Source organism: Platalea leucorodia (assembly GCF_965183815.1).
Source record: "Platalea leucorodia genome assembly, contig: HAP1_HAP1_SCAFFOLD_124, whole genome shotgun sequence".
Classification (NCBI taxonomy): domain Eukaryota; kingdom Metazoa; phylum Chordata; class Aves; order Pelecaniformes; family Threskiornithidae; genus Platalea; species Platalea leucorodia.
The window spans coordinates 84,926-145,873 of record NW_028121413.1 but is presented as its reverse complement, the minus strand read 5'-3'; the positions used below and the strand labels follow the sequence as shown (position 1 = coordinate 145,873).

At 49.2% G+C, this 60,948-nt stretch overlaps 2 protein-coding genes across 2 annotated transcripts; one reads left to right on the top strand and one right to left on the bottom strand.

Annotated features, from left to right (window-relative positions):
• Positions 1-2,912: 2,912 nt before the first annotated feature.
• LOC309603546 (E3 ubiquitin-protein ligase RBBP6-like) lies at positions 2,913-25,474 on the top strand (the record flags this gene model as incomplete). Its single annotated transcript, XM_082338366.1, has 18 exons — positions 2,913-3,078; positions 5,593-5,692; positions 7,376-7,414; positions 8,079-8,115; positions 9,565-9,609; positions 11,982-12,070; positions 12,189-12,285; positions 13,064-13,203; positions 14,117-14,289; positions 15,633-15,736; positions 16,185-16,450; positions 18,191-18,287; positions 18,368-18,446; positions 18,540-18,597; positions 19,702-20,067; positions 20,293-20,394; positions 21,093-22,823; positions 23,911-25,474. 18 exons carry the CDS (start codon positions 2,913-2,915, stop codon positions 25,472-25,474), a joined length of 5,253 nt encoding a protein of 1,750 aa, XP_082194492.1.
• A 32,296-nt stretch (positions 25,475-57,770) lies between these two features.
• Positions 57,771-58,526, bottom strand: LOC309603547 (olfactory receptor 14A16-like; the record flags this gene model as incomplete). Its single annotated transcript, XM_082338367.1, has 1 exon — positions 57,771-58,526. The coding sequence occupies one exon, from the start codon at positions 58,524-58,526 to the stop codon at positions 57,771-57,773; it is 756 nt and encodes a 251-aa protein (XP_082194493.1).
• Positions 58,527-60,948: the final 2,422 nt, after the last annotated feature.

Here is a 60,948-nt window from a genome sequence, read left to right as displayed (position 1 = left end):
AGGAGAGCTGTGAGGCTGGGAGGAAAGACTGTGGGTAGGAGGGAACGTGCTTAGTTCCATACCAAAGGAAGATAAAATAAATCTCTAAGTAAGGGTCAGTGTAAGTACTGAGAGTTTGGGCTGTTTAAATGTTGGCCTGAACTTTTACTGAAATGGATTTGCTTGCACTTCTCTTCTAGTTCTCGCGTGGGTACAGGAAAGAAGGCAGCAGAGGTGCACTCTAGCTGAAACCCCTTTTTATCGCCGGCCATAAAGGTGCCTCTTGGCTGGGGGCCTGAGAAGGACCCCGTGGTACAATTCTTGATTCCTTACAGGCAATCTTAAGGCTACTCACATGTGCTTTTTTACAGTCTAAAAAACCTGTTGGCTTTGGCCGTGAGATCGCCTGTTACCATTCACTTTTGAGGATTTGTACGCACAAACCCCGTGCAAGCTCGCTTAATGCACATTTATTAGCTGAGTTTGCACTATTTTGTTGCAACTTTGCTGCTTTCAGCTGGTTTCTGTCTGGTTTCTTCTAACAATAGACCCACTTGTATAGGCGAGGTCACTGCCAGTCAAGCTCTCTTGCGCATCCTTCGAAGCCATCTTTACATAGGAGCTTTTTCTTACGCACCCCAGTCTGCTGGTCAGCTTTTTCGCCAGGGCTAGTTCAAAGCCTGCGCAAGAGGATGCAGCTGCTGCCTGACAAGTGTTCTTGATATCCCCCAGGAGCTCGATGGTGATTGATTATCTTCAATCTGGTTATGGCTTCCTGCAGAATAGCGAGTTAATCCATCTGCGAATATCCACATTGTCTTGGAGTCTGCAGGGCCTGATAAGCTCCATGCAGGAAGAAATCTGCAGCGTGATGGCTTATTGCAATAGGTTTTATGTAAGGGCTTCTGGAGAATCTGCCTCCCATGCTCGGTGGATGTGGTATACAACAAGGTTTTGGAAGGATTTGTGGAGTGATACCAATTCCCTTTAGGCCTAGGAACAGATCTATGGAACATTCCAGGCATAAGCCTCCCCTTTTTGTCCGTATGGTCATAAGATCTGAATTGTCCATGTCCCTCCATTCTATGAATTTTACGGCTTATTGGCATTCCCAGTTCCCAGCCCCTACAGAGTGAGTAAGCTTGTCCATAGGTTTGCTCTCCAAGCATACCCAGGGGTCTCCTTTCAGACCGGTGACAAACCCTTCTTGGCGGAAGGGTGCTGTGCTTCCTTTCTTCAGTGAAAATTCGTAACGTAGAGGCCTGTCCTTGTACCACTGAGAATTCAATGGGACGGGTACCCAGGAGAGTAGATTTGTGGTAGAGGATAGGCTTTTAGTGCCTATCCAACAGTCGGGCTTATTTGCCTCTGCTGCTGTCGTTTGGAGTGTGGCGATGGCCCAATTATGGAATGAATGCGTATAATCCATATTCCACCCCAGGCTTATAAGCAAGGCTACCATATTAAAGCCTAGGCTTCCAAATCACTGGTGACAGGAAAAACAAAGAGACACAAGTAGCAAAACTAAGCATCCCTTGGCTATAGAGGACAGCACTGAAATCAAAAGGGTTTCCTGACTCCAGAAACCCAAAAGGCATTTAGAGATCTAAACCAAGCCGTCGTGGAAGCTCCCTCGTTAGCCCCGCCAGACTATAACAGGTCTTTTATATTATATTTACGTGAAGAGAAAGGAATAGCCAGTTGGGCCAGAACCGTCTGCAAGCTGTAGCATATTAGTCAGCAGAACGAGACCTGGTAAGGCAAGGCATGATGTCATGCGCTAGGGCTGTTGCAGCAGCAGCGGCGAGGACTGAGAAAGCAAGAAATATTGTCCTGGGGCAGCTCCTATCGCTCATGGTTCCTTCTTTGCTTTTTAGTCCTCCTCCCCAGAGTTCAGGCAACCGTGGACGTGCCACAGTGGGGAAGTACCTTGGTTGATGGCAAGAAATAGAAATGGTCGTGGGCTTCTTTGACTGAACTTCCCATAAATGCACCCAAATACCCTCCGACACCCTGAGATGTCCCCTCCCTTCGCTGGCCCTGCGGCGCGGGCAGCCGAGCGCCAGCCGGCAAAGGCCGCTGCATCTCCCCCCAGCTGTCTTGCCCTGGCTGGCTGCTGACAGGAGGGGACAGCGGGTGGTGACAGCCTGGGGGTGACAGGAGGGACACCGCAGGCCCAGGGGGCGACAGGACACCGCAGGCCCAGGGCTGTTGGGAGAGGCACCACAGGCCAGGGGCTGGCGGGAGGTGACGCTGGGTGGTGAAGGCCCAGGGGGTGACAGGGGGACACCGCAGGCCCAAAGCGGGGCAGGACAGCGGGCGGCGACAGGCCGGGGGGACAGCAGGGACACCAGCGGCCACGTGAGGCGCGGGGCGGTGGGTGCGGTGTGCCGTTGTGCGTGCGCCATTATGTGTGCGCGGTGACACGCTGACGGCAGCCCCTGCGGTTGTTGGCCGGGAAACCCCTCGGCGGAACGCTGGGGCAGGGGCACCCGAGTTGCCATAGTGAGCGGTTGGGCCGAGGTGCGCTGCGTGCAGAGAGGGAGCGGAGGCTGAGCCGGGGCCGTGGGGGCCTCTCCCCGTCGTCCACTCGCCCGCTTGGACTGCGAGGAGGAGCGGGCGGGAGCCGCCGCCGCAGCCCAGCTCCATCGCTGAGGGCTGTGGGCAGGGGCGTTGCAGGGGCGAGGGCCGGGGCCTTGCAGCACCGCCGGGATGGAGTCCACCACTCGGCCTCCATCAGCCGAGTCTGCCTGAGGCCAGGGGGCCTGGCCGTGGTGGAGCGCTGTGGCCTCTGAGCGGCCTTGAGCCCAGCCCGTGCTGCTTGCCTGGCCCCCTCCGTGGGCCCTTCCCCGAGCTGCCGCAGGCCCTGTCCTGGCGCGGAGGCTGCGACGCCGTCTGCTGCGGTAGACGTCGTCGCGGAGCAGGCACCGACCATGTCGTGCATCCACTATAAGTTCTTTTCCAAGCTGAACTACGATACAGTCACCTTCAATGGGCTCCACATCTCCCTGTGCGACCTGAAGCGCCAGATCATGGGCCGCGAGAAGCTGAAGGCGGCCAACTGTGACCTGCAGATCTCCAACGCCCAGACCCAAGAAGGTGGGTGGGGGTGGTGGGCACGGGGTGGGACGCGATAACGGGATTCGGCCACAGTCGGTAGCTGTGACTTGTGCTGGGGGCCCGACAGAGCTGTTGTTTTGTCGTCGCTGTCCTGACAGCTACCTTCAGGGCTGTGTTTTAGACACGTTTTTTAGCTTTAGTCCTTTCCGATTAAAAAAAAAAAAAAAAAATTAACTTTTTAGTCTACGTGGTTTGACTTCACGTGTAACAAAATTTCCTCACCAAAATGCATTTAATTAATTGAGGCAAAGGAAAAGTAAATGTATGAAAGCCAACTGGCCCCAGGTCCCTTCCCACAACGAGCTCAGCAATGTCCTCTGCTGTATGCAAACACTCTTCCACAAATTCTCTGACTGCTGGCTGAGCCAGTAGGATCCTTCAAGCACCAAATACCAATATGGGCCATGATAAGTGTCCTACACAAATAAAGCCTTTACTTCACCAAGCTATTGTCACTCCTCAGGTGATCCATTTAAATGTGGACTGATTGACTTGGAAGGTGAATTCATTTTTATAGCAGTCTGTCATTAGATGGCTGGAGCTCTCTTCAGTGTGCACTTCACAAGTGGATTGAAAACAAGCACGTACCTGTCTCTCTCCAGATACATGCACGGATAGTCGCTTCAGAAGGCAGATGTCAATGCTTCTCCTCTAACGGTCAATGAATTGTCACAAGATACTAAAAGAGGTCTTATTCCTCTTTCTGCGTCGTACACCCGTTGTGCGTGTTCAAATTGACCGCTGCAGGCTTGCATGATTTGTGAATCAAAGCATTGGTTGCTGTCCTCATATATACAGTCTCTTTCTAGGAGAGGTGCTGCCGCTTGCAATCTTCTGCAGAACCCCCGCAATCCTCAGTTGGGCACAGGCGTAGCAAACCCCTGCCTTTTTGTGGAGCCACTGTTGCTTATCACGTATCTCTGAAATCGAAATCCGGTGGTTTGTGATCTGGAGCAGGAAGAATATTCTGCACGGCTTCGTTCAGCAGCTCAAAACCTTGAAGCTTGGGGCTTCGAGAAGTGCAGCTGGCATGAGCTCCCCGTTCTTTGTCTGGGCCTCAGTACTGTCGGAGGTCCTGCTCCATCGAAACATCCCAGGGCAGGCCTTTCTTGACAGGGGGCTGCGCAATGGTTAGATTTTCCTTTTGCGAAGAGCTCTAGGGGTTGGTTTCAGGATATGGGCCTTCTGGAAAAGCTTCTGGTTTTGTCAATGGTAGTCCTTTCTAGGACTAAGACACTGAAAAATGGAGCGTAAATTGTGAAATATTCCTATTTTGTATGTGATCACTGAGCAAAACCACCCTGACAGAGCTTGGCTGGGTATGCAGCATCTTTGGGTTTCAGACCATCGTCCTGATTTAGTCTGTGAAGGTAAGGGCTTTTGATATTGAAAACTGTAGGCAGATTACAGGGAATGGCTGCTGAGAGTGCTTTAACATATTTAGTCATATCCAGCTTGTGGAAGTGCAATATCAAAACCATTCTCATGGAGAGATCTTTGCATTTTAAGCTGTCTCAGTCCAAGTGTCTCAGGCAGGTGGTTTTTTGTTGGGGCCTTGTGTAAAGGTCAGGCGGCTTTCCTCCTCTTCAGCAGACTGACATGGTGTGAGCCAAGGCAGAGCATGGGTAGCTTCAGGCACACGCTGTTTTCGAGAGGCTTTCCGAGGCTGCCTTCCTAAGGAATTTCCTTTGAGTCTCTCTGCTCTGCAAAAAGTGAATGGAAAGTATTCACATTCCTTTGGTTCATTCAAACGAGATGAGTAGCTGAAGAGGGGAGATACCGCGTTGGAGCCCATTCTGCCCTGCTTGTGAAAGCAAGCTCAAAACCCACCCAACATTTCTGTGATCCAGATTCTAGAACTGCCAGCCCCGTTTCCATTTCAGTGTAACGAGCAGCTGAGAAGTGTGGCTGTTGATGGATGAAGCTCCAAGAAACAGGCAGCGAGGGCAGGCTCTCTTCTGTGTTCTGTCCGTCCTGAGCACCAGCAGCGTAGCTGAAGCGTTTTTAGTGAACGGCTACTGAAGCAATGGCGCAGAGTTTCCAGGCTTTAGCGCAGTGCCTGTTTTGCTGCAGGGCAAGCTGGTCAGGCTTCAGAATCTGGTTTATGCAGGTGAGACTTTGCTGCTGTTTGTTTTTCTTCAAAGACCTCCTGGGTTTGGAGCCCAACAGCAGCAAAAGCCACTTCAGCTAGGTCAGGAAAGAACCTCATGCATTAGCAGAGCCTCCTTTAGTGACCCTTGGGACCATTTTGCTGTTGGCATTCCAACTATTTTAAAAAAATGAACAAGATGGTGCTGCTTGTGTTTGATTATCAGACCTGAAGATTTCTTGAACTGTACTGTTAGTGTGTTGAGATGATAAAAGCGCGATGTTACACATCAAATTTTGCTTTGACATCTGTGAGGGGGTTCTCTGAAGTGCTGTGTAATTAGCTATTAATACACATTCTTAGGAAGTGACTAATGTTTTTGTCTGTATTTATGTTGTTGGCAGAATACACCGATGATAACGCCCTCATTCCTAAGAACTCCTCGGTCATCGTTCGAAGAATCCCTGTTGCAGGAGTTAAAGCTGCCAGCAAACCATACGTGATGTAAGTATCCGTAAAGCATTGCATTCTTTGTTGGGGGTTTCAGTGTGTTAACTTTTTTATTGCTCGTAGTTTACAGAGGCATTCCGATTGGATCTTTCTTGTGAAAGCTGCTGTTAGTTTTTGTTGTAATGGGGTAAATTTTAATCTATCTGTCCCAAAGCAGACTTACCTTTTCAGACCTGCTGGGCCATGGGGTTTAACCTCCAACGGTGGTAACTTTTAAGATGGTTTCATTGGGTTTGTTCTTGGGGTTGATTCTTCTGAGAGCCAAGTTGTGGATCCTGTTTCCTCTACACGGAGAGATTCCTTATTCTATGTGTTTGCTTTGATGGCTTTTATAGTACAGACAGATAGGCATTGTAGTGTAAACTTGTAATTTGTTCCCATCTCCGAAGATTCTGCTTCTCAGGGTTTGACTCTTCCTTGCATTTGGGGGAGGGGGGGGGAGGGATATGGCAGCTCTTCTTACCCCCCAAATCTGGGGCTTTTGCACGCTAGCTCTAGAGGACAGACCAAGGGTTGCCAGCTGGCGAACCATGCAAACAAGAAGTTCCATTCAGAAGTGATTCTTAGTAGTTTCCTAAAGACAATGTCCGTTTCAGGCAAGAGAAAAACAACAATATCCTAAAGTATATTGCCTTTTGTGCGAGTACGATGAAGGAATGGATAATCCTTTCCAAACTTGAAACTCAGTAAGCCGTTTAGCACGGTACCAAATGTTACTAGTTATCCTTCTAAGTCTGTTTTTACCCTAAGGTGATACCGGTGCCCCAGGTTTTAGTTCTGTATTCCTAAGATTTACGGAGGACAGAGAACCGGGCATATTGATTAAAATGACAGCCCTTCGAATGCAATCCCGACTACAGGATTATTGCTGTCATTTATGTATTCATGCAGTCCAGTTCTATATTAGCTCCACTGGCATTGTTTGGAGGGTCCTCTTTGCCAGCCTACTTAAAGATACGCCTCTCCACCACAATTAGTTGCTATTATTAGCTTGGGGTTCTGCCACGTCTTTCTAATGTTGGTTCTCAGTAAATAAACTGATGAGTTACAGCGTGTCTTGAACCAACAGTACAGGAGCATCCTGGGACCCAGGAAGCCTTTGCAAGCAAAAACCCCTGAATTTATGTGGCTCTGCATGTAAACTTTGGGCGTATTACTGCCGTGGTTGTTACAGTGCTTTCAGGCGCTGCCTGGTAATTCTGGACGCCACAGCGTTGTGCTTATAAACAGGGCCTTGTGTTGGGGGTTAATTTCAACGCGTATGCTTAGCGCCGTCTTGTCAATGCATCCTCCGTTTCGGGTTGGATGGCACCCTCTCCTGGTATTGTAATGCTGCCCTGAAAGGAGAGGAGAGATGCTGCTAGCATCAAAGACCAAATAAATGCCTGCATGTGGGGATGAGGAAAGAATGGCCCTCTCTATTTGTACCTAAATTCCACTGCAGCCTTTGAATTGCCTCTGCTCATGGCACACTTTGGAGGACGTATGAATTGTTTGCTAACGCTATCAGCGGTTGCATGTCTGATCCATGATGAGTAGCATGCAGGGACAGATCAATGAGTGTGTGGAATCTCAGCGAGTGTTCAAATGTAATAAATATTTCCTAAACTATTGTAACATTTTCAAGATTATCTTAATGCAAATTCTGGCAATCAAGACCTTTTTCTTTTGTCGCAGGACTCCTAAGTCGCACAAAGCCCCAGGAACTGCTTTCAGGTGACCTTTCTATTACTATTTTGAGTCAATATAGCATACGTAACACATTTAATATTTTGGCACTTTCATAGCTAAATATGGCAGATACCTGAGCACAGGGCTTGGGCTTCCACAAAGAAACCCTGTTCTAAAGACTCTGCTGCTGACGGTTTTGGTATTTCTTTGTCCGACGGCTGATTTTTTTAACGTACGTGCACTTGCACTTCAAAGTGTCTAGACTGTCCCTGTTCTTTCTTAGAAACTGAAGTGCTGTATCTGGTGCCTATTTGTAACACTGGGGGCACCCAGATTGGCTAAAGTGACCTTCGTGTTTTGATGGCTGATTATGGAAGAACACAGACCTGTAGTACAGACTTTGTATTTTTGATACTTCCATAGCAGAGACAAAATACCTGAGGGCTTGCTCTTGCACTGCTGTGTTCTATAGCTGTAAGCCTTAGAGTAATTTGTGACAAAGTAGAAACGTGATTTGGGGATTTTTTTTTAGTTGCACTGCATGTACCAAGGGAGAACAGTTTGTGTATATGAATAAATTTCCACATGTACGAGACTATCAGGACATAATGTTTTGATATTCAGGTTTTATAACCGGTTTTCACTACTTTACGTTGGGTACAAGTGCTTTATTTGAAGTTCTGATCACCTTTATTTCTTCTTCTAGAAGAAGTCGAACTGAGCCAGCGAGTGGCACATCAAGAGCAGTATGTAAAACACAATCTCACGCTTTTTTCTACACACTGCCCTTAATTCTAAACAACGCAGTTTTGTAGTAGTTTTCCAAACATGAACTTAATATCTTTTCCAGTACAACATAGCATATGTTGTAAATACAATGTCTTTGATTGGGCATAGTAAAAACTGAGTAATGCCATTATTTGCACAGCTCTGATGTGAACGTTGGTATTTGTGCCCAGTAATGCGTTGTATTTCGTACTGAGTCTGCTAGAACATTTCCTGAATGACTTTGTGTTGTACAGAGGACGCGTGATCGGTTTTAGATCATGTAGGTTCAGGGTTTGCACAGCTGAACGTGGTGCCGTGTTCTCCATCTGGCTGCCTAGAGCTGGCAAGATGTATGTTTGTACAGCTTGTCGTGTGCTTTTTGTTTCTTTCGGGAATAAAGCACTGGAAAGCTTGCCAATTGTTGTTGAAGAGTAAAGCAGCAAAATTGAAATGAGTTAAGAGTTTTTTTAAAAAGCATGCACAAAAGCTTACACTTTGAATATTTCTTCATTGTCTTGTCTTATGTTAGCTATCATTCTCCACTTCCACATTGGCGCTCTTGCCCTAATGTTACTACGCCCAAAGCAGGAAAGTGGATCCTTTTTGACTTCGATTACTGTTTCAGTAACAGCAAGGATCTCTAGTTGGTGTTTGTCCTTCGAGGCTGCAGAAATGCAGAGAGTCATGGCCGTTGTTTTAGCACCGTCAGGCACAACTGTGATCCTTCCTGGCTGAATTTTTAGTTTGGCCAAGCTCTCGGTCACCTTTATTTCAATAATTTGAGCAGTTGATTTTTGTCTAGACAAAGTGGTGGTTACTTGTATGGCTGATGTTTTGGATTGGTGTTCTTATTTGGGTTTGGTGGGGGACGGTGAATATTCTTAAACTGGTGGACAGGAGGGGCAGAGTTCATGTTTCAGGGCATATACGCCCGTGCTTTATTTTGACGGGCAACTGTACTGTGTCCATAAACCCAAACCGTGTGCATTTCTAAACGACGAGACGTTAACTGCTTAATTTACAAACTACACTGAAAAGAAGTCTCCTGTCGTGATGCTTCCTTCTCAAACAAACTCAAGTATTTTTTTAAGTCCTTTTGAGCTGACAATTGACAGCTTCCTTACCCTTTCAGCTTTTAAGCAGTTGTGAACATTGGACAGGGGTCCTTCTCTGCGATATTCTGGAGCAGCGAGTTGATCGCAAGCGGGTTTGGTTCTTTTAGTTTCTTCTCATTAACCACATAGGCACTCTTAAGCTGTCATAGGCTTGGACTTTGTTTTGAGCAGATACAGATTGCACTAGGTTAGAAATGCCTCTTTGAGTGACACTCAGAGGACATAGCGCAGGCTCTCAGGCTACAGCAAAGGTTAACTATTGCTGTGTTTTGATTGTAGAACTTGAATCTGTGTTTCATTTTTTGTGAACAGATTGATGACTCTTCCGCATCTATTTCTCTGGGCCAGCTTGCTAAGGTATGTACATATTCTTGTCAAATACTTAAAAAAAAAAAAGTGTTAGCTTCATATTTTTCAGTCCTATACCGTGATCTGTAGCTGGATGACTGTTGTAATGTGAACACAACTTTAATTTAATTCTTAGCAATTTAAAGTTTTTATTTTAACTTTAAAACGTGTGTATATTTTGGTACTATCCTGTAAAGAGGAGCTGCCCGTTTGGGAAGATCGAAGGGGAGTACCTTCTCAGCCTCAACATAATGTTGCAGTATTACTCATCTGCAAGACACAAAGCAGCAGCACTTCGGAAGCCGTTTACCGTTTTTCCTATGTTTTGTTAATTTTGCGTTGGAAACTAACACACTTTTTACAGAAGAATTTAATTGGCTGTAAGTTATGGCCATTTCAAGGGGGTTTGCAACAGCCAAAATAGAAGCGCTTCTGGAACACGGACAATTGCATGGCTATTTTTGAATTTCTAGTCCTTATAGTTCTAGATGCATTCTGTGGATGCTGCACAATTTCATCAGTTGTAGCGTATCTACAGTGGACACCACGGTCTAATTTGTTTGAATGCAGACTGTGTAAATTGTGTCAGTGTACCTAACTGTCGAGAGGAACATGCCGATGCGCATGTGTGGCATATTAGCAGATGTGCCCTTCTGAAACGGTTGTAACGCCCTGTTTTGCTATGGAGCTGCTTGCTGGTTTTGCTCAGCCAGGTGTCACTTTGTCGGGGAAAGCACTAGTGATGGCCCTTTGTGACAGGCGTAGTGCTAGCCAATTGAATTCCTAGTCTGCAAAGTTACAAAGATTAGAGAAGGCAGGGCTTAATGCAGAGGAGCTGGTTCTTTCTTCTGAAAATAAAGGCTGGAGTTCATTGCCGAGAAAGAGAAATCTCTCCCCACGGGTAACTTCTTCCCTCTCTTCCTGCAGAAATTAAATTGTGTACACTGGGGGGAAGGAAACATAAATTTGTTTGGAAGGCAGCCACCAAAAGAAATTGGTCTCCATTGGTGCTGTCTCTGAACGTGTCCTTGGTTCTGTAAACTCCTGTGAAGTTTTACTCTGAAATGTGAAAACCTGTCCAAGTAGGGCACACATTGAAGCTTTTGAGAAAATTTAAGTATTTCAGAAAAATACAGGAACATAGCATAAAGCAGCTCAAAACTGTTACTTGCTCTGACCTCTTCAGTGCAGACTGGCTTAGCATGGAGGCAATGTGTTAGCAGGTTTCTGTTTTATTATTCCCATGTATGAAATGCTATGTTTGAATTTTGGTCTGTTCCTAGTAAGGTTTTGTGGGTTTTGGGTGTGTTTTGTGAACCGTTTGGGTTCAAACAAACGAGTCAAGTATCTGTAAAGTTTTCTATAAACATTAATGATTTCATAGATGTCGATCTGCATTATGTGACTGTGGAGAAAAAGCTGTGTATATGAAACAACCATTTAAGAGAATGTTGAACCTGGCTGGTTGCTTTTGGGAGTGAATGCATCTAAAAACAAAAGCAGGAGTGGTTGACCTGCATGATCAGTGCCTGAAGGTCCAGATCATTTACAGTCACTCCCTCAGGCCCTGCTTGTATCTGGGCTGGTGTGTAATAAAAACATTGGAACAAACACGACTTAAAAAAAAATCAGCTACCTTCAGTAATTCTGGATAAGGTTTCTATTACGATTTGTATGTTAAAAGGACACAGTCAACTGGAAAAACCGGCAGGTTTTGCTTGCTGCAGTTAAATTGCTGAATATGAAGAGGGTAGCGGGGGGGAACGTGCAGCTGGGACTGCCTACAGCACATCGTGGTCAAATTTCCACTGACAAGAATCTTTTGTCTTGCTGAGGGATTATCAAAAGCTTGATTCCTTTTAATGCTTCTGTGTCTGAAGCTGAATTTCAGCCAGCAAGACCCACTTCCCCGACTCTTGTGTGTCCTTTTACTGCTGCGAAATGTAAATAATGGTACTTGCCTGCATCTTTCTCAATTAAACGTCCAGTGGCTATCTTCTGCTTCAAATAGTCTGGGGCTTAAAAATCCGTTTAAAAGTGCTGGATAGTATGATTTTTCCTACACAGAGCTTCAGTCCACTTGGAAGCACATTGGATTGGTTACAGGAGTCTTTGTGTGAGGTACAAAGAGAGCCCAAGGTTTGGAGTGCCCAAGAAGGCTCTTTTCAAGTAGGTTCCCAGGCCCATAAACCCCCTGCCGTGGCCTAAGGACTCCCCAGAGCATCTTCAGCACGGCTCTGTTTTCTGTCAGCGGCTGTTTTCATGCAACCTCAGCCCGCGTTGTGCTGCTCTTTGCAGGATCGGGGGAGTGGTGGTGTCTTTGGCCGTGTGGGCTGAAATGTGTTTCTAATGTGTGTGTCAAATAATTGCCTGTTGAACAGACTGCCAATCTGGCTGAGGCCAATGCCTCTGAAGAAGATAAAATCAAGGCTATGATGACACAGTCCTGCCATGAGTATCATCCAATCAAGTAAGTGTTGATAACGTCCAATCTGTTCTTTGAAGATGATGGAAAAATCGTAGAGATGTTTGTTTTAACAAGAGAGACGCACGCATAGCTTTTTCTTTTTTTCCCCAAAACCTTTTAGTTACACGAAGAAACCCTTGGGTCTGCTTCCACCATCATATACCTGCTTCCGTTGCGGACAACCTGGCCACTATATAAAGAACTGCCCAACAAATGGGGTAAGGTTGAGGGGGACTTCTGGTGTTACTTGGGGGTTCATTTTATTACCTTGGCAGTTACCTAACAGCTACATGACTGCTCATCTTCGGAATTGTTTCTCTGGGGGTGAAGCCCTTCAAAATTCAAGGGAAAGCTGGAGTTGTAAATGTAAACTTTTATTTTTTCCAGGTCATAGACATTCAATATGTCCATAGATCGTTCTCTGTGAACTTTCATGCATATTTTTAGATATTCCAATATCATTGGAAATGTTTCTGGTTTTAACTCTTTTTAACAACAGTTCACAGTTTTTAGTATTTCATATAAACCTAAGCTCCTTTCTGTTGACCCCACCCGCTGAATATTTGCCTGTTTTAATGACACAAGCCTCTGGGTGAGTATGCATGCCATTTACCGTTGTACATGCGTGAGGTATGAACTGAACCTTCATATACAGTTCCTCAGTGCCTGGTTCAGAGCACTGAACTGAGCTCACCCTGGGAATTGCGCTTTGGAGGAGGAGCGGGTTGGTATCTCTTCTGAGCGGAGGGCAGGCTAAGGGATATTTCACCCTTAAGGAACCTGAAGTTAAGCCCAAGAGTGTCGACGGCGTTCAAAACACTGCTCAAGCCTTGGAACACCCTGGCTATATTAATTTAGGAAAATAAGTATTTTAGTCAAGCAACCCTTCTGTTAAGGAAAAGGAGAGGATTAAAGGCTTTTGCTGCTTAGAATAATCATGGACATGTCATTTTAAGTGTGGGTCTTAAGATGAGCTATGTTTGCCTTTCTTAACAGGGCAAAAATGTTGAGTCTGTTCCCAGAATTAAAAGGAGCACGGGAATTCCACGGAGTTTCCTGATAGAGGTGAAAGATCCCAATACAAAGGGTGCTATGCTAACCAACACTGGGAAGTATGCCATACCAGCTATTAATGCGTAAGTAGGGAATTCATTGGACCGACCCAAAAGCGAATGAGAGAAACTGTGCGTAAATGTCTGAGTGGCCAGGCGACCAAATCGGCCAGCCTCTGTAATTGCAGGGGAGGAAGCATTGTTGTTGTATCTGAACCTTAAAATCTGTGATACTTTCTAAGATTAAAATAGGGTGGCCCTACTGCTCATGGCCCTGGAAGCTGGTTAAACTAGTGCTGTGCTAAGAATCTGTATTTCTGCAAAATATTTCAGTAGTGTTGACAGTGGGAGTTGTTCTCTCTGAAAGCTCGTTTTGCTGCTGGTTTATGTTTCAAAGGCTTCTTGCAAAATGTAACCCATCGCCGTTGGACTGAGATTTCCTCCCCCTCTGACTTTTATCCAAGCTCACGTGTGAAACAGGCTGAAGTTTCCCTGTTGCTCTGAACTCAGAAAATCCAGCCGTGGGCTGACAAGAGGGGCTGTTACGAAATGCACTTGGTAGCACTTCTGCTTTTCTGTCGTGGATCTCCTTTTGTAGAAGCTGGAACATAGACTGCCCTTATTTATAAAATGGAATTACTCGGAGACTCACTTCATCCTGAGCCTGCAATTTACCTTTACCCCCTGGCAAAGGAGAGGTGGGATTCCTTGCACCCGATTTCTAGCTGTCAAAACATTATTGTTGTAGTCGGAGCCAATTTCTTAGTTGATCCAATGAATGGGAGAGTTCTGCAGAAGGAAAATTGTTCCCCCCTCCCTCTTCTGGTCTTGTGGCTATAGAAAAGCAGTTTAAACGAGATGCCTACGTCTTCAAAGGCTAGTGTGGAGCGAGGAGAATTCCATCTCTTGTCTTCCTTTGATAAAATCCTACGCTTGGAAAAGTTTTCCTTTCCTCGTCGTTCACTTTTTTCTTTTTCCTTCCCCCCCCCGCCTCCAGGGAAGCTTATGCCAGAGGCAAGAAGGAAAAGCCACCCTTTTTACCCGAGGAGCCGTCCTCCCCCTCCTCCTCCCATGATCCCGTTCCAGAGGAGCTGCTGTGTCTCCTTTGTAAAGATACAATGACTGATGCCGTGGTTATTCCCTGCTGTAGAAACAGTTACTGTGACGAATGTAAGTGTTACTCCCAGGTTTGTTAATCCCCAACATCAAACTGATCTTCTGAAAGCAGACATAGGAGATAACGGCATTACTTTGTCACCAGTTCGATGTAAGACTGAAGTATGGCCTGACTAGGAAAGGACTCTCCTTGTAGAAAGGAAAAAAAAAGGCAGAAAGCTTTTTCCCCTTTTTATGTATCTCATTAAATCTCTTTACACGCGTGTCGTGGTTTAACTCCAGCCGGCAACTAAGCACCACCCAGCCGCTCGCTCGCTCCCCCGCAGTGGGATGGGGAGAGAATCGGAAGGGTAAAAGCGAGAAAGCTGGTGGGTTGAGATAAAGACAGTTTAACAGGTGAAGCAAAAGCCGCGCGCACAAGCAAAGCAACACAAGGAATTCATTCCCTCCTTCCCATGGGCAGGGAGGAGTTCAGCCATCCCCAGGACAGCAGGGCTCCATCACGCGTAACCGTTACCTGGGAAGACAAACGCCATCACTCCCAGCATCCCCCCCTTCCTTCTTCTTCCCCCAGCTCTATATGCTGCGCATGACGCCATACGGTGTGGGATAGCCCTTGGCTCAGCTGGGGTCAGCTGTCCCGGCTGTGTCTCCTTCACACTTCTTCTGCCCCCCCGGCCTCCTTGCTGGTGGGGCGGTGTGAGAAGCAGAAAAGGCCTTGACTCTGTGGAAGCACCGCTCAGCCCTAAGGAAACCATCCCCGTGTTACCAACCCTGTTTCCAGCACAAATCCAAACCATAGCCCCCCACTAGCTACTATGAAGAAAATTAACTCTGTCCCCGCCCAGACCAGCACAATACGGAAGGACGAGTATGAGAAGAGTGCGTAATTGTGCAGGAGATTCCAGAATTAGATAGTGACTGCATTTATTTGTCCACAGCCCTTTCTCTCATACAAAATTATATAGCCAGCTCTGGTGATTTGGTGTGGTCTGCAACAAACGGATAGTCAGGCATTTAATCCGCCGCCTTCTCCACCGGAGGGTTGGTTAAAACCTTCAGAACTCAAACCTCCTAATGTGTTGAAATGTGTTTTCTTCATTAACCTTGAGGTTAGTGACTTCTCACTGTACTAGCCAGCGGAAAGAAGATCAGTCGGAACATCAAGGCACAACCTCCTGTACATCTTCAGGTGTTGCATGAGTGCAGTATCAAACCGTATAGTTATTTGCTGCAGACTGGAAATTTTTTACACTGTTGAACATTGATCGCTCCGTGCTCTCAATTCAAGACCATATTCACCCATTAACCACACACTTGTGTTTAGAATTGATTAGAGCCCAAAAATACTCCTTAGTTTGGCTAAAAGCTGTTTTGATGATTCTGATGATTCACAGGTATTAGAACAGCGTTACTGGACTCTGAGGAACACAGATGCCCAACATGCCATCAAACAGACGTTTCTCCTGACGCTTTAGTCGCCAACAAGTCCCTACGCCAGGTAACACGATGACTTTCACGTAAACTGTTGGCAAGGAAAAGTCTATTTTCCAAAAGCTGAAAGGGAAGAAGATATTCATTTACCTCTCCTTAAGCAAGGCTAAATGGAGTAAGGCTCAATTTACTTTTCAAATACGTTATCTGTTGTTACAGAAGCTTACAACTCTTTAGAGACAATCTGGCAAATTCAGGTCACCCTTTTGTTTAACAGGCTTGTCTCACTTTCAAATTCAGTGCCAACGCTGGAGTACTTTAAATACGGCTGCTCTGAGTTGCAAGTCATGAATATCAGTGTTCAGTGTGATGTATCCATACATCTGTATGTTGATTCATTTTAGGACTGATAGCATTTACAGGAATACACAAGGAGTTTTACTCCGTGCAGGCTTTTCTTCGTCTGTCTGCTGAAGTTTCGTATTAACTTTTTGTAAATGCTTTCCTGCCTCTAGGCTGTGAACAACTTCAGAAATGGGACTGGCTACGCAAAAGGGCTCCATAAGCAGGTTCAGCAGCAACAGCAGCAGCAGCCGCCACCGCCACCGCCTCCACCACCACTCCTGAGGCAAACAACAGCCCGCAACCTGCAGCCTCTGCTCTGGCCAACAATTTCCAGCCAGCGGGATCCGCTCATGAGTCCACTGGCTTCTCTGGCTTCTCCTTCTGTTGCTGCTCTGTCATCGTTGGCCCCTGCTGAAAAGCCAGGTGGACCTTTTCGGTAAGGAAATCTGTAGATCAACACGAATATAAAAGGCACCAAGGTGCTGAAGTTAGATTGTTTCTCCTGAGCTTCTCAGCTAGCGATTTCTATAGCATTAGTGACAGTTCCAGAGAACTGTGGCCGTTCTGGGTTTGGGTTTTACTTTGAATGAGGACACTTGAATAATTTGGAAGCGTGCCTCATGCAAGAATTTTCTCCAAAGTATTTTGGTTTGCTTCTCTTACAAGTCATTCAGTACGCGTTGACCCTGAAAGAGGAACTTTTTTCCCCCAGGAGCCCTTTGAGTTTAAGCGGCTAGCAATTCCTAAAGTAAGCCTTTGGTTATGTCAGAGCTTCTGGAGTGCATTCATTTCTCTTTAGTACTGAGGAAATAATCGTTTCCTGAAAAGCAAAAAAGCCCAATGAGAGGTAAAACTGACCAGGTGTTTCACATCACTTTTTTCTACAGTATTTCTATCATCAGTATTATAAGTCAGAGTCATTCTCAGTAATGCCGTGTAGTCAGCACCGCACGCAGATTTGGATAATAAACATTGAAACACTGTAAATTTGAAGTCTTTACAAACATTTACCAACAAAGTCCTAGTAGGCAACCCAGTGAAGCGGTAGGAAAATACATGGAAAATCTGTACTGTTGTTGAGGGCTTCTGTCCTTTCACTTTTATGCCTGGAATGCAAAGAGCCACTCTGTCCAGAAGACTGTCAGGCGCAGCTGTACCGTTGACTACAAAGGTCACAAGTCAAAAGAACCTCTAAGGCAGCCACTGAGCCAGCACATAAACGTTTCCCAAGAGAATTTCAGTTCTTGCATCTTCCACAACTGAGAGTCAGTGTCTGGGCTATACGTACTCCAATCCTTTTATGTGCAGCCAGCTTACTAAAATATTTTTCCGGTGAGCCCTGGCAGCCAAGAGGGCAAACTGCATCCTGGGATGCATCAAAGGCAGGGGAAGCAGCCAGTGAAAAGAGGTCATTATCCTGCTGTATTCAGCGTTGCTGCGGCCTCCCCTTGAACACGGTGTGCAGTTCTGGGCCCCACAACTGAAGAAGGAGGTGAAGGTCCTTGAGTGCGTCGAGAGGAGGGCAACAGAGCTGGTGAAAGGGCTGGGAGGAATGTCCTCTGAGGAGCGGCTGAGGACTCTGCCTTTGTCCAGTTTGGAGAAGAGGAGGCGGAGGGGCCACCTCATTGCTCTCTGCAGCTTCCTGCGGAGGGGACGTGGAGAGGGAGGTGCTGATCTCTTCTCGGTGGGATGCAGTGATAGGACGTGTGGGAATGGTTCCAAGCTGCGCCAGGGGAGGCTTAGACTGGACATGAGGAAGCATTTCTTTACCGAGAGGTTGTTCAAACCCTGGAACGGGCTTCCTGGAGAGGTGGTCGATGCCCCAAGCCTGTCAGTGTTGGAGAGGGATTTGGACAATGCCCTTAATCCCATGCTTTAACTTGGTCAGCCCTGAATTGGTCAGGCGGTCAGAGCAGATGATCGTTGTGGGTCCCTTCCAACTGAAATAGTCTAGTCTATTCTGTTCTATTTCTCCTTAAATGCCACTAGTCCAAACAGACTTCTCGTCAGTGCTTCATTTGGAATCGGCCAACTTCCCATTTGTACATCTGGAGAAGATTATTTTTTCATTTTTTTCCCCATTTACTATAGTCAGCCTTTTCTCACTTGGGACTTTGTATTTCAAGTAGCACTTCAAAACACTGTTTGAATAATAAAAATTTGGGTTCTTTTGTAGTGATGCCGGTACTGTTCTACCTCCTGCTGCGCTGGTGAGTGCTGCTGGGCTTTCTAAATCTTCCTTTCAGTCAATCGGCAGTTTGGTGGAAGAGAAGGTAAATTTTATTTCAACATATGCAGTGCTGCTTGTATTTTAGCAGAGCTTCTTTTCCAACTGTTTGCGTTTATTCACAAGGGCTGTCGGGTTCCTGTAGTAAGACAACCAGCGTTACCAAGTCTTCTGGGCCCCCAAGGACACTCAATACACACAACTGGTAAGCAACTATAACTTGAGAAGTTCTTTTCAAAACTTATCTTCAGATCAACTGAATGGGATTTTTTTCTTTTTCCTCTCTCCACGCCAAAAGGTCATCCCAGGAGAGCCAGCGCAGTTCGCTCAGCAGCTGGCAGACCAGGCTGGGAGCTGTAAGTATGCTACAGAAATTCAATATATTCCTACTTGTAACCCGTTAAACGAGACCATAACACGTAGCTTATACAGCAAATAATAATTTAGTAGCTTAAAGCTGATTTAGAATGAAATAAGTGTGCACAGATAGTTGTGGAGAATACAAGTGGTAATTCGTTTTTAAATGGCTTCATTTGAATTGGCTGGAAACCATAATTACATATAAAATTGAAATATCATTAAAGGGTGAGGTGGAAAGCCACCCTTCTGATCACTGGCTGAATAGGGCTGGAGAAATTGATTTCCCCATAGAAATCAGCCTCCAACGTTCTTTTTTACCAACTTAGTTGATACTGAGTGAGCAAAGCATTGGATAGTCAACGCTGTGTTGTGTTATTTTATAAAAATTTTGAATGTCTTCAATTCAGTCCTCTCAAATAGCCAAGCTGCTTTCTCTCAGTTGGAGAGAGAGAGAGGAGTCTGTTTTCTCTATTATTGCAGTGTCAAGTTAGTCCTTCCTTTTGGTACATATTTGTTATAGATAGATTGTAAGGGGGCATTGTGTTCATACTATGCTAAAGATAAATAAAAACAAACCCCAGGATCCATCCCACAGATTGTCTAAAATCTCAAATTCAGTAAGCGAGAAAATAACAATTTGGGGACAAAAGCAGGCCAAACACATCCTCATGAGGCAACAACATAGGAGGCTTATGTGGAAGAAGTTAAAAGAAGTTTGAGAGAAGATGAGTTAATATTTGTGCAGTGCTTTGAAGATCAGAAGTGTGAAGTATTGACCATATCAAGGAGTGGCAGAGGAGCGGTGGGCACTTGGCCCAGGGGAGATGGGAGTCTCTTTTAAGCACGGGCAGCCTCCATCCACAGGCGCAAAGCTGAGTATAAGGAGAGAAGACTGAGGGAACCGCTGGGGCTGGGGATGTGGAAGGCGAGTCTGAGGATCAAGAAATGAGGGCAGTCTCAAATGAACAGACAGCAGGGAGAGAAATGCTTAAGTTGAGAACAAGAAGTGCTCGCCACCGTGCTCCCGCTTCCTTCGCCTTCCTCTTTAAAATGGGGGCAGAGTGTAACAAACAGTGACACATGTTTTTGGGTTTCTTTAGAAGTTCAAATCGAGGACGCCCGCCTAGTGAACGTACCCAAAGGACTCAGGCCCCAGCACTGCCACCATCAATCGCCATCTTTGTGCCTGTGCCTCCACCTCCCTTGCATCCTCCACCACCCCATGCCCTTCCTCTCCCACCGCGGGTACCACCGCCCCAGTTGCCTCCTCAGTTTCCCCCTGGTCAGCCTCCAGCTGCTGGGTGCACTGCCCCCCCTCCAGGATATCCCCCCGCTCCTGCCAACAGGTCGCCAGCTTGGGTACCAGCAGCAGGACCAACGGCTCCTTCAAATACCATCCCAACGACACAAGCACCTCCTTTACCTAGGGAGGAGTTTTACAGAGAACAACAGAGACCTAAAGAGGAGTAAGTATTTGGCTCCATGCAAAAGTAAACCCAGACAAATGTCATTCTAAAGCTTTCCCTGAAACTTCTAGGCATTCTAAACTGGCTTTGCTTAACTAGGATGTTCACCTTTTGCATTTGCATGCAGTAGACATTTTCTCCTATCAGCCAGGGTTTCTTTCTTGATGTCTTTTTGTAAGAAAGGTCAAACTATCCTTGTAAGAAAGGTCAAACTTCTTTTAACAGGGAGAAGAAAAAGTCCAAATGTGATGAGCTTACAAAGGATTTTGGTAAAGAACTGATGGAATATAAAAAGATTCAAAAGGAGCGTAGGCGTTTGTTTTCCAGGTAACTGCTTTACACGTCCGTAATGGAGAAGCGGGTTGTCTAGAAGAATCAGGAGGAGTTCGCCTCCACCTCTCCATCGTCAGATGGATTGGATGAGTCAAGGGATCAGCAGCGACAGGAGTAAATAGTCCTGGGTGTAAGATTGCAGTACAAGTCTTTTGCATCCTGTACAAATTGCCAAACCAGTAGTGAAGATGAAGAGACTAAGCTGGCATTTTAAAATGGAGCTTTGCCGTCTTCAGGCTAAATCGTGTTTTCTTGGTGTTTGATACTGCACTCTAGCCATTAAGACTTGCACTTTTTGCATCTTACTGCAACAAAAATGATTTGCACTGCAGGTAGTTGTTGAGTAGTGAAAAATGTGTGCGTTCATGTACCAGTAGAGGCCAGTATACCCCGCCTTAGATCAATCAATAGCTGTGGTAGTTAATGTCATAGAAGTGGGTGGAAATAGGCTTCCCCTTCCTGTATGTTGGTACACTAACAATGCAGCAGCTGTTCTGTCTCGTAAGCAGAAACTTTTACATACGATCAAGTTCTTCAGTTTGCAGTAGCAGTATGTCAGCAGCTGAAAGAAGCTTTGGCATTAGCCTGTGGAGAGGAAAAGAAACCCAAACCAAATTTGGGAGGAAAAAAACTGGGGAGAGCGACTGTTTTGAGTTAACTTCACTTTTTTTGTGTTTTGTGTTTTTTTTAAGGTCCAAGTCTCCCTATAGTGCTTCATCTTACTCGAGAAGTTCATACACCTACTCCAAGTCAAGATCAGGTTCTTCCCGCTCTCGCTCCTACTCTCGATCCTTTAGTCGTTCCCATTCTCGTTCCTGCTCACGATCCCCACGGTATTCAAGAAGAGGCAAAGGGAAGAGTCATAAATATCGTTCTAGGTCAAGGTCACGGGGTTATCACCATTCAAGGCTAAGAAGATACCGTTCACGATTAAGGTCTCCAGTGTTTAGAGGCCACTCTCCCACTACACGGACCGTACCTCGAGGGGAAGGAGGAAGGGAGTATTTTAACAGATACAGAGAAGTTCCTCCACATGATGTGAAAGCTTGCTATGGCAGATCTGTTGACTTGAGAGATCCATTTGAAAAGGAAAGATACAGAGAATGGGAAAGGAACTCTAGAGAATGGTATGAAAAGTTTCACAAGAGCTTTGCTGTTGGCCCTCAACCTCCACCTCCAGTAAACAGGGGCAACTTTTCTACAGATAGGTTTGGTCCGCCTGGGACCAGACGAGAGAATTTGCCACAGGCTTGGGGACGTAGGGAGGATTATCCTGGTGGGCAGAGCCACAGAGATCGTAATGCAGCTGGAAATTACCCTGAAAAACCTTCTGGAAGAGAGCGCCATGACATCCGAGATGCTACAAAATGCAAAGAGAAGGAGGGGGAACATCCACTGGGGGATGGCAAAGGAAATAAAGATAAAAACCCCCAGAAGAGAAGAAAAGGGGATGAGAATGAAGGCTTTCCCAAAGCTGAGTTGTTAGAAGGTGCGAGGAAAGCCAAAGAGCCAGTTCCAGCAGCAGATGTTAAAAAGGACTTTCTGTTCATGCTCCCAAGAAGAGACGATGCCACCCCTGTGAGAGATGAGCCTATGGAAGCAGATTCTCTTGCTTTCAAACCGGTATCTGCAAAGGCGAAAAAAGAGGAGAAGCCAAAAGCAAAAATTGACAAGACAAAGCGGAAAGCAGAAGCGGCTGTTCTGCCTAAGAACGACAGCATAATAAAACCAGCTAAAGCTTCCCAAGAGGAGGTGGACACCAATTGTGAAGAATCTCCTCGAATGGAACCTGCTGTGAAAAAAGTGAAGGAGGAGTTGCCAAAGACAGACAGTGTTAAAACCTCTTCCTCTCAAAAGGCTGAGAAGGCTCTTGGTTCCCCACGGAAAGCTCACCCCAAAGTTACAAAAGATCACCCAGAAACCAGAGCAGCCAACGAGGAAACGGCAAAGAAAGACCATCGAAAAGAAACCAAGTCGGAGAAGTCCTCCAACAAAGAGGGCAAGTCAAAAACACCTGCTGAAAAAAGCAACTCCTCTGATGTAAAACCTGAACAAAGAAAACGAAAAGTAGATGAAAAGGTTGCTGAAGAACATGAAGCGACTTCCCTAAAGGCCTCTAAACCAGAAGCTGCTGACTTGAAAAGACCACCAAAGGGGAAGACTGAGCCTGATGGTGAAAAAGGAGAGCAAACTCCAGAAGAGGATAAACCTGCTTTTCTTAACAACCCCGCCAAAAAGATTAAACTGAACCAAGAAACTGGCAAAAAGGTTGTGAGTGGAGAAAATGTGCTACCTGCAGAAGAACCTGGTGAGAAACCTGAGCCGAACAGCAGCAAAGTTAAGCAAGAAAAAGCAAAGGGAAAAGTAAGAAGCAAAGGAACGGCAGCTGATGGATCTAGTGCAACTCTGGTACATTGCACCAGGTACCTCATCTTTTCTTTTCCTATTCTTTCTTTCCTCCCTCCCCCCTGCAAACAAATGTAAAAGTCTTTATGGTGACTAATGAAAGGAACAGCTAAATCTGTGCTAAATGAGTGAATAATCTGTGATCTTTCCTGCTAAGCTGTACTTGGGTCAGAATCAAATTTTGTGAAAGAAAACAAGCAGTCTGTACTGCCCAGACAGCTCATAAGGTTAATTCATTGATGACGTCTTTCACCCTTACTTCTGGGACTTTTTTCCCCCCTTCTTATTCATTATATGTTGACTCTCTGAGGAGTCCCCTCGAGGTCTTCCTTCAGATCCAGCTTACTGCTAAAGGCAAGGATAACAGACATGTCTCTACCATGCAATATGTTGCCTTTGAAAAATTGCAAGGTGCTGTAATGATCTACTTTTGTCAGGGTGAGATGAAACGATACCTTGCAGAAATAGCAGCTTGGTTGCCAATATCTTGTACTGATTTGAGCTTTGAGCACAGTGCCGTGTTAACACAGCTACACTGCTTCCAGCTCAGTGCCAACTTCTTTGAAAGAGTGAATCTAGTGTGAAGCTGTTATTACGTACATTTCAGCATCTAAAGAAGCCGGACAGCGCAAACTCAAACCATTTAAGACGTCACTGGAGACTTAAGATAGTGTCTTGATATTCTAAACAGTTTTTAAAAGGTACATTTTTTCTGAAGAAGAACACTGGGACATGGGAATAAAACTGTGGTTGTGTATACCTCTCCCTCATTGCTTGCTTAGATGTCGAAACAAGAATGTATAGCTAATTTATCTACCATTGGTAGAAGCAGGACATGAAGGAATTACCAGGTCAGGCAGTCCCCAATCTGATAATCTCGTGTCTTTGTTAATTAAATGTAGAGTAGGAAGGTACTAAATTAATTGATTGCTCGTAGTCTTAGCTAGTGGACTCATCCTTTCTCTCGTCTGTTCCCTTAATTGAACATCTTTTGAAAAAATACGCAAGATTTAGAATGGAAACACAAGCCGTTTTCTAAACTGTTACAAAAGATGGCGGTGCGTATATCTCACCCACGATTAATGTCAGCTTTTTCCCTCTTAGCACTAGTTCTACTGGAGGAAGCCCCATTAGAAAGACTGAAGAAAAGCCAGACACAAAACAAACTGTCATTAAGACCATGGAGGAGTATAATAATGATATCACAGCCCCTGAGAAAGACATCCTTATTATGATCCAGGTCCCTCAGTCAAAGTGGGAGAAGGATGACTTTGAGTCTGAAGAGGAAGACATTCAATCTACCCAGGTGCCCGCAACCGTAGGAAAACCTGCTAATGTTATACAAAATGCGAGTGCTAAGCCACCAAACCCTGTAAAACAGAGTGAGAAAGAGACGGAGCCTTTGAAGGAAAGACAGAAAACTACAAAAGAGGTGAGTTATGAAAGCTCCCAGCATGACGCAAAAAGTTCAAAAAGTTCAATGTCAAATGAAAAAGGAAAAACCAAAGACCGGGATCATTCTTTGTCAGACAAAGACACCTCTGAGAAGAGAAAGAGCAGTGTTCAGCAAGAAGACGACCCCTCAGAACGTGCAACCGAGCAAGGAGATGGACAAAGTATTTCCCAATCTTCCAAAGACCGCAGATTTTCAGAGAAGCCTGATACTGGCCATGGATCCGCTGCTAAAGACTTTACTCCTAAGCAAGACAAAAATTCTGACCGTGATGGCAACAGAGATTATTCGAGTTCCAAGCGTAGAGATGAAAAGAGTGAATTAGCAAGGGGAAGAGAGTCCCCTTCTCAAAACAGAGAATCTACGTCAGTCCAGGAGAGTAAGCCGAGAGACGAACGAGCAGAGCTGTCCGAAAAGTGCACTGGAGACGCCAACAGGAGCAGCTGCAGCCCTCCGCCTGAGCAGCAGCAGTCTGATCACAAAGCTGCTCACGATTCCAAGCGCACATTGGAGGAACCCAAACCTCTAGATATAAACGCAGGAGAAGAGAAAGAGAAGCACGTACCAGAAGTAAAGAGCAATGAAGAGAAAGAGCCAGGTGGTAATAAGGCACCTTGGAGAGAGGAATCGCCAGATGTAAAACATGAGAAAGAGAACGTGACTGGACAAAACAATAAAAGTGTTGCCCAGCCTAAGCCTCAGGTAAGCAGCTCCTCGCCGCTCTCTTCTGATCGAACGCGAGACACTGATGAGGCTGCATTTGTACCAGACTGCAATGAAAGTGAGAGTAAGGTATCTGCAAAAGGTGAGGAAGCGGCAGGGAAAACTCATGACGACCCAAAGGAAAAGGCTGTTGATAAGGTGAAAGAGGATACAGCAGCACCTGCTGCAGGTGACCAGCCTGAAGCAAGGCGAAGTCAAAGGCAAAGCAGTCCCAGTGTTAGGCGCAGCCGTAGCCAAAGCCCTTCTGAGAGTCAGACTGGAGGCCACAGGAGCAGTGCCAGCTCAGGAGAGAGGCAAGACAGCAAGAAAAAGAACAAGAAAAAAAAGAAGAAGAAGGACAAGAAGCAGAAGAAACAGAAGAAGCAGAAGAAACACATTGGAAATGAAACGGAATTGGAAAAGAGCCACAAACACAAGCACAAGAAGAACAAATGGAAGAAGAGCAAAGACAAGGAGCAAGATGACCAAAAAGTGAAATCTGTCCCTACATAGAATGACAGATAATGAAAAAAGACTTAAATCCCAAGTCATCTGTATTAAACTTTGTTGAAATGTGAACGAGTTCAAGCATTGCAAATGATGACATGAAAGACCCTGCATTGCACTTAAAAAATTGCCGCTGGATTGTTTGATTTTTACATCGGAGCTTTAAAAAGCGAACATTTTGTACAGAATTGTGAGTTGTGACCACGCAACATGAAAGGCGTTGCTGGGGCCTCTTATTTTTAACCACCGTTAATTAGTCTGGCTGGAGTCTTCTGTCCTGAAAATTTTCACAGTTGAATTTTCTTTTAATTGCCTGGCAGAAGCAGCTGGTATCAGTTATAAAATAGCAGCAGAATGATTTGCAGAATACATTGCAGCCTTGTTATGTCACTTCTTGATTACAATAAAATGTTTTCAGTAAACTACCCGGTGTGATGAGCTTTTCAGTGATAGCTGAACATCAGCAGAGCAAAGCCTAGTGACAGAAAAAAGCCACCAGTAAAAGCTTGCTGGTAGCTGACATGTATGAAAAATAACGTCCACGGGTTTAATTTTGCAAAGAGCGGTAGGACTTTCAGTCTTCTGAACGGATGCCATGTGGGGAGGCGCTGCCGAGAGGTAAGCCAGCAAAGGGGAAAAGAATTGGAAGGTATTTACATATTTGTATGCAAAACACTTTCCTTCCAAGAGGAAAACCCCAGCCAAGTTTTCTGAAATGCAGCCAGAAACGGAGAGCTAAACCAGCCAAGACTGAATTAACCGAATGAACCACTCAAGGGTGCCTTCAAGTTAGGGGTCCAGCTTCGAGCTGGGTGTCCAGCTCCAACCCACCCCTGACCCCGAGGTGTCACCAAGAGTCTGCAGACCTCAAGGAGAGCAACGGGGCTGGACCAGGCTGTGAAGCCTGGGCTGCTCCGATCCTGGCAAGGGGATCGATGCGGCCTGCAGCCCAGGCAAATCCTGCCCGTCCGTGATGGGTGTGCTCAGCCCCTTGACCAGACTGCCCGTGGTTTGGGGCAGGCTCTGGAAGAGGGAAAGGCCTGAGCCATGGCCAGGCTGTGAACTCCTCTCGTTTCAATCTGATCATCGAGTCCAACCATTAACCTGTCACTGCCAAGTCCACCACTAAACCATGCCCTCGAGCACCACGTCTACCCGTCTTTTAAATACCTCCAGGGGTGGGGACTCAACCACTTTTACCAACGACAGATCTTTGGTAAGTGACTGATATCGTGCATAACCTTGTAGTACGGTAACTTTGATTTTGTCTTGGTAACTTTAATTGCAGGCTGAATTGATGCTAATCAAACATTACATAAACTTGGCATGTACAATCCTTTAGACACAAACTGTTGACCAAGTCTGAGACTAGGTTTGGACCCATCTGCACCTAGTCTCCTCTCTGAGGAAGGAGTTTAGAAAGCAAGGGGGTCCACTCTGAACCTCGTGACTCTACGGGAGGGTCCTCCTTACCCTTTTGTGTCCCCGGTCTCTCTGTGAATCAGTCTAACTCGAGTGTAACTCAGTTTTCCTTTGTAGGATTCTTCCATGCAGTAATTAATAGAGTGAACCTCGCCATCGAACTTTGTTAAGTCAAAGTTTTACAACATCATATGAAAACCACTTTTGCTATTACCTTTGATGCAGAAATGCAGGATGAGATGCCTCAGTTGACTCAGCTGAATCCCTTCCCTCAGCAGGGGTAAAGGAGATCCCTGCCTGTCCCTGCCTTGGTATCCTGTCTAATAATAACACCAAAAAAGTGACATTTAGATGTAACACTGACTCTGAGAGGAGAAATTACACTTCTGGAAAGAAGTGTTTCTCCCCAGCCGAGGGATGGAACATCAGTGGTTGCTTCAGCCTGTTTCACAGCCTGTTTCTGGAGGGAGCCCAGAGGGGCAGAGAAAGTGCTGCCTTGGGCTGGGCCTCTGCTGCTGAGCTGGGCCGGGCTCCTGGGATGGAGGGAGCTCCTGGCAAGTGGGCAGCACTGCAGAGAGACAGCTCTGCCCAGGAGCAGCTCCTCTGCAAAGCGCAGCAGGGCTGAGGGCACTGCCTGCAGGCACTGAGGACAGACAAGAGGAGTGAGAGAGGTTAAAGGCAGTCTGGGGTGAGAGGACAAGTGAGAGCTCGCTAAGGGAGAAATCTTCACAGCCCTTGACATGGTAAGTGTTAGGCTGCAGGGCAATGCAGATGAGTTCCTGGAAGTGTCTCCTAGATCTGGCACATGCCACAGCTGACAGGACCTGTCGGGGTGGCTCTCCTGGCTTTTCTGGTGTGGAGGAGGAGGACGTGCTCCAGAGCAGGGACTGCCTGCTGCACCATCAGAGGGACAGGGCATGATGGCTCCCTCCTCCCAGGGATGGCTGCAGGGGTGCCAAGCTGGGTGTGCATGCAGGGTTGTCCTGGGCTCCGAGCAGGGTCCCTGCACGCCAGGGGGTTGTGTGCCATGACAAGGACTCTGCTGCCTGCCAGGGTCAGCACTCAGCCTGCCTGGGGATCTCCCCATGGTGCTGTGGGGAGAAGCTGCGGGTGGAAGGAGTGACCCCTGGCAGGGCAGAGCAGGGTCCTTCTGCTCTCAAGAGGGTGCTGTGTGGCTCAGAGGCTCCTCACAGGTCCAGAACACCCCCAGGGCATTTCCAAGGGGATGTTTCAAGAGGAAGGTGCAGGCAGGGGCTACCTGGAAAGGAAGGTGCTTCCCTTAGTCTTCAATTTCATGCTGTGGGGGTGTACAGGGAAAAGGAGCTGCCACTTTTGAGAAGCAGCTGGGATTCTTGACCCGTTACATGGCACGATCAGAAGGTCTGCTAGGAACCTCATAAACTGCCTTCACCTACCCCTCAGCCTACAGGCAGCACCACCATCACCTTTGCTGGCAACATCACGGTTTGTCTGACCTGCTCTTTATCACCTGCAAGCAGGGAGATGTGCCTAGACAGTGCCCTCCCACGAGGAGTTTTGTGTGAGGCAGAACCAAGCACACGAATGGTGGGATGGGGTCTCTCAGAATTTGCTGTGAGGAAAACAATGTGGGGCAGGGAAGCAGGTGGAAAAGGTCCGGGAAGCAGAGGGGTGGGCAGGGGAGAAGAACAAACTAAAAATGGCAATTTCAGGGGAAGGAGAATTGGGAAAACTCCCTGTCACCCCTTCCAGCGCAGACACCTTCCTCTGAGCAAGCCCCCTTGCATCCTCTCTGACCCAGCAAAGTCTCTGCCCTCGTGGCTGTGGGGCACAAGGCATCGGCCACCCCCTCTGCAGCCAGAGCTCCAGCAGAGGAGAGGTGCCTCTCTCCAGCCACGCACCCATTTCCCTCTGCAGAGCACAGGGGCTGAGAGGTGCTAAGGCTATGGAAATGGTGTCGAGCAGCTCTATGTGGGCAGGTGAAAGATGCCCAGTGTGTCCTTGCCTAGAAGGGAAGTGTGGAGGCCACCCTCAGAAAAAGAGGGAGAAGTTTAGAAGTCTGAGCTTCTCAGATGCCTACCTCAGGGAAGTGGGGCCTCTTGTGTTTTGTGTCTGTTTTGCATTTGGGTGTTTTGTTTTCATTCTTTTCTCCTATGTGCAGATCTTCAGGGCTGTGCTAATGCTCCCCTCTGAGCAGGGATGCCACAAAGCCTTTTCCACGTGCCTCCCTGTTTATCATCACTGCCATGTTTGCCTACCTGAAGCCCCTCTCCATCTCCTCTCCATCCCTGAATCTAGTGGTGGCAGTCCTGTACTCTGTGGTGCCTCCAGCAGTGAACCCCCTCATCTACAGCCTGAGGAACCAGGAGCTCAAGGAGTCCGTTAGGAAAGTGATTTCATGGCTGTTTTTCAATAGCGAGAAACTTCCCAACACTCCCCACGCATGAATCCCAGGCTGTCTTGTTCCAGGCCTGTACTTTGTGTTGTTGTTTTTCTTTTAATTATCGTGAGCATGATTAGCATGATCTCGTCAGAGCTGACTCTCTCATATCATCTCTGTAATAAAATCCGATTTCTCTGGTCCACTGCCTGAAAGCTGGGCTCTTCTTCCAAAGCTGGCGAATGGTACATACCCAAGGCTGTCCTGCACGTGAACTGGTCGATGATGTCTTTACAGAGGGCAGTCTGGACCTGGACAGGTTTGGGCTCATATTTGAAATCCAACTACATGGGGGAACCACCAAGCCCTTCCCAGGCTCACACATGCCCAGGGCCTGGCAGACCCCAGAGCAGAGCTGTCTGTGAACCTCTGTGTGGGACACAGTCGAGCCTGGGTAGGGGCTGGGTGCTGGGGAGGGCTGCCAAAGCAGGAGGGGGGCAGGGAGATGGGGCATTGAGGTCTGTTGTGCAGACCACACCAGGGAAATGCTTCCCCACCCTGAATGCACCTTGCCCTGTGTGGTGCCTGCACAGTTGGGCTGTGCGGCTGCACGTGGGGCAGTGGGGCTGGTGCAAGGATGGGAATGCGAACAGGAGACATGATGCTCCCTGAAGCTCCTGCACTGCTAGGACATAAAAATGACTGCCAACCCACAGCCAGGCAGGGCTGTTGCCTCGGTCACTGCGATGACTCTGGGAACCCAGGAGACAACAAGGGTGGGAGGTCTGGGGTGGACACTTCCAGCGCCAGCTCTGCCAGCAGCCCCTCTGAAGACAGAGCAGCTCCCCACAGCCGCGACAGGACTCGCTGCTGCTCATGGGCTCAGGGGTGTCTTGGAGGCTGCAGCCACTGGCACCACCTGTCAGGAGCCCCAAGGCACACGGTGAGTGTTGGTTCCCTGCGCTGCAGCTCACGGTGCCTCCCCTCCTGTGCCACTGTCCTCTCTCAAGAGCACCACCAGCTGCATTACTGCCTGCCTGGGTGTGAAGGGGACCTGCTGGAGGTCTTCTCTGCTGACCCCCATGTCCCATGGCTCTGTCCCAGCAATAGCTCACAATCACGACCACGGTCCTTCTGCAGTTCCATCTCTCTGCTTGGAGCTGGACACCACAGCCTGCCTGCATGGTCCCAAAGGGTCCCAGTGAGGCTGAGCTTAGACAGGAGGTTGTGACTGTCCTTGGTCTGGGTAGTTGTGATGATCTGGGTGGGCACCATGAAGGGAAAGAAGGGACAAGGGACAACAAGGACAAGAAGCAGGAGGGGAAATTTCAGATTAAGACAAAGAAAGAAAAGAAGAAAAAAAAATCTATCTATCTCTCCACCTATGTATCAGTCTATCTCAGCCCAGGATACTGGTGGCCGCCTTTGCTGCAGGGGCACATGGAGGGCTCCTGTTCAGCTTGTTGTCCACCGGAAAACCAGGGTCCTTCTCTGAAAAGCTGATTTCTAGCCAGTTGGCCCTCAGCATGTCCTGGTGGACAGTGTTTTCCCTGCCTGGGCATTTCCCTTTGTTGAAGTTTCATGAGGTTCCTCTCTACCCATTCCTCCAGCCTGCTGATGTCCCTCAGAATGTGTCGCAAATGGATAACTTAGAACACATAAGGAATCACCATCCATGGTGTCAGCAAAAGTGGTTTTAATATGATGTTGTAAAAGTGCAACTTAAGAAAGTTTGATGGCAAGGTTCACTCTATAAATCACCGTGTGGAAGAATCATACAAAGGGATATTGAGTTTCCCTTTCATAAAAGTGAGTACAGGGGGTGAGCAATGACAGAAAAATCCAAGTACATGTTTCCTCCAGTATGCTAACGTACCCATAAGTTGTTGCAATTCTTTACTAGACTGGGGCATCTGCAATTTTTCTGCAATCCACCAAGTACCTAAAAATTTTACTTCTCTCCTTGGACCCTGACATTTTTCAAGGGGAATGTCAACTTCTGCTTTATCTAGTGCTTGCCACACTGCTGCTGCCACTTCCCCCACTTTTTCAGGGAAAGTTCCTTCAGTCAGAATATCATCTATATAGTGGTACAGTTTCACATCTTGAGGGAGTGAGACTGTTTGTAACAGTTCAGCAAGTGCAGCATGAGCAATTGTGGGTGAATGTCTATACCCCTGTGGGAGTCTGTTAAAGGTTTATTGCATACCTTCCCCAGTAAAAGCAAATTTTTCTTTATCTCCCTCCTGCAAGGGGACCATAAAGAACATATCTTTCACATCTAGCACTGCCATCCATGGGTGTGCAGCTGCTTGTAGCGTGGCTGTTAAAGTTGCAGTATTAGGTACTGCAGCCGTTAGCAGAGCTGTGTTAGCATTTAGGCACCGATAATCAATTGTCAGGCGCCATCTCCCATTCGGACTGGCCAGACTGGTGAATTGTATGGGTTCTGGAAATAATGTGCCATTTTTCTAAGTCTGCTATTACTTAAGAAATCCGGTTTTGTGCCACAGCAGCAATCGGGTGTAGCAGTACATTAGTAACCTACGAATCAGGGAGTGCAGGGGCAGCGTGGAGTACACACACTGTAGTCTCCCCATTTTTATCAGGGTTAGGGTTAATATTTGAACTGAAGGACCACACGCTGCCATCCTGCAGGCGCCAGGTTCGGCCATTCAAAACATCAAAACCCAAAATATTTTCATTGTGATCTTTGATTGCAAAGTGAGTAGGTAGCATGCGCTTCTCGCCTGGGAGCCTTAAATTCACTTTCACGGTTTGGCAAATAGGACTTGCTCCGTTACCTCCAGTAATTTTATCTCTTTGCCATCCAGGTTGTACACCCAGCATCTCGGCATCCGGTTGTGTTAACATTGAAATTTGTGCTCCTGTATCTATTAGAAATTTCACCAGTCGTCATCGAGGACCAACTGGAATCAAAATATATGGCCCATTATTATTATTTATCCATTGAAAGGATTCCACTTGGCAGACAGGAGGCCCAGTTGCTGTCCTGGCATTACCTGGTTTTTGACCTCATGTTTTGCAGTTCATCCCTAAGGGGGAGGAAAGGGTTATCGCTCTGTCTTGGAGCGTGCAATGGCGCCGGAGTACTCAGAGGACGCTCTTTCATTTCACCATCATCACATTTCTGAAATGCTTGAATTAGACTCAGGATAAAATATAGAAAAGTGCGACTTAAAAAAGTGTGATGGCAAGGTTCGCTCCATTAATTACTGCATGGAAGAACCATACAAAGGGAAATTGAGTTACACGCGAGTTAAACTGATTCACAGAGAGACCAGAGATGTAAAGAGTCAGGAAGACCCTCCCAATGAGTCACAAGGTTGAGAGTAGACCCCCTTCCTTTCTAAACTCCCGATGGAGCCCAGGTGCGGCTACGTGCAATCTTAGTCTCAGACTTGCACAATGGTTTACGTCTAAGGGAAACAAACCAGACCCTGCTCTGCTGGTCCTTCACGTCTCTCCCAGGAGGCCTGGCTGTGCGAGGAGACGTTCTTGGGTGCCAAGGACTGAATTCTCCCATGAGCGTCCATGACACTGCTGTGTGCCCCAGACCTGCACACTCACACACTTGAGCTGCTCACAAGGGTTTTCCTCTCCTGGGCATTTCTCTGGGCATGTTCTCTAGAGCCACTTTGAAAGAACACCTAAGCCTTCAGGCACTGCCCTGAGAAGATCCTTTCTCATAGAATCATAGAATCATAGAATCATAGAATCGTTAAGGTTGGAAAGGAACGCTGAGATCCTTGAGTCCAACCTCTTAACCTAACTGCCTGGTCCCCCTCTAAACCATGTCCCTAAGCACCATATCCATATCCACACATTTTCTGAATATTTCGAGGGATTGTGATTGTACCATTTCCCTGGGCAGTCTGTTCCAATGCCTAACCACTCTCTCCGTGAAGAAATTTTCCCTAATAGCTAATCTAAAATGCTATTATGGAGGCCAGCTCTGTCACAGAGGTGCCCATTGCCCGTCCCTGCCTGCGGGCACAGGACTGCCGCACCACAGGACTGTGACCAAGCTGCCAGAGCACTCCAACCGTGCACCAACACAAGGGCTAAGAAGGAGAAAGAGAAAGTGGAAGTGGAAAGAGAGCAGCTTGGGAAAGACCAAGAACTGGTGCTCCCTGGCAGTGCTGCTGTGCCAGGGCTGTTTTTCCTCTCCACCTCTGCACCAAGGTACTCCACCTGCAGCTTTACAAAGGTCTGAGGAGAAGGATCTTAGAAAACAAGTCGCTGCAGGGTCGTTTATTTTGTTTAAAGACACAGAGAGCATGGCTCCTCATGTACACAGTCCGTGGATCACAAAAAACAGGTGGATATTGAAACAGAAGCACGAGGAAGAAAGGCACTTTTTTGTGGACAGCATTATTACAACTAAGAAAAGCTAAAAACAAAGTACCAAAGAAAGTCTCAGCCTGTAAGGAGTTCCATTATGAGTGCAATGAGATTTGCAGAAGAAGATGGGCAGTTTCTTGCAGTTTAACAGCATCCCATCACAAGTTTCTTCACGGAACGCTTCAGCTCCCTGTTCCTCATGCTGTAGATGATGGGGTTCACTGCTGGAGGAAACACTGAGTACAGAAATGATACCACCAGATATAGAACTGGGGAGGAGATGGAGGGGGGCTTGAGGGAGGCAAACATACCAGTGCTGAGGAAAAGGGAGACCACGGCCAGGTGAGGGAGGCACGTGGAAAAGGCTTTGTGCCGTCCCTGCTCAGAGGGGATCCTCAGCACGGCCCTGAAGATCTGCACATAGGACACCACAAGGAAAACAAAACACCCAAAGGCTAAACAAGCAGTAAACACAAGGACCTCAATTTCCCTGAGGTAGGCATCTGAGCAGGAGAGCTTGAGGATCTGGGGGATTTCACAGAAGAACTGGTCCAGGACATTGCCTTGGCAGAGGGGTAGGGAAAATGTATTGGCAGTGTGCAGCACAGCATTGAGAAACCCACTGCCCGAGGCTGATGCTGCCATGTGGACACAAGCTCTGCTGCCCAGGAGGGTCCCGTAGTGCAGGGGTTTGCAGATGGCCACGTAGCGGTCGTAGGCCATCACAGTGAAAAGAAAATACTCCACTGTGATGAAGAAGAGAAAGAAAAAGAGCTGTGCAGCACATCCCAAGTAGGAGATGGTCCTGGTGTCCCACGGGACATTGGCCATGGCCTTGGGGAGAGTGGTGGAGATGGAGGCCAGGTCGAGGAGGGAGAGGTTGAGGAGGAAGAAGTACATGGGGGTGTGGAGGCGGTGGTCGCAGGCTACGGCAGTGATGATGAGGCCGTTGCCCAGGAGGGCAGCCAGGTAGATGGCCAGGAAGAGCCAGAAGTGCAAGAGCTGCAGCTCCCACGTGTCTGCGAATGCCAGGAGGAGGAACTCAGTCATGGAGCTGCCATTGGACATCTGCTGCTTCTGGGCATGGAAACTGCCAAAGGAGATAAAACAGAAACATTCAGAGAAGCTTCTCTTAGCCAAATTTGATTCATTCACTGTGAACTATCTAAAGGTCTTTCCCGGGGGACTGTTATGCAGCTCGGAGGCTTCAGCTCTGGTTTGTGCTGGCTGAGTGTGCTGTGCAGAGCTGTGCCCTCTCCCCAGGGGCTCCTGAAGGGTCAGCCCTGCTTTCCAGCAATGACCCATGGAGGCAGCAACAGCCCAGTGTGTTTGGAGGGAGGCTTCCTGGGGAGGAGTTCCCTGTGCTGCACTGGAGAGGAGGGCAAAAAGCCCAGAAGGACGCTTTCTTCCCCACAGGTTGCTCTGGAAAAGACACTGGACTGTCCTGGGAGCAGAGGGGTCCTGTTCCAGGTGCAGAGTTCAAAACACCTCTCCTTTCCAGCACAGCTCTGCAGAGTATGATGAAGGGGACAGGGCAAGGATGCTGATTGGCATGGGCAGATCGGGTGCTCTCAGACATCTCCAAGGTCCTACAGGAGAGCTGTGCCCTTCTGGAGGGAGGCTGACAGCCCCGCAGGACTCCGTGTCCAGCAGAATCTGGTGTCTTAAGGTGAGGTCTGCTAAGGGAAGCAGTGTCTCATTGCCCAAGCACTGAGTGCAGTGTCTCGAGCCTGGAAAATGAAGAGAGTCCTTGGACACTTTGGTCCCATGGAAACACCTCCAGGGCAACGCCCTCCAGGTCAGGGCCAGAGCAGGCACTCCACACTCTCACCCCTTGCCCCACACCACCACCGTTTCTGCCAGGGACCCCAGGAGCAGGAAGAAGAGCAGCACAAGCAGGTGGAGGAACAAAGCAGAACTCTGTGACTCTCCTCCTAAGGGAAACAAGGAGAGGAGAGGCAGCCGGGCACCCAGGAAAGCCTTCTCCTTACCCAGCAGAGCACAGCACCTCCCAGTCAGCAAAAGCCCAGGGCAGTCGCTCTCAGCCCCTTTGCCCTGCAGAGGGAAGCGGCCACGTGTCAGGAGAGATGCCCCTCTGCTGTGCCAGAGCTCTGGCTGCAGAGGAGGCAATTCCTGCCCTGGACCACACAGCCTTGGGGGCAGAGGCTGTGCTGGGTGGGAGACGAGAGCAGGGGTCTTGCGCAGAGGCAGGTGTCTGCATTGGAGGGGATGACAGGGAGCTTCCCAACTTCTCCTTCCCATGCCATTTGGGGTTGGAGGTTCCTAGAGCTCTCGGCCCATGTCTCTGCTGCCGGGAGCTGTTTCTCTGCCCTCCAGTTTTTCCCTGTCAGGGATCACAGACCCCATCACCCACTCCTGTCTGCTCAGCTCTGACCTGAAGAAACCTCCCCGTTCCAGGCACTCTCTAGAGGTACTCCCCGTTTGCAGGCAGTAAGGAGCAGGTCAGACAAACCCTGCTGAGGCCAGCAAAGGAGATGCTGGTGCTCTCTGGAGGTAGAGGAGTGGATGCAAGCAGTTGCCTTGGCTCCTACCAAACCTCCTGATCTCTCAGGGTGGCAGCTCAGGACTCTCAGGCTCCCTCGCCAAAGGCAGCAGCGCCTTTTCCCCTTTTCCTGAAACAGCAGGAAACTGAAAGCACAGCCTCAGGAAAGCTCTTTAGCTTTAAGGGATTCCCTGCCTTGCTCTTCCTCTGCAAAAGTCCCCTCTGAAATGCCCTGGGCAGCTCTGGCTGCACAGCCTGCCTTCACCCCTTTCCCCTGGTCTAACATGAGCCCCTGGGCTGGGAGGCCTCCTGACAGACCCTGCAGGCTGGAGCCTATGAACGCTTTCGGAGACCCTTCCCGCAATGGCAGCTGCATTGCCCTGCACCAAGAGACTTACCGTGTCAAGGGCTGCAAAGGTTTCTTCCCTTGCAGCTCTCCTCTCTCCTCCCACTCCAGGCTGCCTTTAATCCCGCTCTGCCCTACTCCTTTGCCCAGAGCCCTGCCGCGCTTGGCAGAGGAGTTGCTCCTTGGCAGAGCTGTCTCTCTGCCCTGCTGCCTGCTTACCAGGAGCTCCCTCCATCCCAGGAGCCTGTCTCAGCCCCGGAGGAGGGGACCTGCCCAAGACGTCACTTTCTCTGCCCCCCGCCCCACTCGGCGCTCCCTCCAGGTGTCCCTGGGGCTCTCCAGGAACCTGCTTGGGAAGAGACTGAAGGAATCACCGATGTTGCCTGTCTCACCTCTGCAGAGATGTTTCTTTGCAGCAGTCCCTTTCTCCTCTCAGAGACACAGTCACCCTTCCTTGGCCCATCATGAGACATGCCTCACCTCTGTTTCCTCATGCCCTTGGGGCCAGCACCAGCCATGGCGCTGATGCACAGCCTGAACCCCCTCTCTGCCCTCCAGGAGCTGCTGTGCTCTTCAGAGGGGCTGGGGCTGTGGGGTGAGTGCCCAGAGCTCTGCAGCACCCTGTGGTGGGCACTGCCATGGGGCCAGCCCAAACTGGGCTGATCTGCTGGGATTGGGAGAGGGCAGGGGAGGTGGGGAGAGATGGGGAGGGGCTGGGCTGGGAAGTGCCTGGGAGAGGAAAGCACCAGTGTAGAGCTAAGCTGTGTGAGTGCGCAGGGCGGGGGCACCCATCAGGGTGCTCACAGTGCAGAGTCAGGTGTCATGGTGAAGGAAGCAAGGCACCAAAGGTACAGAAGAGAGTGGTCAGTCTGTGCCATGTTCCGTGGACATCCTGAGGAAGCTTTCCTGGGAAAACTGTCCCAGATCAGTCCCGCATGGTGGTCATTTCCATCTCTGTTTGTATATCCCAGCTCTGAGAAGGGACCTTTGCTGCATGGTAAACTCTGTCCTCCTCCAGGGCACGGTGATACCCAACTCCACTGCCATTATTAACAGAAAGGGAATCAGTTTCCTACTGACATTTACTGCACACAAGCCCCATAGCTCTTGTCACAGCTGGCCTCTCTCAGCCAAGCCTGTTCTCAGTCAGCTCCACCTTTAACAGGTGCTCGTGGCCTTGTCTCAACAAATACTGAATATCTCCATTGAGTGAGTTCCCATCAGGTGGCCTGGATTGTTGCTCCAGTGTTTCGCTCTGAATGATTTTTCAAGAATCCAGCTCTCTCAGCCTCTCCTTGTCCATAATGTGCTCCAGGTCCCAGCCACCCTTCTGGCCTCTGCAGGACTTGCTCCAGTCTGTCAAAGTCTTTCTTGTACTAGGAAGCTGCATACTGGACACAGCAGTCCTGATGTGGTGGTCCTGTAGTGGGTTAGCCTTGGCCAGCAGCCAGACACCCACCCAGCTGCTCACTCACTCCCCTGCCTCAACAGGACAAGGGGAGAAAATAAGATGGAATAACTCATGGGTCAAGATAAAGTAAAGGAGATCAGTTACCAAATACCATCATGGGTAAAGACCCGTTGACTTGGTGTCCTGGTTTCAGCTGGGATAGAGTTAATTTTCATCTTGGTAGCCGGTATGGGGCTGTGTTTTGGGTTTAGGATGAGAACAATGTCGAGGATACACTGACGTTTTGTTCTTGCTAAGCAGTTGCTAAGTGGCGCTCACCGTGGTAAAGGCCTTTTCAACTGCCCATGCTCTGCCCGGTGCACAAGAAGCTGGGAGGGGGCACAGCCAGGACAGCTGACCCAGACTGGCCAAGGGGCTATTCCATACCATATGACGTCATGCTCAGTATATATATAAGCTGGGGGAAGAAGAAGGAAGGAGGGGGACATTGGGCATGATGGCGTTTGTCTTCCCAAGTAACCATTACGCGTGATGGAGCGCTGCTTTCCTGGGGATGGCTGAACACCTGCCTGCTGATGGGAAGTAGTGAATGAATTCCTTGTTCTGTTTTGTTTGCGTGCACGGTTTTTTTGCTTTGCCTATTTAACTGTTCTAATTTATTTTACTTCAATTATTAAACTGTTCTTATCTCAACCCACGAGTGTTCTCCCTTTTACCCTTCTGATTCTCTCCCCCATCCCACTGGTGGGGAGTGAGCGAGCGGCTGCGTGGTGCTTAGTTGCTGGCTGGGGTTAAACCATGACACTTGGGGAAGATCAAATTCATTTGTTGCCAATTATAAAAAGATTCAGACTGTGAGAAGCAATGACAGAAATATTAAAGATCATTCCCCTCACACTTTCTCCCAGGCTCAAATTACTCCATTGTTCCCAGTTCTTCTACCTACCTCAACACCACCAGGAGCAGGGGGGATGGTGAAGAGGGGGTTAACAGTCACTACAGAACATCTCTGCTGCTCCTTCCTCCTCACACTTCTCCCATGCTCCAGCTTGGGTCCTCTCCATGGGATCCCACTGTTTTTGTTGTCGAGGCTAGGTGTTGTTCCTTTCTCTCTCTCTTACTTTTCTCCTTCATACTCACAGAATCATGAAAAATGATGAGATTGGAAGGGACCTCTGGAAATCATCTGGTCAACCCCCTCAGCTGAGGCAGGTTCAGCTAGAGCAGGTTGCTGAGCACCTTGTCTGGCTGCGTTTGGAATATCTCCATGGATGGAGACTCCACAACCTCTCTGGGAAACCTATTACAGTGTTTGACCACCCTCACAGTCAAAAAGTGCTTTCTTGGGTTCAGATGGCATTTCATGTGTTTTTAGCTGTGTCCATTGCCCCTTGTCTTGTCACTGGGAACTACTGAGAAGAGCTTGGCTCCCTGGTCTTCATGCCCTCCCATCAGGTGTTTATACACATTAACAAGATCCCTCCAAGCCTTTTCTTCTCCAGAATGAACAGTTGCACATCTCTCAGAATTTCCTCCTATGAAAGATGCTGCAGTCCCTTAAAACAGCTTTATGGCCTTTGCTGGACTTGCTTTCGTAGGTCAACAACTTTATTGTAGTGAGGAGCCCAGCACTGGACACAGCAGTCCAGATGGGGCCTCACCAATACTGAGTGGAGGGGAAGGGTCACCTCCCTCCATCTGCCAGCAATGCTTTTCCTAATGCAGCCCAGGAAGCTGGTGGCCTTTACTGCAAGGGTGCATTGCTGGCTCATCCTCTGGGATGCCAAGATCCTTCTCTGCAGAGCTGCTTTCTGTCCAGTCGGCCCTCAGCATGATGTCCACAGTGTGGTTTGATCACAGGCTGCCCTCCCGCAGCGACTTTCTCAGCAGCACCTTGTCCTTCTTGCAGATCAGCTCCATCTCTGGCACAGGCCCCACGGTGCTGCAGAGTCACCTGGGACAGCAAAGCCCTCTCCTGCCAGGCCTGCACAGCCCAGGCCTCTTTCTCTCTGCCCTTGGGGACTGCAGCTTTTGCTCTCCGTGGGGGAACCTCATCCATCATTATGGCACCACCTGCCACCCACTCCAGCATGCCTCTGCTGGGAAGCAAAGCCTTGCCACACACGGGGTCCCATCTCTGGGGACCAGGTTTCCATGTGACAAGTCTGCCCTGGGCCCTGGTGCCACATCTGAGGTGCTGCAGCCCAAATGGGCACCAAAGCCCACAGCCTGGGGCACAGAGAACAGGAGCCCCGTGTGCCATCACAGAGCTGTGACATCAGTGGAATAAGAGCTGAGGTGGGGAAGGACAACTCCCATGGCTTTTGTAGTGGATGGAGATACAGCATCTTCAGGAGAGACCTACAGGGATGATAAGAAGTGGAAGATGCCCTGTGTGATTTCAAGGTAGCTAAGATAAATGGAGGTTCTCTATGGGACAGGCAACAGGTTAGACGGCAGCTTGTGTGTGGGTCAGCTTCTAACTGAGCCACCTAGTCTTCTGCTAACCTGGACCTGATACTCCCAAAAGAGGAAGGGCTTATCAGGAATGTGAAGAGCAGTGCCAGCCTTGGCTGTAGTGATGAAGAAAAGGTTGTCTCCCACATCCCCAGGGACATGGGGAAGGAGAGGAGCAGAGAGCAGACCTTGCATATCAGAGAGTGAGAAGTTGCTCTGTTGAGGGCACTGGCAGGTGGGATCCCATGGGATCCCATGTCAGGGCCCTGAGAGCATCCATAGGCCTTCATGGCCATGACCAGCCTCACCTGGGGCCACCACCTGCATCTCTGTCCATGGGCCCAGGAGACCATTGAACCCAGGCCTGAGTTTCAGCCCCAGCTGGATCTATGCTGGAGGTGTACGGGTCTCCAGCTACAGCCATAGACACAGCCTTGCCTGTCCATGGACCTTACTGATACAGAATTGCAGAATGACTTCCCAGTTTGATTCTTTATGGGGTGTGCAATGGAATGACACCATGGCCCTCCAAGTGCCAGACGCCAGCTGATTCACAGAGGCCTAAGGGCCTTTCTGCTGCCTTTCCTCCTGTCGTTTGGTCAGGTTTTGGGAGGAGAGAAAGGCAAAGCAGGTGAGATTTCTGGGTGCCAATGATTCAACAGAGCCTGCACAAGTTAGATGATCTAATGGCTATGCTAGTTCAAAACTGTTGTCTTCACCTCCTTTCTCAGAGGCCTTAAATCTTCAGCAGGAATTTGGAAGCTCTGAGATCCCTCCATCTCCCTCTCCTTTAGCAACATAGTTGATAGTACCCATGTCAGAGGCTTTCAATTCTGTTTCCAGCCTAAAGCACCCCAAGGTCTGGAGATATGCCAGGACACTTGCCTAAGGAACCCTCTCCTCTGGACAAGAAGGTGGATGTTCCCAGGAATCTCAGGAGGCATGGCATACCCATAGCTGTGTTCAGGGAGCTGGTCAAACACATCGTCTCCATTTCTGTAATGGTGGCCTAGATGCCTGCTTTATGTCTAAACTCTCTGGATGCTGACATTTACTGAGGAACTTGGTCTGACCTCAGAGCTGGCCCTGCTTGGAGCTGGGCATTGGACTACAGATCACCTGAGCGCCCTTCCACCCTGAATTGTCCTGTGAGCATATGATATAGAGACCCTCACCTCCACCTTAAGCTTTTCTCCTGGGGCACATGGTCAAGGCCCAGGCTCCTGGAAGAGTTGGTGGGAAAGAGACTGCAGGGCAACTCTAGTCCAGCCTCCAGGCTGGCTATGACTTTGTGGAGCAAAGGAGAGTTCCAAAGGTGGAGATCACAGAAACGCTCATCCTAGTCCATTTTATTTTTTCTATTTTCCTGCCAAGAGGCAGTTTGTGGCCGTTGCCTCTTTCACTGGCCACTGCAAAAAGAGAGCTTGGATCTATCACCTCTCCAGGTAGGTTTAGCCTCTTACTAGGTTGCCCCATGCCTCCACTTCAGCAGGCTAGAGAGGCCCAGCTCCCTCAGACTCTCCTCACACCTCCTGCTTTAGGCTCCTCACTCCATCTTGGCAGACCTCCTCTGGACCCCCTCCAGTCTCTCCACTTTCCTTTTGAAATATAAAGCCCATGGGCTCCTATGGCAGCCATGATGACTCGCAGGGCCTTCTCCTCAGGGCACTCCTTAGCTGGTATGGTCACTGCCCATGCTGCTGCATGGAGTTATTCTCCAGCTTTTCCTTCCAAACCTTCAGGTTTCTGTCGGCCAGATCCCCAGATGTGTTGAGATCCCTCTGGACTGAACCTCCAGTAGTCAAGCACTGAAAGTACATGTGCTGATGTCCATCCTGAGTCATGGTGCCTTTAACAAGACCATAACTTAAGCAGCTGCAGGACACTACTGATAAGAAAAGAGTACTAGTGTAATGGAGTTGCTAATCAAGGTAGAAAGCATTGTGATAACCATCTCAGAAACAGCAAAGGTGGGTACAAAGTGAGGAAAGGCAGCGCCAGTGGGGAAATGGTGAAAAGGGGTTGACTTTTTGCAGGGGAGGGGCTAAGGCTGGTTCAAGAGTAGCACTTGAGAGGTGGGAAATTAATGAAAAGGAAATGAATGGTGAAGCAAAGGAACTGACCAGGGCTGTTTGGGGATACCTGTCAAGTAGCCCTGCATCTGAGCCACACAGCCTGGAGCAGGACAAGAAAGCTACAGCTGCTCTGACTGTACTGACATGTGACTTTCTTCCATGGTCACAGGAAACCTGAGAGCTTTCCTTACCGTCACCACTGCCTTACTGAAGTAGGATTTACCGTTGGTAAGTCCATGCTGACTGCTTTTGGGCACCCTCATCTCTTTTAGGTGCCCAGAGAAGTCACCCAAGAGGACTCTAATTGATGGCAGACTCCTCACCACAGTGAGCTCGTACAGTCTGGGGTTCCTAGGGTCGCACCTTGGGCCCCTTTCAAAGATGGGTGCAACATTGCCTTGTCCTCACTCACAAGAGACCTCTGCCCATCCCAAGTCAAAAGGGAGATTCAAAAGGAATATCGCTCTTCCCCTGTAACTTCATTACCACCATTTTGCCTGTTACACACTCTGTTCAGTGTCTCTAATCTTTCATATATTTGCACCTGTCCTGATACAATGGCCATTTCTGAAGTCACCTTTGCAGATGCAGACTGCCTAGGCATAGGCCCTTGCCATTTTTCTCCAGTTTTCTCCTCCCCTTGTTCTTTATTCATTCAGATACCTCTCACCTATGCAGCTGCTTTGAGCTTCAGGGAGTAAAAGCTTACTTCTCTTTCAACAGTCTAATTGTCTCCTTAGCCAGCTCTTTAATTGTGTTTATGTCTATCTTTTTGTATCTACCTACATACCTTATGCTGCTGCTTTGAGCTTCAGGGAGTAAATTTGGCCTGTCTTTCAGTAGTCTAATTGTCTCTTTAGCCAACTTTTTAGTTATATCTCTTTTTGTATCTACCTATCTAAAACATTTCTCATAAGATTATCCCTGGTAGAAAGGCAACCGCATTAGAGGTAACTTGAACTGAGCATATGGTTGCAGAGTGTGTTTTATTGTTTATGAAACCTAATCGTGCTTTTCTTTTCTTTGCTTGCAAATAGGAAAAATTCTTCTGTGCCTGTGTGCAGCCAGTTCTCTAAGGAGAGCAGGTGGGAGATGGTGCAAAGGACCTGCAGCATCCAGCTGCAGACTTCAGGGCAGAAGTCTGATGTAAGGAACAGTGATGCAAGTCCCAGGTGGCCAATGTCAGAAATGGTGAGGTTTGGGAGGGAAGGAGCAAGGCTGTCCATACAGTGTCAGACCTCAAGGAACTGATTCTGCTACCTGTCCAAACCTCCTGAGGAGGCACTCAGGATCATTATCACCTGGAGAATGCTGCTATAACCTCTTCTCTAAACTAAAAGGTAATACAGTATTCCTTTTAAAAGAAAAAATAATTCTTATTAGGTGCACTTCGAAATCTTCCTCCTTAACTACACTATGAAACAGCTCCAATTAGCGATACAAGTCTTGAAGACTTGAAGAAAAATATAGAAAGATAAATAGCTCGTTAGAGCATTTGGGGCTCATTCCATGAACCTCAGATACTGAGAGAAGACTGAACAAACTGCTCAAGAAGTCAAAGTCAGAAACTAAACCCAAAGTACCTTGAAGTATTAATGGGCCCCACTGAGGACCATTACTGACAAAGCCTTCCCACGGACTTGTTAGAGCAGATAATTGGAGGCCATGATTGCGGGTAGGCAAAGGCACTGTGCAGGTGCCTGTAACGCTGAGCAAACCCTTTGGTTTGTTTTATGAAGCAGAAAGGCCAAACCCTGACCCCCAGGCCCTGGGAAGGCAGATCCCAAGACCCTCAAGTTAAAGTTCCATCTCACCAGCCTTCATGGCAGAGGCAACTGCTATAGGCAAGACGACAAAGACCGCAGTCCTGTTGGGCCTTTCAGCCTTGCTAGAGCCCTTGGCCATCTCTGCTGCAGGCTGTCCTACGCTGTCCCATGCCTGCAACTCTTTCCCTTCAGGCTGCTGACATCCATCTTGCTTTCCCACCTACCTCTCACCCTGATATTTCTATACCTTCACTGATGGCTCTTTCACAGGCCATTCCTTGAAACACAAAGCCATGGGCTGATCCAGACTCCCTCTAGGTATCCTCTTGTACCACAAGGTTATACTTTGAGTGAGATTTCTTTTCTCTCACATCCAGTCTGAACCTTCCAAGCTGCTCTTTGTGGAGGTTTCCTTCTCTTCCCACTACCAAGCAAAAGCCCCATCATCTCTGAAAACATCCTTCCAGCAGTTACAGGCTACTACTATAGTGCCCTGAGCCTCCAGTTCACCAGGCTAAAAAAGCCCAGGTCCCTCAGCCTCTCCACACAGGCCCCAAACCCCATCCTGTCAGATCTCCTCTAGAACCCCTCCAGTTCCTCCCCATTCCTCCAGACCGGGGAGCCCCACACCCAGACACACTAGTCCAGATGTGGCCACACCAGTGCTGAGACAAGGGGGATGATAACTCCCTTCTCTGGGTGCCCATGCTCCAACTAATGCAGCCCTCTATGCAGCTGGCTTTCTTCATGGTGAGCAGGTACCACTGCCTCCTATGGCATTCCTCTTAGTGCCCAGGCCCTTCTTCTCAGGGTCACTCCAGAGCTGTTCACGTCCCAGCCTGCCCTCATGTTTGGGCTTATTCTAACCCCCCAAAAAAAACACGCGCAACTTCTCCTTGTAAAACTTCCTGAGGTTTCTGTTGCCGTATCCCAGAGTTTCTCAAGGTGCCTCTGGAGTGAAGCTCTGTTGGCACAGCTGTTAATGTGTACGTACAGATGGCCCACCAGCTTAGTGGTGCCTCTGACAAGATAACAGCATGAGGAATTGCAGGACACTACAGCTAATAGAAGGAGGTACTGGTTTAATGGCATTGCTGACCAAGGCAGGAGTTCCCATGATGACAAGCTCAGAATCACCAAATGAGGGTACACAGGAAGCCAAAGTAGGGCCAGGGAGGAAAGGGTAAAGAGAGATGTGCTGCTTGCATGGGAGGGTACTGGGATAGTCAAGGGGAAGAAATTGTGAGTGGGAAAAGAGGGGGAAAGGAAAGAAAAGTTGAAGCACAGGAAATAATCAGGGTCTTTGAGGGGTACCTGCCAAGCAGCCCCGCATCTGGGCAATAGTGCCTGGAGTGGGACAAGAAAGCCACAGATCATCTGACCAAGCCTCTTTATTGCTGACTTCAATGGTCACTGGGAACCTGAGTGCTTTCCCTCCCATCATAAAGGAAAGACCTGTTGTGGATGGAAGCACAGAATCATTCCTGCTGGAAGGGACCTCAAGAGATCTCTAGGCCAACCTCCTGCTCTCAGCAGGGTCAGCGATGGGCTCAGAGCAGGTTGCTCAGGAGCTTATTCATTTGGGGCTTGAAAAGCTGCAAGGATGGAGATGACACAAGCTCTCTGGGAAATCTGCTTCAGTGCTTGAGTGTCTTGATGGGGAGAAGGATTTTCCTCCCTTGTTTCAGCTGATGCTCATTGGCCCTCATCCTCCCATCATGCACAACAGTGAAGAGCCTGGCTCCATTTTCTTGCTGGTACCCAAGAAGATGTAGGAAGGCTGTTATTAGGTCTCCCCAAAGCTTTCTCTTCTCTTCTCCTGGCTTTGCACCTTTGCAGCAAAGGCTGACAGTGGCATCCTGGGCTGCGTTGGGAAGAGCACTGCCAAAGGGTTGGTGGAGGTGATCCTTCCTCTCTACTCAGCACTGCTACAATTTGTCTTGCTGACTTCCCTCAGGGTTTTCTACCCTACCACCACACTCGCACTGCAGCCAAAGCTGCGCTCCACATCTTCCACCAGACCTGCCTCATCTTTTTGTGAAAAACAAGTCCAGGAGAGCATCCCCCCATGTTGGGTCAGGGATCACCTTCCCTCTAAGGAAGGCCTTCTAGCATAGGTCCATGGTCTTCAAAATCCCCAGTGGCTACCAGGGCCTAAAACTGCGTCCCTTCCCCCAGCTGCCTAGAGGACACCTCGTCCTCTTCCCAGCCTTCCTCAGGCAGTTCAGGGATCCTGACCACTGTACATCACGGAGTTGGTAATCCATGTAATGGTATGTAAAGGACCGATAGAAAAATGTGGTTTTGTCTCGACATTGCCACTGTAGCGCCATCCAGCGTCGCGCTTTGAGAAGACCATCTTCTCCCCAGTTTTGAGAAAAAACAACCTCGTGCGCCTGCGCAGGGACTAAAGGCGCGAAAAGAGCCGAGGCAGGGACAAAAGGCGTGAAAAGAGCAGAGGCGGGGGCAGCACGTCCGTGGCGAACTGCACGTACACATTTGTGATCTGCGCATGCGTGGAAGCCCCTATATAAGGAGCACACGTGCCCCTCGGCGGGGGCGGCGGCGGCGCGCACGAGACCACTCCTTCCGTTCCTGCACCCTCGAGGCTCCCCCCCCGCTTCGGTCCCCGACGAAGCCTGAGGCCACCGAACACCCTGCGGAAGATCCTTGGACTCGAAGTGGTGGTGGTAAACTCCTCCTTCTCCTTCTCTTTCTAACTCTCTCTCCCCTATTCTTTTCCTCTCCTCCCTTGCCCTCCCTCCTCCTTCTGTTCTCTTCTCCCCTCAAATAAAAGTGAAAGGTTGTACGACATCTGACCGATTCCAGCGTCTTAATCTCGTCCTTGGGATCGTATCAAAACCTCCCCCGACATTGGATCGGGACATTTAATTAGCGTCATGGACAGGATCCCTTGAGACGAGAGTGTCATACAACCTTACAGTGTGCTAAGCGAGTGTGTGTGAACGAGACGTACGAGCAAGTACGAAGCGAGTGCGGAGTTCCGATCCGCGGTTCTGCTCTCCTGCGAGGGAAGCAGCCGGAGACGAATGAAGCGCAAGGAAGGAGTGGGTGTTGAGAGCTTTGCACTGAAACACGTGTAGTAGTTTGTGATTTGAGCTCCTGAGGGCGTATAGGGGAGACTTGAATTTTATAGTGTGACCCCCTCAGGATGACATCCCCTTTGTAGGCTCTGCTCTGTCTCATACTAGTTTATGGTCTGGCCTCCTGGGGGAGTATAGGGGAAGTTTGGATTGTACGGTGTGACCCCCTCAGGACGATATCCCCTTTGTAGGCTCGTCTTTGTCTTGTAGTAGTGTGCGGATTGGCCTCCTGGGAGCGTACAGGGGAAACTTGTTTTTTCTAAGGTTTGACCCTCCCGGGACGAACTCCCCTTTGTAGGATATGGCCGCCCAAAAGGCATGCGATTTTTGTGAAGAGACAGAGAAATTATATGAGTTTTTAGAAACTTACCGCTCTCGCCCCTCACCCCCGGGACGAGATTGGGCACGGGACCACTGGTTCCAACTGCAAAGTGTTATGGACCAAATAGTGGTTTTGCATAAAGAAGCTAGAGCGAAGAAGGGAAAAGGGAAGGCTATTATTTGTGCTGTGTTAGGAGCATGTCTGGCAGCGGCGGTGGAGGACAAGAAACGAGCGCCCTGCCAATCGGAGGCTGTGGCCGCTTCGTTGCAAGCGGCGATAGCGCCGCTGCGAGAGCAACTATTAGAGACCAAACGGGCGCTAGAGGAGGAGAAGCGCCAAAATATGATTTTGAAGGAGGAGCTGAGGGTTCAGCTCCTGAGGGAGGCAGACACCCTCGCTGAGGCGGAGGTAATGCTGGAGGAGAAAGGGGTACGCCAAATCTACCCCCAGAAAGATTTAAAGCGATTAAGGAAGACTGTGGATAACCCCCCCCATATGTGCCCGCTGGTAAAGACGGAATACATATATGAGGACGATAGCGACAACCGTCCCCAAGTTGTAACCAAAGAAATCCCTTTTACCGCCACCGAACTGGCTAAACTCCGAAAGGATTTTGCTAGGACGGCGAGGGAGTCCGAAACCGAATATGTGTGGAGGATATCCCTGTCGCGGGGGGATGGGATCATGCTATCGGATAAAGAAGCAGAGGGGTATTGGGGCCCCGGCGTCTTCCTCACCACGGGCGATCGCCGGGCCCCATGGTCTCTGACCCAGAGGGCAGCATATTGGGCGGGGGGGCTGAACCCATTAGAAAGGGGGGATCCCCTGGCTATAACTGGTTCGGTTGAGCAACTACTAGAAAACGTACAAAAGGCAGCATGCCTGCAAATGATGTATGACCGGGAACTTAAACCAAATTTAAGCTCTCCGATGTTGCTACCGGTAGACCCCGAGCGGCTGACACCGCTAATAAGAGGACTCCCTGACTCGTTAAAACCTATCGGGATCCAATTACAGGGGAGAATCCAAAATGTGCCTCGCGAAGAGCGAATTGCAGCTGCCCTGGAGGGAACAGTAACCCCCGAACAGCGGCAGCGGGGGAGGAAGGTGTAGACCTGGGGGGAGATAGCTCTGGAATTAATAAACTACAGGAGGAAATATGGGCCAGTAGACAGGACTTACCAAAAGGTAGAAACTAGGGCCGTGCAGGCAGCGAGGCCAGCAAATAAATTGCTGGCTTTTTCGGGGGGAAGCCCCGACCTAACACAAAGGGAGAAACCCCCATTCCGACAAGGATTGTGGCAAATGGGACTGCAAAAGGGGGTGCCCCGAGACTTGATGGATGGGCTCCCCACCAAAAAGTTGAAGCTCTTGGCGCGGAGGTGGTCCGGGCAAGGACCCCCTCCCAAACCGAACCCACCTTCTGTGCCAGCATTGGACAGGGAGGAAGTGTTTAAGAAGGATGAAAAGAGTGGCGGGAAACTAAAACCTCTGCCCCCTCAGGGTGAGGGGGGAGGCAGGGGGTGGATGTTTATTAGACAACTCACCTGCAACAATAAAGGGGACCTCCTCATTACCGTCGCAGTAGGGCCGAGGAAGAGGCCCATGACCTTTTTAATTGATACGGGGGCCCAAATTACAGCAATAAAACAGAGTGAGGCAGAACGGTGCGGCATTTCAACTCCTTCTAAGCACCTGATAGTATTAAACGCCCTAGGGAAAACCCAATCTGTGCCCATGACCCCGGTAACCTTATGGCTACCAGGAGATGAGAGTCCGGTGAACACCATGGCGGCCGTAGGACCTTTTCAAATGAACCTCCTGGGGATAGATGTTTTAAAAGGGAAACAGTGGCGGGACACCCAGGGGAACTCGTGGTCCTTCGGTGTCCCCCAGGTCAGAAGATTAGCCAGGAGCCCTAGTGCAGAGGTGCGCCTGCTGCAAGCAGCGCCTCCCCTTCCTCCTTCCTGGTTGACGAATGTGAAACCCTACCCGCTACCCTTGGGAGCAAGGGAAGGCATCATCCCCATACTAGAGGACCTGAAACGGCAAGGAGTTGTAGTTCCCATACAATCCCCTTTTAACTCTCCTGTGTGGCCTGTTAGAAAACCCAATGGTAAATGGAGATTAACCGTAGATTACCGGCGCCTCAATAGCAATACCGGCCCTTTAACAGCTGCCGTGCCAAATATTGCCGAATTAATTGCAACCATTCAGGAGCAAGCCCATCCAGTGATGGCAACCATTGATGTAAAAGACATGTTTTTTATGGTCCCGCTGCAGCCTGGGGACCAGGAGCGCTTTGCCTTCACATGGGAGGGACAGCAATATACGTTCACTCGACTGCCCCAAGGATATAAACACTCCCCTACGTTGGCCCACCATGCACTGGCACAAGAACTTGAAACTATCCCCATACAAGCAGGAGTCAAAATTTATCAATATATAGATGATGTGCTCATAGGAGGGACGAAGGTAGAGGATGTTGAAAAAACGCAATGTGATATTGTCACCCACTTGGAATGGATTGGATTGACAATCCCACCCAAAAAGGTCCAAACCCCTTCCAGCGAGGTAAAATTTTTAGGAATCTGGTGGAGGGGGGGGATGGCCTGTATTCCCCCGGATACCCTATCCTCGTTAGACTCCCTCAAAATGCCCGAATCCAAAAAGGACTTGCAACACGCCCTAGGGCTGCTTGTATTTTGGAGAAAACATATCCCCGACTTTTCGATTATTGCTAGACCACTATATGGCCTACTAAGGAAAAAGGCTCAGTGGGAGTGGACCCGAATCCATGAGGAAGCCTTACAGCTATTAATTTTTGAGGCAAACGCCCATCAAGCCCTAGGGCCAATTCACCCCACCGATCCAGTTCAGATTGAATGGGGATTCACCCGTACCGGGCTCTCCATCCATCTGTGGCAAAAGGGACCCGAAGGGCCCACTCGGCCCATCGGATTCTACTCGCGCACCTTTAAGGATGCCGAAAAACGATACACCGCTTGGGAGAAGGGGTTGTTTGTAGTTAGCCTAGCTTTACGGGAGGCTGAGCGAACTATTCGGAAACAGCCGATAGTCCTTCGGGGCCCGTTTAAGGTGACTAAAGCAGTCTTGGCAGGGATCCCACCCCCCGACGGGGGGGCTCAGCGAGCATCCGTAAGGAAATAGTATGCTCAAATAGAACACTATTGTGAGGTCTTCTCCGTTACGGAAGGGGCCGCTAAAATGCTAACCATACAAGATGAGGCAGACCTAAATAGGGAAAACCCTCCACTTCCCCCCGTGGTCAAAGTAGCTCCCCCGTTTTCGGAGCAGGTCCCAAACGCATGGTTCACTGATGCTTCCTCGAAGCGGGAAGGGAAGGCTTGGAAATATCAGGCTGTGGCCCTTCAAGTAGCAACTAAGGAGAAAATAATTACAGAGGGAGAAGGCAGTGCACAGGTAGGGGAGCTGGTCGCAGTGTGGAGCGTTTTTCAACGCGAAAGCCAGACCACCTCCCCCGTGCACATTTACACAGACTCCTATGCAGTATTCAAGGGCTGCACGGAGTGGCTCCCGTTTTGGGAGCAGAATGGTTGGGAAGTCAACAGACTACCAATCTGGCAGAAGGAGAAGTGGCAAGATATTCTCGAAATCGCAAAGCAGGGGACATTTGCGGTAGCGTGGGTAACTTCCCACCAACAAACCGATACCCCGGCGGGCCGGTGGAATGCAGAGGCAGACGAGTTGGCCCGACTCACCCCGTTACAGAGCACCCAAGTGCAGGAGAACTGGGAACACCTACTAGAGTGGCTACATGTAAAGCGGAGGCACTCAGGGATCAACGATTTGTACTGGGAGGCACAGGCGCAGGGATGGCCAGTCACCAGGGAGGAGTGCAAGACTTGCATATCCTCTTGTGAACAATGCCGTGTCCATTTGGACAGACACCCCCTGGAAAACGAGCCCCTGCACCTCAGGGAAGGGAAAGGTTTGTGGGAGGCTTGGCAGATCGACTATATCGGGCCCTTCCAAAAGTCCGCAGGGAAACGTTATGTATTGGTGGGGGTTGAGATAGTCTCCGGACTTGTACAAGCCCAGGCTTGTGCGAAAGCAACTGGGGAAAATACTGTAAGGGCCCTCAAAGAGTGGTTCGGGACCTTCCCCAAACCACAGACCATCCAGTCAGACAACGGCACGCACTTCACCGCCAAAACAGTTCAGGAATGGGCGGCTCGGGAAGGGATTTCGTGGGTGTTCCACACTCCGTATTACCCACAGGCAGATGGGATTGTGGAACGGACCAACGGGCTGCTTAAATGCTTTTTAAAACCCCACCAACCGGGATGGGCCGAACGGGTGGGGGAGGCGGTGACCAACGTCAATAATCGCTGGGGTACAAATGGCTGCCCGAAAATTGCAGCATTTTGTCTGCAAGCCCCAACCATGGTACCTGTCTCTCGAGACCCCAACTCCCCCAGGACACCATTTTACTCTCCTGGCCAGCCGGTTCTGGTTGAGCTTCCCACCGTGGGAGCTGTGCCTCTCATATTAGATACCCCCCTAAACAAACATACATGGAAAGCAAAAGATACCAGGGGGAGAACCCACAAAATCCACACCAAATGGATTATTCCCTCCTTCTAGCCCAAGGAGCGAGTTTTGTTCCTGTTTCTGTTTTTAAGGGCGGCGATATGACCACGACGCACCTGCTACTTTGGATCATTTTGACTCAGGGACATCTCTATGAAAGTGACGAGCGACCACTCCCTCTACCTTCCCCTCCTCCATATAATCCCTTCGAGGAAAACGAGTTCGTGTTATTAGCGAAAGCTGTGAGTCAAACTTTCAATCTGAGCCACTGTTGGGTGTGCGGCGGACCCCTAGGGCTATCAGGTTAGCCGTGGACATCCGCACCCGTCACCCCAGACCAAATCGTAAGCAAATATAGCGAAGCCGCAGACGATCCATGGGATGACAGTGGGACCTGGCCAATTCAGTTTCCAACTAAGGGGCAATATTGTTTGAATCGCACTCAGAAAGGAGGGGTCGAAGTGGGAGAAAGCAAATGTCAATGGACTCTCACACGTAAGCCCCTCGACAAGGAAAGGGACCTGTGGGTGTGGCTTAATGAAACGGGGCGTAACCAGGGGTTTAAGGGATATTGGTCAAGCAAAAACGAAACCTTGATTCTCCAGCATTACAAACAAACTTGTAAATGGAGGGGTACTTACGGGGCTTGGTATTGTACCGGCCGAATAAGGGATGGGGCAACCACCTTTTTCAGCCCTTTGGGTGACAAAGACACAACTTATTTTCAGTTTCCACCAGGGAAAGATGGGCCATTTGCTCAGGGAAATAAAGCCAAAAAAGGGCATTATTGGATTTGTGGAAACACGGCATACAAATTCTTACCTGCGGGGTGGTCGGGAGTTTGTTATATAGGGATCATAAGGCCCCTATTCTTCCTCCTGCCAGAAACTGGTGGACCCCAATTAGGCGTAAAGGTGTATGATAACCTCGGGGATAGAAGTATTGCCCGTAAGAGGCGATCTACCAAGGTAAATTTAGGTGGGACACAAAAATGGGGGAATGACAAATGGCCCCCTGAGCGAATAATTGAACATTATGGACCAGCAACCTGGAATCCGAACGAGCCCATTGCAGGGGCAAGAGAACCAATCTATAATCTAAACCGAATAATCAGACTACAAGCGGCCCTAGAAATTATCACCAACAAAACCGCTGATGCCATAGACCTATTAACTCGACAATCTCAACAAATGCGCACGGCAATCCTTCAACACCGCATGGTTTTAGATTATTTATTGGCTGAGGAGGGAGGAGTGTGTGGAAAATTAAATATCTGTAACTGCTGCCTAGAAATAGATGATGTGGGAGAAGTGGTTCTCCAACTGACCCAAGACATCAGGAAAATAGCCCATGTCCCTGTTCAAACCTGGAGTGGTTGGAACGGCAATTTGTGGTCCTGGTTACCTGGGGCACCGTGGGTCAAACAATTAATATTGTATTTGCTATGTGCAACTGCCACCTTACTGTTCCTACCCTGTATAATTCCATGTTTTATTCAATTAATTCGACACGTTGTGTCAAATATGCGATTTGTTCCTAACACCCCACCTGATGGTGTAACGAAAATCTATACCATCCATCAGCCACAACCAACCTCAGTACCCATCATTTAAACCCATCCCTAATTCCTTCTAAAGGAAGAAACTGCGTATTGCCAGTTACTGTTAACCCTATTTCTAATGTTTACTGTTGCCAGTTATTGTCAACCCTATTTCTAATGTTTACCCTTCAAAGTTGAAGAATTGTTAAAGTCGTTCAAGAATGAGCTTGCACTGAGCAATACCTCAGTTAATCTGTGTTAAGACATTCCTTCACCTGAAACAATGTTATTCCCTTTTCCCTTCCCACAACTTTCCTCCACCCTTATCCCCAACCCTTTCAACTCTGCGTTTTCTTTCTTTCTCCTTTGTTTTCTCTTTCTCTCTCTGTCTTATGCCACCAAGCTGCAATGTCGAGCCACGGGGTGGTGTAAAGGACCGATAGAAAAATGCGGTTTTGTCTCGACATTGCCGCTGTAGCGCCATCCAGCGTCGTGCTTCGAAAAGACCATCTTCTCCCCAGTTTTGAGAAAAAAAAACCTCGTGCGCCTGCGCAGGGACTAAGGGCGCGAAAAGAGCAGAGGCGGGGGCAGCACGTCCGTGGCGAACTGCACGTACACATTTGTGATCTGCGCATGCGTGGGAGCCCCTATATAAGGAGCACACCCCTATATAACGAGCCCCCCTCGGCGGGGGCGGCGGCATGCGCGAGACCACTCCTTCTGTTCCTGCACCCTCGAGGCTCCCCGCCCCGCTTTGGTCCCCAACAAAGCCTGAGGCCACCGAACACCCTGCGGAAGATCCTTGGACTCGAAGTGGTGGTGGTAAACTCCTCCTTCTCCTTCTCTTTCTAACTCTCTCTCCCCTATTCTTTTCCTCTCCTCCCTTGCCCTCCCTCCTCCCTCGCCCTCCCTCCTCTCTCCGTTCTCTTCTCCCCTCCAATAAAAGTGAAAGGTTGTACGACATCTGACCGATTCCAGCGTCTTAATCTCGTCCTTGGGATCGTATTGAAACCTCCCCCGACATTGGATCGGGACATGGTAAATCTGAGGAGACCCAGGCCTGTGCTGTGCTCCACGTACAGCTTGGTCTTCAGGCCGTGTTGTGCTGAGCATATTGCTGGGTTGCAGGATAAACTTGATTGTAATGAGAAGTCTGCAGGAAGCTCCTACCTGGTGCCGGTGATTAGGCCAGCTGCTTGTCCTTCCTTTTATCTAAAACTGCAACAACAAATTCACATGTGAACCCCCTCTTTTGGGGCTTTCTACTGAAATGATGACTCGTATTTTTTTCTTCTAAGAAAACACTGAAAGTGATCACAGAAGCAAAATGGCATAACCCCTTCTACAGACGGGATCTGTAAGACTTGCTGCACCAGCTGACTGGACAGAAGGAACCTCACCGGGATCTTCCAAGCCACGTGCCTGCTGCTGGCCTTTCAGCTTGTCTAGTAGGCCCAACCAAATCATGTGGGCACTGCTTTCCCATTGGGTGCTCAGGTAGAAAGGACATGACAACCCCTATCCAAGCCCTCTTCATGCATGGGCCTACCAGGTACTTAGGGATTCCCACAATCAACTTGCCAACCACATGCCTTCTGCTGGTCTGTCAGAGACACTGGCAGATGTGAGCCTAAAAGCACGTATCCCAGCCATGAGTCAAGGGCTGAGCTATCAGCTACTGCAGAAAGAAGTGACCTCACAGTCCCGTTCCCAGCCATGTTCCTGCTGCTGCCCTATCAACTCCAGAGACAGAAGTGACCTCACAGCCACCTTCAAGGCCTTGTGCCTTCTGCTGGCCCATGGGATCCTGAGGCACAGCTGACCTCACCATAGCATTCCCACCCATCTCTTCCTTGTGGCCTATGAGCTGATCAGATACAGGTCACCTGACATTCCTCTTCCAGTGCCATGCGACTGTTCTGGGACCTCACGATCCCCCTCCTGCCCCAAGGGGCCAAACAGCTTAAGTTAGGGTTAGGAAAGGGTTGAAGGTGAGGGGGTTAGAGCACGGGAAATAACGGCTTCAGGGGTTAAGTGTTCACGTTAGGGTTTAGGGACTACAGCTCACCTTTCATGGTTAGGGATTAGGTAAAGGTTTACAGGGTAGGTTTGGTGTTATGCTGAGGGTGTCTGGTTGGTGTTTAGGGTAGGGGCTACCTTTGTGGATGAGGGTTTTGTTTAGGCCTGGGGTGAGGGCTAGGGTTAAAGCGAACATTTTCCCTCTGACGGTGCTGCAGGGAAGCCCTTCTCTGGAGAATGTCCTTCTCTACAATAAAGAAACCCTGAGCGCCATCCTGCCAGATCCTAGCTGCAGCAGGATGTGCCAGCTCTAGAAGACCCCTCCAGGACACTTGTGTATCACTCTAAAACCAGAGACTTACTGTGTCAAGGACTCTGTAGATTTCTCCACCAGTGAACTCTCAGCACTCTCCCACTACACAGTGCCTGTAACATCTCTCGCACTTCTCTCTGCTCCCCTTGCACTTGCAGGCAGTGCCCCCAGAACTGCTGCGCTTTGCAGAGGAGCTGCTCCAGGGCAGAGCTGTCTCAGCTCCCATGCTAATTACTGGAGATGGAGACCAGGAGTGAGCTGTTCAGATACAAACACCTGGTGACATTTGAGGTTCAGGAGGTGGTCCAGGATATGTGCAGGTAACTGCAAGCTCTAATGGAGCAATGCAGAGAGACAGGGCAGCATCTGGGGGTATCACCTTGGAGGCTGGTGGGAAATTAAATATGTCAGGTAAATTGACAGCAGATGCCCACATGTAGGACACCTGAACCTGTAACTCTTCCTTATGTCCAGGGCAGCCTATAGAGGTCTTCAGCTGACCAGCTGCAGTCATGTGGCCCAAGGAGAGCTAAGTCTCTCTTTCTCTTCTCCACCAATTGTATTATGTACATCTCCTTTGGCAGCTGTCTCATGTGCATCCCTCCATTGTCTGACCTAATTGAGGGCAGCTGAATCTTAATTTAATAGCCAAATACAGGCCTGTAGTGCTATGTGAGATGCCAGGATGCTCCAGCCCAACTGCATGCAGCTGACATGGACAGCACAGGGCCTGTACAGGAACCCCCTCCCCATTCATACTCATTGTGTGACAGGCACCACCCAGGGCATCTCAGACAGATTCCGTGCCTTTGGGCCCATGACTGAATCCCACCACTGCACAGGTTTTCTTCTCCTGGGCACCTCTATGGGCATGTTCTCTAGAGCCACTTTGAAAGAACACCTAAGCCTTCAGGCACTGCCCTGAGAAGATCCTTTCTCATAGAATCATAGAATCATAGAATCGTTAAGGTTGGAAAGGAACGCTGAGATCCTTGAGTCCAACCTCTTAACCTAACTGCCTGGTCCCCCTCTAAACCATGTCCCTAAGCACCATATCCATATCCACACGTTTTTTGAATACTTCCAGGGACTGTGATTGTACCACTTCCCTGGGCAGTCTGTTCCAATGCCTAACCACTCTCTCCGTGAAGAAATTTTCCCTAATAGCTAATCTAAAATGCTATTATGGAGGCCAGCTCTGTCACAGAGGTGCCCATTGCCCGTCCCTGCCTGCGGGCACAGGACTGCCGCACCACAGGACTGTGACCAAGCTGCCAGAGCACTCCAACCGTGCACCAACACAAGGGCTAAGAAGGAGAGTGTGGAAGTGGAAAGAGAGCAGCTTGGGAAAGACCAAGAACTGGTGCTCCCTGGCAGTGCTGCTGTGCCAGGGCTGTTTTTCCTCTCCACCTCTGCACCAAGGTACTCCACCTGCAGCTTTACAAAGGTCTGAGGAGAAGGATCTTAGAAAACAAGTCGCTGCAGGGTCGTTTATTTTGTTTAAAGACACAGAGAGCATGGCTCCTCATGTACACAGTCCGTGGATCACAAAAAACAGGTGGATATTGAAACAGAAGCACGAGGAAGAAAGGCACTTTTTTGTGGACAGCATTATTACAACTAAGAAAAGCTAAAAACAAAGTACCAAAGAAAGTCTCAGCCTGTAAGGAGTTCCATTATGAGTGCAATGAGATTTGCAAAAGAAAATGGGCAGTTCATTGCTGCTTAAAACCATCCAGTCATAAGTTTCTTCAGGGAACCTTTGAGCTCCTGGTTCCTCATGCTGTAGATGATGGGGTTCACTGCTGGAGGCACCACCGAGTACAGCACTGCCACCACCAGATTTAGAATTGGGGAGGAGATGGAGGGGGGCTTGAGGGAGGCAAATATGCCAGTGCTGACATAAAGGGAGACCACAGCCAGGTGAGGGAGGCACGTGGAAAAGGCTTTGTGCCGTCCCTGCTCAGAGGGGATCCTCAGCACGGCCCTGAAGATCTGCACATAGGACACCACAAGGAAAACAAAACACCCAAATGCTAAACAGGCACTAACCACAAGAAGCCCCACTTCCCTGAGGTAGACATCTAAGCAGGAGAGCTTGAGGATCTGGGGGATTTCACAGAAGAACTGGTCCACAGCATTGCCTTGGCAGAGGGGTAGTGAAAATGTATTGGCAGTGTGCAGGACAGCATTGAGAAACCCAGTGCCCCAGGCAGCTGCTGCCATGTGGACACAAGCTCTGCTGCCCAGGAGGGTCCCATAGTGCAGAGGTTTGCAGACGGCAATGCAGCGGTCATAGGCCATCACAGTGAGAAGATACAATTCTGCTATGATAAAAAAGGTTAACAGAAAGAGCTGGGCAGCACATCCCAAGTAGGAGATGTCCCTGGTGTCCCACAGCGAATTGGCCATGGACTTGGGGAGTGTGGTGGAGATGGAGCCCAGGTCGATGAGGGAGAGGTTGAGGAGGAAGAAGTACATGGGGGTGTGGAGACGGCGGTCACAGGCTACAGTGGTGATGATGAGGCTGTTTCCCAGGAGGGCAGCCAGGTAGATGCCCAGGATGAGCCAGAAGATCAGGAGCTGCAGCTCCCGTGTGTCTGCAAATGCCAGGAGGAGGAACTGGGTGATGGAGCTGCCATTGCACATCTGGTCCTGCTGGGCATCAGCACTGTCCATGAAGGAAAAGACAGTCAAATGTTGAGATTAGACTACTCTGAACAAAATGTATGCCATTTTTCCTAGTGCTCTGCTGTGTCAGAGAGGAGACCAGGGGCTTGCTCTGGGGAACGTGTCTGGCATGGCAGGGGATGTCAGGGAGGTGCCTGAATCCTCCTTCCCCCAGCATTTCTGGTAGCAGCTCCCCTCTCACTCCCTGCCCGTATCTGCTGCCTGGAGCTGTCAGTGCTAGGAGCTGTTTCTCTGTGCCCACGTCTCCTCCCTGTCAGTGCTCTCAGACTCCATCCAACCCGCTGTGAGCTCAGCTCTGCCCTGCAGACCCTTCTTGGCAGCAAAGCACTGCCCAGGGGCATCTCTGTGTGTGCAGGGGCTCAGGAGCAGCTCAGAGAAGTCCTAACCAGAACCGGGGTCTCAGTGCCTTCTCCAGAGTGGAGGAATAAATTCCCATCTCTCACTGCCCACCCAGCCCTCAATCACCTCAGAAATGCCTTTAGAAATGATCTGGAGCTGTGAGCAGCCATGAGCCACGCAGCACCCTCTCAACAGCAGAAGGACCCTGCCCTGCCAGGGGTCACTCCTTCCACCCACAGCTTCTCCCCACAGCGCCATGGGCAGCTCCCTGGGCAGGCTGAGTGCTGACCCTGGCAGGCGGCAGAGTCCCTGCCCCAGCACACAGCCCCTGGGGTGCAGGGACCTGCTCTGAAGGATGGTCCTGGGCACCCCTGGCTGCACACCCACCTTCACACTTCTGAAGCCGTTGCCAGGAGAAGGGAAACGCCATGCCCTGTCCCTCTGATGGTGCAGCAGGGAAGCCCCGCTCTGGAACACATCCTCCTCCTCTATGCTAGAGAACCACTGAGAGCCCTCTTGACAGATTGCATAAGCTGCGGTTATGTGCCAGCTTTAGGAGATCTTTCCAGGAACCACAGCTGCGTTGCCCTGCATCCAGAGACTTACTGTGTCAAGGGCTGTGAACATTTCTCCCACAGTGAACACTCAGCTCTCCTCCCACTCCAGATTGCCTTCTCTCTCTGTCTCGCTCCTCTCCCCTCGGTGCCTGCAGGCAGTGCCCCCAGAACTGCTGCGCTTTGCAGAGGAGCTGCTCCTGGGCAGAGCTGTCTCTCTGCAGGGCTGCCCACTTGCCAGCAGCTCCCTCCATCCCAGGAGCCCAGCCCAGCTCAGCAGCAGAGGCCCAGCCCAAGGCAGCACTTTCTCTGCCCCTCTGGGCTCCCTCCAGGTGTCCCTGGGGCTCCAGGGGAACCTGCTGTGAAACCAATTGAAGGAATCACTGATGTTCCCTCCCTCAGCTGGGGAGAGAGGCTTACTCCCAGCAGTGTAATTTCTCTTACCAGAGACAGAGTTAGGTCCTATAATCACTTTTTCTTGTCCCATCATTAGGCAGGACACCCAGACAGCGACAGGGAGGGATCTCTTTTTTTACCCCTGCTGAGGGAAGGGATTCAGCAGAGTCAACTGAGGCATCTCATCCTGGGTCTGTGGTCCTGGGGCTGGAAGGGGTCTCAGCTCCCTCCCTTGCAGACCACAACCCCCAGGAGCTGGGATTCCTCTTGCATAGTTCAGGTGTGCGCAAAACAGGCACCTGCATGTGAGCTTCTTGTCTCAGCTCCCATGCTAATTACTGGAGATGGAGACCAGGAGTGAGCTGTTCAGACACAAACACCTGGTGACATTTGACGTTCAGGAGGTGGTCCAGGATATGTGCAGGTAACTGCAAGCTCTAATGGAGCAATGCAGAGAGACAGGGCAGCATCTGGGGGACACTTCTTAGAGGCTGGTGGGAAATTAAATGTGCCAGGTGGAATGACAGCAGATCCCCACATGTAGGACAACTGAACCTGTAGATATTCCTTATGTCCTGGGCAGCGTACAGAAGTCTTCAGCTGACCAAATGGAGCCATGTGCCATAGGGAGACCTAAGTCTCCCTGTTCTCCATCAGCTGTATTTTCTACATGTCCTTCAAGTAGAATGGCAGTTTTGTCAAGTGCATCCCTTGCACTCTAATTGTCTGACCTAATTGAGGGCAGCTGAATCTTAATTTAATAGCCAAATACAGGCCTGTAGTGCTATGTGAGATGCCAGGATGCTCCAGCCCAACTGCATGCAGCTGACATGGACAGCACAGGGCCTGTACAGGAACCCCCTCCCCATTCAGACTCATTGTGTGACAGGCACCACCCAGGGCATCTCAGACAGATTCCGTGC